The 72,089-nt window shown below is 44.7% G+C and overlaps 1 protein-coding gene, 1 non-coding gene and 1 pseudogene across 2 annotated transcripts; 2 read left to right on the forward strand and 1 right to left on the reverse strand.

Annotated features, from left to right (window-relative positions):
* The first annotated feature begins 5,794 nt into the window (after positions 1-5,794).
* LOC121022681 (40S ribosomal protein S24-like) lies at positions 5,795-6,812 on the forward strand (annotated as a pseudogene).
* A 6,090-nt stretch (positions 6,813-12,902) lies between these two features.
* SCARA3 (scavenger receptor class A member 3) lies at positions 12,903-39,671 on the forward strand. Its single transcript, XM_040464219.1, has 5 exons — positions 12,903-13,065; positions 14,483-14,602; positions 19,560-19,658; positions 20,643-21,686; positions 37,828-39,671. The coding sequence occupies exons 1-5, from the start codon at positions 12,918-12,920 to the stop codon at positions 38,277-38,279; spliced, it is 1,863 nt and encodes a 620-aa protein (XP_040320153.1). The 5' UTR covers positions 12,903-12,917; the 3' UTR covers positions 38,280-39,671.
* A 9,725-nt stretch (positions 39,672-49,396) lies between these two features.
* On the reverse strand, positions 49,397-49,500 carry LOC121040268 (U6 spliceosomal RNA). Its single transcript, XR_005795218.1, has one exon. It is a non-coding gene; the product is annotated as a U6 spliceosomal RNA (small nuclear RNA).
* Positions 49,501-72,089: the final 22,589 nt, after the last annotated feature.

Consider the following 72,089-nt stretch of genomic DNA (forward strand, 5'->3'; position numbering starts at 1 on the left):
AACAGCAGATGTCAAGAATTAACTAAGGATGCAGGCTTTCTCAAAGGATCGGTAAACTCATTTTTTTGAACACCCACTCTGGGCTCAGCCCTGTGCAGACTGAGGCTGGAAAGAGGATTTCAGACCTGAAGGCGATGTAAACAGCCATCGGGCCTGGATAGAAAACACTTATCCCAGATCTGTGGCCAGTCCGAGCTGGGTATATGCGACCCTGCAAGCCCTCTGTGTGTGTGTTTGGATCGTCCTTCAGATCCCTGGACGTTCAGGAACCACGAACTAACTGGCAGGTCACTTGACCTCTCCGCACCTCTGTACCATGACAGGTGGGCTCTGTGACTTCTGAGTTCCTTCCCACTCCCTGTCTCTGAAAACACATTGGAAAGCCGGTGTGCCCAACGTTAAGATCGCCGCAGGAGCCGTAGGAACAGGCAGGCATGGGAGATGGAGAGGAGGAGGAAAAGTATCGTCCTGTCTCTTGGCCCAGTGCAAGGAGAGAGTACAGACTCCTGTCTAATCAATCATCCTCTGATCAATCATAGCCTCTGTATCCTCAAGCCAGGCTCTCCTCCATTCTTCGTCTGTTTCTTCCTCTGTCCCCTGACCGGAACAATCTTGGTGTAATGTGAATATAATGAGCCTGTGCTTGCAGAGGGCTTGGCTTATAAAAGCCTCCCAAATGCTTTGGATTATGGTCTCATTAAAATGAACAAGGCTAAAGTGGAGAGTTGCTACAGCATTCCAGACATAGGTAAATTAGAGGTCCCCCGGGCCCGCGGCTCTGTGCTGGTGAACAGGAAGTCCAAAGGATTAGAAAGAGGAGGAGACCCTTGGGGATCGGGGAGGGCGTGAGCTGCGGAGCTGAGATGTCAACAGAGGGAACAACGCCAGGCACTTGTGAACCCCTCATCTACAGAGAGCCAAGTTCGTGCTGGCAACTGTCATTTCCCTGCCCATGGGCTGCAAAGTACCGGAATGGGGTCTTTATTAATTCCCACTTGCTAACGATTGCCAATCTTGGGGGACCTCGGTAGGAGAGCAAAGTTATGACAAAGCTGTGTGCTTTTTGAGGGGGTGTTTGCTGAAGGTCAGTGTCAGCCTTGCTTGATTTAAGTTCTCCCAGATCCCTTGCAAAGGCTATAAACAGCGATGTGACGAGATTGGCCTCGGAGCCAGAACAGGGAGGAGGCCTAGTCACAAGGGAGAGCAGAGAAGCACCATCAAGGGGTGGAGAGAAATGAGAAACGGGCAGGAAGGCCTTGAAGGCATTTCTGCTCCAACGAATGGAAGGAATACCTCCCCTAGGGACCAAGGTGGTGGTAAATCCGGGTAAATCTGACAGCCCTCAGCGTGGTTCTGGCTGAGATCATCTGGGGCTGAGATGTTAGGGGGAGGTTTTGGTCAGATGGAGCATAGAGGGCACCAAGGGATCCTAGCCTGCCTCATCTGAAGCATAAATTTATGGGAAAGGGATGGTAATCGTGGTAACCCCCCCGGGCACAGTTACCCTCGTAAACTGGTGGCAGATTGATGGCAGCATGACAGCCTAAGACACAACACAGGGCTGAAAAGATTGATTTCTTTTTTTTTTTTTAATTTTTTTTCTTTAACATTTTATTTATTTTTGAGACGGGGAGAGACAGAGCATGAACAGGGGAGTGTCAGAGAGAGGGAGACACAGAATCTGAAACAGGCTCCAGGCTCTGAGCTGTCAGCACAGAGCCCGACGCGGGGCTCGAACTCACGGACCGCGAGATCGTGACCTGAGCCGAAGTTGGCTGCTTAACCGACTGAGCCACCCGGGCTCCCCAGATTTCCTAGGCTATTTATGAGATGATCAGTGTTACCTGCCATGTCAGCCCTCCTTCTGCCATTGTACCCACTCCCCTCCAAGGCACACGCGTGCACACACACACACACACACACACACACACACACTCGTGTACATGCCCATGAGAACACACTAGCTCTATCAGAGAGGCTACCTGGAGATAGCTGTGGATAGGAAAACAACCAGGATTCAGGAGGCTTTGCCACTAGCTGGCTCGGTGACTTTAGCCAGGTGTTACGAGATAACCCCCTGGCCCCAACTCACTTTCCTCACCTGGAGAGTGAGGGGAATAACTTCTCACCCTGTTTCTTTCTCAGGCTAGTCATAAGGACCGAATGCAATAATGGATATGAGGTCTCCAGCCTCCCCCCAGCTTGGCTCAGAATCGTTGAGAGTGGGGTGCTCACCTGGGGCTCTCGACCAAGCTTCCAGGTAGTTACACACGCGAGCGTAGACCTACTTACTACTGGAAAAGCATAATGTAAAATCATTCCTAGATTCATTTAAAATTGTGTTTGTTGAGTATTTCTCAGTGCCATGTACAGCACTAGGGTCTTTGGATAAAGCAGAGAATAAGACAGACATATTCATTACCCCCAGATCTTAAACACTGGGGATGAGACCTGCTGAATAAATAAGAAAAGATATATTGCCTTCTACAATGGAGAGACAAAGAGCACACGGAAGTATGCATGGAGCATACTGGCTATTCCAGTTTGGGAGCCCAAGGAAGGCCACTGAGGAAGTGACATATATGCTGTGCCCTGGAGGTCAGGGAGAAGGCATTCATGGTGATGATGGTGGCATCTTTAATTTGGGGTCACCCTCAGTCCCTCTCCTACTGAGTCCACTCATTTGATCATTACTCTGAGGAGGCGGTAGGCATGGTCGAAAAGATGTCTGAGTTCAGATCGCAGCCCCATCACATATTCGGTAGGCCATTAAGCAACAGTCTTAACCTCTCTGAACCTCAGTCTTTTTGTCCATGGAAGTGACACTGGAGACTGTAAAGTTTATAGGGTTGTCGTGACAACTGACACAAGGCAAGACCCAGATTTTTATCAAATTAAAAAAGGGAAGAAACAAAAGACTTCGAGCTTCTACTTCTAGTGTTACCGGGTTAAAATATTCTTGGGACATGAAGCTTATGTCCTAGATAAACTAGCCAAATGCATAGGTAAAGTTGAAAGAAAACTGAGGAAGTTTACAAAGACCAAGAAAAAGAATTCGAATTAGGAGCTGAAACCAATGGGTCAACACATACAGAAGCTGGGTGTCAGGAACAAGGCTGTGAGTGGCACAGGGAGGGGGCAGCAGGCTCAAAGACCCCCACCATAAAGCCTGTCACACTCTGTCACCCCGAGAAACCCTGAGACAGCCATTCTGCCTGGTTTTGAGGTTTTTGTTTTTGTTTATGTTTTTGCCCCAGTCTTTTCTGATTGATCACAGTCTTCCTACTGGTTGCTAGATGCCCGTACCTGAGGCATTTTGAAGCTCACCCCAGCTAGTCTGCTCCTTGGAAAAGAGGAGGGGAGAAGCGAGAGGCTGAGCGGGGAGGGGGTGGAGTGGAATACACCTGTCAGAGAGCTGTTGAGGAAACCGGATGTCTTCAGAGAGCCCAGAGGGTGGAAAGGGCTGTGCCAGGGATAGGCTTGCCCTCCCAAGGGTCTGGGGGTCCAGTTTATATTCAGTGTGCACTTGGGCAAGCCAATTTTATTTATTTGTCTACTTATTTATTCATTTAAAATTTTTCTAATGTTTATTCATTTTCAAGAGACAGAGAGAAACAGAGTGTGAGTGGGGCAGGAGCAGACAGAGGGGCCACACAGAATCTGAAGCAGGCCCCAGGCTCTGGGCTGCCAGCACACAGCCCAATGCAAGTCTTGAACCCACGAACCACGAGATCATGACCTGAGCCGAAGTTGGACGCTTAACCCAGTGAGCCACCCAGGCGCCCTGGGCAAGCCAGTTTTAAAAAGCAAACTGCAGTGGTCCCAGATTGGTTGTTGTTCCCTTGGCACCTGGTAAAAGTCAAGAAAATTCCCTCTGGAAGAAAGAGTCTTGAATACAGACCCCTCAGGATTCTGTCATTTAATCAAGGGGTACGAAGTGGATGCCTTTCCACACCTCCCCACCCCGTGCCCTGCCCCTGGAAGACACTCTGGTGGCCCCGGAGCTGTGCACACACAAGCTTTAACAATTTAGAAATAGGGGCACCTGGGTGGCTCAGTCGGTTAAGCGTCCGACTTCAGCTCAGGTCATGATCTCACAGTTGGTGGGTTTGAGCCCCGTGTCGGGCTCTGTGCTGATAGCCCAGAGCCTGGAGCCTGCTTCAGATTCTGTGTCTCCCTGTTGCTCTCTGCCCCTCGCCCGCTTGTGCTCTGTCTCTCTCCATCTCTCAAAAATAAAGATGTTTGAAAAAAATTTATAAATAAATCTATTGAAACATCTGCAAGACACGTGATAAAATGTTCTGATGAAAGCCTCGCACACACGCAAAATCCATAGCTCAACAGAAAAAAGAGCAAAGGCTACATATAGACAATGCATGGGAAAGAATGGCTAGTAAGCACTTGATAATGGTCAGCCTCTTCATTTTTTTCTCTAAAAAAATTTTTTTTTTAAATTTTTTTTTTCAACGTTTATTTGTTTTTGGGACAGAGAGAGACAGAGCATGAACGGGGGAGGGGCAGAGAGAGAGGAAGACACAGAATCGGAAACAGGCTCCAGGCTCCGAGCCATCAGCCCAGAGCCCGACGCGGGGCTCGAACTCACGGACCGTAAGATCGTGACCTGGCTGAAGTCGGACGCTTAACCGACTGCGCCACCCAGGCGCCCCTAAAAAAATTTTTTTTAAATGTCTATTTATTTTTGAGAAAGAGAAAGAATGCGGGCAGGGGGATGGGCAGAGAGAGGAGGAGACACAGATGCGAAGCAGGCTCCAGGCTCTGAGCTGTCAGCACAGAGCCTGACACAGGGTTTGAACCCATGAACCATGAGATCATGATGTGAGCTAAAGTCAGAGGTATAACCGGGTCACCCAGACTCCCCAATAATTTTTCTTAATATTTTTTTTTTTTACTTTTTAGAGTGAAAGTGTCAGTGGGGGAAGGGACAGATGCAGAGAGAGAGAGAGAGAGAGAGAGAGAGAGAGAGAGAGAGAGAATTCCAAGCAGTCTCCACACTCAGCATGGAGCCTGAAGCAGGATTCCATCCCACAAACCACGAGATCTTGACCTGAGCTGAAATCAAGAGTCAGATGCTTAAGTGATTGAGCCACACAGTCGCCCCAATTTGCATGCCCTTTCTAGATGGCAGTTAGTTCACTTGTTTCCAGAACATTAAAATGTTCTTACAATGTGATCCAGACAATTCACTTTTAGGAAATTATCTTGAGAAGATCCTATATGTGCATAACATCTTATGCACAAGGATTTTCAATGAAGTATTACCCCCCCCACACACATATATGCATATACACATATGTACACATTTTTTTTTTTTTGCACATACCTCATGGCCCTTTACTTCTAAACACTTCCGTATGGATTTCATAAGAATAGGAATATGTCCGAGTACAGTCATAAACTTCATGAATTGCTTTAAAACTTTATGTAACGTACAGTGTGTGTTCCAGTGTTACCAGTGGACCAACAGTATCCTTTGTAGATTTCCTCTCCCCTCCAGCACAGGATCCAGTCTAATGTTAAGGGTTGCATTTAGTTGTCATGTCTCTTTCACCTTTATTGTCTTTTATGACTGATATTTTTGAAAAATACAGTCCTCTCCCACATCCTTTAAAAGAAAATTTTTTTTTTGATCTTTATTTATTTTTGAGCGAGAGAGAGACGGAGTGCGAGCAGGGGAGGAACAGAGAGAGGAGACACAGAATCTGAAGCAGGCTCCAGGCTCCGAGCTGTCGGCACAGAGCCTGACGTGGGGCTCAGACTCACCGACCGTGAGATCATGACCTGGACCGAAGTCGACTGAGCTTCCCAGGTGCCCCGTCACATCCCTTTTTTTAATGTGATGATCATCACTTTGTGTTTTTCTCATGTTTCCTCGTGATTGGATTGCGGTTGTGTGTTCTTGGCCAATAAATAGTATATGTGATGATGTGTGCTGCTCCAGCTAACACATCTCTAGGCACACAGTGGCCATCTGTCCCTCACAGGTGATGTTCATTTTGATCACCTGGTCAAGGTGTGGCCTGATTTCCCTGATACATAATGAGTGGGCTTTCCCCCCTCCCTCATAACAAATAAGTCATCTGTGAGAAGACACTTTAAGACCATGTGTATATACTGCTCTTCATCAAAATTTTCCCTGGAGGTAGCATCCGTTGATGGTTCTTGCCTGATTCAGTCTTTACTGTAATGAGTGCAGACCGCTGATTTCCCAACCCCAGCGCTGCTATAAGAAAGAGCCCTTCCCCTGGCCTCCCTGGCTGCTTAAAGCTTGGCCGCCATCATGAATGACAGACACAGTAACTATCCAGACTAGGAAGTTCATGACCAACCAGCGACTTCAGCAGAAACAAATGGTCATTGATGGTCTTCACCCCCAGAAAGGCAACAGTACCTAAGACAGAAATTCAGGGGAAAACCTAGTCTAAATGTACAAGACCACACCAGCTGTCATCTTTGTGTTTGGATTGGGAACCCGTTTGGGTGGTGGTAAGACAACTGGCTTTGGCAGGATTTATGATTCCTTGGATTATGCAAAGAAAAATGAGCCCAAACATAGACTTGCAAGACAGGGCCTGCATAAGAAGAAAAAGACCTCAAGAAAACAGCAAAAGGAACACAAGAACAGAATAGAGAAAGTCAGGGGGACTGCAAACGCCGGTGTTGATGCTAGCAAAAAGTGAGCTGGAGATTGGACAACAGAAGGGGTAAAAATTCTGCAGTTACTTTATCTGTGGCGTTTGTGCAGATTGTGCAGATTCCCTCATGCAGATTCATGAATTAAGAAACAGAACTTAAAGGGGCGCCTGGGTGGCGCAGTCGGTTAAGCGTCCGACTTCAGCCAGGTCACGATCTCGCGCTCCGTGAGTTCGAGCCCCGCGTCGGGCTCTGGGCTGATGGCTCGGAGCCTGGAGCCTGTTTCCGATGCTGTGTCTCCCTCTCTCTCTGCCCCTCCCCCGTTCATGCTCTGTCTCTCTCTGTCCCAAAAATAAATAAACGTTGAAAAAAACATTTTAAAAAAAAAGAAACAGAACTTACAAAAAAAAGGAAAGAGCCCTTCCTTCTATGTATCTAACTATCAGTGGTATGGATTCATGAATTCCTGTTTTTAATGACTTAAAATAGCATTATTATACTTAATTATTTTATGACTCAAATTGTTTTAGATTTGGCCAGTGCAGACATCTTCAAGATGGTTTCTGTTTCCTTATGACATCCCCCATCATTTTTTTTTTTAGCATTCCTTTAATTTCTGAAATAATAAGATGTTCCAGATTCATCTTTACCTACCTTTTACCCCAACCCTAGAATCAGCCATTTCTCTAAGAATGCCTGGCTTTTTTTTCTTCTTCTTTTCTAAGACACAGAGTATGAGTGGGGGAAGGGGCAGAGAGAGAGAGAGGGAGAGAGAGAATCCCAAGCAGGCTGTGCACTGACAGTACAGACTTGAGACTCAATCCCACGAACCATGAGATCATGACCTGAGTTGAAATCAGGAGTCAGACGCTTAACCAATCGAGGTGCCCCTGCCTGGCTTTTTAAAGTGGGAAATAGTATTAGCCACCAAGACCTGGGGCTACAAGGGCTGTTCATTGCTATTTAAGTGTCTGCTTTCTGAGCCTTTCAACAAAGTTATACCTGTACACATACCGACACATACAGATACATATATGTTATATATGCACATAAGCATGAACATATACATACCTATATATATTGGAAATTATGAGCTTATATTGATACCCTCAATTTTAATCCATCCCCAAGGGTTCTTTCTTGTTCCCCCATTCCATATTTCTGTGTCCCCTTTTCCATAGTGAAAAACCCTGGGCCCAAACCACATCAACACATTTATTCATTTGCTCAGTCTTTTTTTTTTTAATGTTTATTTTTGAGACACACACACACACACACACACACACACACACACACACACACACGTGGGGGAGGGGCAGAGGGAGAGACACACACAGAATCTGAAGGAGGCTCCAGGTTCTGAGCTGTCAGCACAGAGCCTGACATGCGGTTTGAACCCACAAACCGTGAGCTCATGACCTGAGCCGAAGTCGGACACTAACCGACTGAGCCATCCAGGTGCCCCTCATTTGCTCAGTCTTGAATTAATCTAAAGTAATTTCAGAATTGCTTTACCCATGCTACAATAATAAATAAAATTACTTTATAAGTTTCATACGTGTTTGCACTTCCCCAATTATATCCTACCACATCCCAGATAGAGATTACGTAGTCAAAACTAATTTATTTAGTTTACTTAAATAATTTTAGCTAATTTAGTAGATTAGTTCTTTCCTTCCCTTCAGTATGCTTTGTATTCATTCAAAATGTAAATAAGGTTCATTTGGTTCTAGGTAGGTGATTTTTTTTTAACCAATAAAATTTAATGTTTTGAATGTGTAAAATATTAAATGTTTTCGAAAGTCAAAACTAAACAAAAAGTTTCACTCAGAGAAATGCCACTCTGTCTATATCCCTTTCACCCTATTTCCCCCACCCCATCCTTTGTAGAAAACAACTTTTTGTTTTTTGCTTTTTTCCTTCCTGTGTTTCTTCTTTTAATAGTAAGCAGATATATGCATGTTTTTTTATTTTCCCTTCTTTCTTACAAAAAAGGTAGCGTACTATATATTTGCACTTTGCTTTTTTATTTAATATCTCCTGGAAATTACTCCATGTCAGTTGATTGAGATTTCCGTATTCATTTGTATAGCTGCATAGGGTCCCATTGTGTGTATATAACCATAGTATATTAACCAATCTCCCATGCTTGAATATTTAGACAGTTCTCAGTTTTCGCAATTACAAATAATCCTGAAGTGAATAACCTTGTCATATATGTTTTCAGATTGTTGGAGGTGTATATTATAGATAAATTTATAGAAGTGTGATTGTGGGGTCAAAGGACAAATATGTATGTGTTTAATTCCCCTCCACCAGGTCTGGGCCATTTGCATTTCCACCCCAATTCCCCATAGCCTGGCCAATGCAGTATATTGTCAGCCTCTGCATTTTTGCCAGTCTGATAGTTGAGAACCATTTTCACACTGTAGTTAAAAAAAACTTTAAAAAAAAAAAAAAGAGGTTAGAGTGGAAGAGAGCCAAAGCATAAGAGACTCTTAAAAACTGAGAACAGGGGCGCCTGGGTGGCGCAGTTGGTTAAGCGTCCGACTTCAGCCAGGTCACGATCTCGCGGTCCGTGAGTTCGAGCCCCGCGTCAGGCTCTGGGCTGATGGCTCAGAGTCTGGAGCCTGTTTCCGATTCTGTGTCTCCCTCTCTCTCTGCCCCTCCCCCGTTCATGCTCTGTCTCTCTCTGTCCCCAAAAAAAAAATAAATAAACGTTGAAAAAAAAAATTTAAAAAAAAACTGAGAACAAACTGAGGGTTGATGGGGGGTGAGAGGGGGGAGGTAGGTGATGGGTATTGAGGAGGGCACCTTTTGGGATGAGCACTGGGTGTTGTATGGAAATCAATTTGACAATAAACTTCATATATTAAAAAAACAAAAACAAAAAACTTTTTTTAATGTTCATTTATTCTTTGAAAGAGAGAGAGAGAGAGAGAGCATAAACACAGGAGGGGCAGTGAGAAGGAGACAGAGAATGTGAAGCAGGCTCCAGGCTCCAAGCTGTCAGCACAGAGCCCAAGGTGGGGCTCAAACTCCTGAACTGTGAGATCATGACCTGAGCTGAAGCCGGACACTTACCAGACTGAGCCACCCAAGCGCCCCTCATACTGTAGTTTTAAGTTGCATTTTGTCTTAGAATAAAGCTGAACATCTTTTCATTTGTTTAGGGGACCTTTTTTTTTTTAACTGAACTATAGTTGACGCACAATGTTACATTAGTTTCAGGTGTACAGCATAGTGATTTGACAAGTTTATACATTATGCTATTCTCACCACAAATGTAGCTACCGTCTGTCACCATACGACACTATTATAATGCCATTGGCTACATTCCCTATGCTGTACCTTTTATGCCCATGACTTATTTATTGCTTAATTGGAAACACTTAGGGGACATTTTTTATCTCTTTTCATAATTGCCTGTTCAGGTATTTTGTCCATTTTTCTATAGGATTTTTGGGTTTGGGTTTTCCTATTTCATCCATCCCTCGACCCCCTTCCTTCTGGTAACCATCAATTTGTTCTCTATAGTTAAGAGTCTGTTTCTTGATTTGTCATTCTCTCTTTTTTTTTCCTTTGCTCATTTGTTTTGTTTCTTAAATTCCACATATGAGTGAAATCATATGGTATTTGTCTTTCTTTGACTGACTTATTTCACTTAGCATTATACTGTCTAGCTCCATCCATGTTATTGCAAATGGCAAATTTTCATTCTTTTTATGACAATAATATTCCACTAGGTGTATATACCACGTCTTTATCCATTCATCTGTCGACGGACATTTGGCTGCCTCTATAATTTGGCTATTGTAAATAATGCTGCAATAAACATCAGGTGCATGTATACCTTTGAATTAGTGTTTTTGTATTTTGTTGAGGGGGTAAATGCCCAGTGTGCACTTACTGGATCATAGGGTAGTTCTATTTTTAACTGTTTGAGGAACCTCCATACTGTTTTCCACAGGGGCTACAGCAGTTTACATTTCCACCAATAGTGCAAGGGGGTTCCTTTTTCTCCACATCCTCATCCTCACTTGTGTTGTGTTTTTGATTTTAGCCATTCTGACAGGTGTGAGGTGATATCTCGTTGTGGCTTTGATTTGCATTTCCCTGATGATGAGTGATGTTGGGCACCTTTTCATGTGCCTGTTGGCCAAGTGGATGTCTTCTTTGGAGAAATGTCTGTCCATGTCTTCTGCCTATTTTTAATTGGATTATTCATTTGGGGGGCGTTGAGTTTTATACATTCTTTATATATTTTGGATATTGACCCTCTATCAGATATGTCATTTGCAAATGAATTTTCATTTTAAATTCCATTCTGAATTTATTTTTGTGTACGGTGTAAGAAAGTGGTCCAGTGTCATTCTTTTGCATGCTGCTGTCCAGTTTTCCCACTGCCATTTGTTGGAGACTTTTTCCCATTGCATATTTTTTCCTGCTTTGTCAAAAATAAATTGACCATATAATTGTGGGCTTATTTCTGGGTTTTCTTTTCTGTTCCATTGATCAGTGTGTCTATTTTTGTGCCATTACCATGTTTGTACAGCTTTGTAGTATAAATTGAAGTCTGAAATTGTAATACTCCAGTTTTGTTTTTCTTTTTCAAGATTGCTTTGACCATTCAGGGTCTTTTGTGGCTCCGTACACATTTTAGGATTGTTAATTCCAGTTCTGTGAAAAATGATGTTGGTATTTTGATAGGGACTGCTTTAAATGTGTAGATTGCTTTGGGCAGTATAGACATTTTAACGGTATTTGTTCTTCCTATCCAGGAGCATGGAATATCTTTCCATTTCTTTGTGTAATTCTCAATTTCTTTCATCAGGGTTGTATAGTTTTCAGAGTATAGGTCTTTCACCTCTTCGGTTAGGTTTATTCCTGAGCATCTTATTGGTTTTGGCACAGTTGCAAATGGGATTGATGCCTTAATTTCTCTTTCTGCTGCTTCATCATTAGGGTGTAGAAATGCAACAGATTTCTGTACGTTGATTTTGTATTCTGGGACTACGGGATTAATTCCACTTCCTGAATTTTTAAAGCTCTTTAGAAACTTGGTATATTGCCTCTTTGTCTATAATATGTGCTATGAATATTTTCTCCCAGTTTGTCATTGACTTTGTTTTGGTCATGCCAAAGCATTGTTATTTTATTGTCATGTGGTCAAATGTATTAATCTCTTTCTTTTATTGCTTCCGGATTTTGAGGCATAGTTTTTAAAAATCCCCTCAACAGATATCTCCCAGGAATTCAGTCGTCATGATCAGCTCGTACACCAGCCCCCACAACCTCCCCCCCCCACCCCCCCCCCCCCCCCCCCGCCACACACACCCACACTTCCCAGGACAGAAGTACTGGGTGGCTCCATCCTTAAACACCCACTCTGGCTCACTCTGCCTATTTTGGGTGTCTTTCTCCTCATCATTTCTTTTTTTTTTTTTTTTTTAAATTTTTTTTTTTTTCAACGTTTATTTATTTTTGGGACAGAGAGAGACAGAGCATGAACGGGGGAGGGGCAGAGAGAGAGGGAGACACAGAATCGGAAACAGGCTCCAGGCTCCGAGCCATCAGCCCAGAGCCTGACGCGGGGCCTCCTCATCATTTCTAAAAGACCAGGTCCTGGAAGGAGGAGGAGGTATGAGGTGTCTGGGGGAACAAGAGCAATCTTCTGATTGAGGGAATCCATCACGTAGGTCTTACTTAGGGAACACATGGCCCCAGGGAGACCTGCTCCTCCCATGGTCCCTTCCACACCCTGGCAGGTCCCGGATGAGGCAGCACGTGAGGCAGAGGTCTGTGACCATTTCCACCATTCTGTATTCTCTTTGTTCCCACTTCCTCCTTTCTGCAGCTCCCCCAGCTGGGCTGGATGCAGAGTCTTGTAGATTCACACTTGACCGTGGAGCAGAGGAATTCTGCTTGGGTTACCATGTGCCAGGGAATGGAAGGATGCTGAGAGGGGTCAGGCAACCAGCGCTTATTCCTTCTGATTCCATCCCAGGGCTTTGAGCAAGGTACAGAGCAAGGAGGCAGCAGAGCTGTCCTGTGGATCTTTACTGGCTTGTGGGAGATCATGAAATCTCCTTGCCCAGAGGTGTTGCGACATCTCAGTTCCTCAGCCACTCGATTCTTCTCTCCCTCCCCCTTCCCCTTTCCTCCGGGTCACCTGGAGCTCAGGTGGGCTGACTTGTACTCAAGGGTGGGGGTGGGCATGGGGTGTGGGGATTGTAAACGAACTGGGCAGCTGGAGAGGGGTGGGCATGGCTCGAGGTTCCAGCCCCGGGTCTGACAGCACTGGCTCCGTCACAGTGAGGTCGGCCACCGGCGACAGAGATGCGTTGTATGTTACAGAAGAGGAGCTGGCTGGTGACGACGAGGACATGCCGACCTTCCCATGCACACAAGAGGGTAAGGGCTGCCCTCTGATCTCCCTGCCCCCACCCCCAGGCTGCTGACTTGCCTCTCTACATGGCTTCAAAATCCTTTCCCCATTGCTCCCTGGAGGGGGAAGGGCAGAGTTGCATAGGCCTGGGTTATATAGTGTGGATGATGTCAAAGTCTGACACAAGTGACATCTGTCTCTAGGGCTCCTCCTGAGACCTGTCAGGGACCTCTGCCATCTCCCCCAGGACCCGTCCTCTAGCTGGCCCAGAACTGTCCCCTTCACCATATCCCATGCCACCCAAGTGGTTCGACCACTTAGCCCACAGGACCCACCTTAGCATTTGGATAGTGTCAGAAACCAATGCCACCTGAACTGTTACTTAGAGTTCAGTGGGTCCTGGTTAGATTAGAGCAGCTGTTCTCAACCTTGGCTGTATTTTTTTTTATATATATATATAACATTTATTTATTTTTGAGAGACAGAGAGAGACAGAGCATGAGCAGGGGAAGGGCAGAGAGAGAAGGAGACATAGAATCCAAAGCAGGCTCCAGGCTCTGAGCTGTCAGCACAGAGCCCGACGCCGGGCTCAAACCCCACCAACAGTGAGATCATGACCTGAGCCGAAGTCGGATGCCCAACCGACTGAGACCCCCAGGCACCCCAACCTCAGCTGTATATTGTAACCACGCCAGGATGCCTGTGACCAGCCTTCAGAAATTCTGATTTCTTTCGGTCTGGAATGCAAAGGAGGCATCAGGAATTTTAAAACATTCCCAGTACTCATAATATGCAGCTGAAGCCAAATCCGCCTTAGAAATGTCACAACCGGGGACATCACTGCATGCCTCCTGGACGTTGGCCATGTGCCCGAGTAGCCAGAACACCTGGCTTCTTTCTTCTTCCATACCAGGGACCCAACTGGTGGACTGGAACCATTCGTTCCATTTCCAGGAGAACTGTTCGTTACCCGAAAAGTTTGGGGACTGAGGGGTTTCCCAGGGTGTGTGACTGGTTTTCCCCATGCTGAGAAATTCCCACCACAGGAGACTTTCAGTGCTAAAGCCCGGAAAGTCGGGGGCAAATTGAAACAAGTTGGTCATCCAGTGGTGCAACAAAGCTGACTGCCCTGTGTTATGTACCATCGTAAGGCCGATGCATCAGGGAGAGGTGTCTTCCCACACCATGGGCTGATTGATGTTGCCATAAGGGACACTGGTGGCAGTCATGGGGCTGTTCTTGGGAGACCCCGACTCTGGTCTCTTCTATTTCTCAAAGCTCAAGCACCTAGAGAAAACACAGGGAGACGGGCAGACATGAAAATGGAGAACAACTCCCTGCCTGGAGGCTGGTTTGATATGTGATGAGACAGGTCAGAGTAGGAACACGAAACTGTCCCTTCGCCTGCAGCCTCAGCCACTGGTCTGCTTTGTTCCCCCACAGGCCGGCCGGGGCCCCGCTGCAGCCGCTGCCAGAAGAACCTGTCTTTGCACACGTCGGTGCGGATTCTTTATCTCTTCCTGGCCCTGCTCCTGGTGGCCGTGGCCGTGCTGGCCTCTCTGGGTGAGTGCGGGCTCCCAGTGGCGTCTAGGAGTCCAGCATCTTTCTGGGGATCTTCATGCTCGATTCAGACTCCAAAGGCTGGCCCCTGAATTCCGGTCAGTTCGTAGCCGTGTGGCTTTGAGCAAGGCACTTGCCCTCTAGGGAGTCTGTTTTCCTGCTGGGAGAATGACAGGACAGGACCAGCTCAATGGTTCCCAGTTCCAGCTCCATGTGAGAATCACCTGGGAGCTTTAAAAGCTACCGATTCTGTGCCCCAGCCCAGGTAATGTCCATCCAGGGTTGAGATCGCTCTGTTGGCAATGTCTAAGCCCCTTCCATGGTCTTTGTGAGTGTTTCTCAAAGTGAGGTTGGATGCCTGCCTGCATCAGGATCGCCCCCCAGGATTTGTTAAAATGCAAACTCCTGAGTCTCGCTGGAACCTATGAAATGAGAGTCCTGCAGGCGAAGCCCAGGGACCTGGAGTTTGGCGGCTCTCATGAGCACTACAGCTTGCATGACCATGGTAGCCAACCCAGATGATGGTGCACAGCCACGTTCGGGCAACCCTGCCTCCTGGATGCTAATAGTTTACGGTAGACTGAGGGGAACAGATGTGACAGCTTCTCACTGCAGTCCCATTACACTCAGCGTCAGATTTTAAAAAATCCAGATGTTACTAAGGGCAGCCAGTAGGTTTGCTTGTTCCTGTGGCCTAGATATTGGGGACAAGGCCGGGACGCAGGTGAGACAAGTGAGGAGCAGGGTGGGGTGCCTCAGTCCAGGTGCCGCCCCCGCACTTGTGTGACCCTGAGAGTGAGCGCCTCCCTAAATGGGAGCACCTGGTCCCAGTCCTGGCTAAAGATATTCAGCCGCTGGCTCGCTTGGGTTGAGGGCACAAGGTCAGCATGTTAATGACTTGAATGGACACTCTTGTCATAATGCAGGAATCCTAAAGGTGTTGAGGAATCAAACACAAGCCGAGCGCCTACTTTGTGCCAGGTAAAGGGAGCACCAGGATGAGGCCCTTACGTTTCGTCATCGGAGGGAGCAGTTCTCAGTTTTGTCTGGACCTTAAAAGGCATTTAAAATGCCTAATGGCAGGGTTCCCGGCTCCAGATGAATGAAATCATAATCTCTGGGTAGGACCCAGGCCTAAACTATAGAAGCTTCTCAGGTAATTAATTCCAGAGTGCAACCAGGTTGGAGGACCATTGATTTCAAGAACTTTCCAAGCCCCTCACCTGGATCAGCCCCACCTTTTCCTGCTAAATCACTTTGCGGGGCTTGGCCTCTCAGAAAGTAGCCAAAATCCTGGGCCAGAGGAGGTGGGGAGCTGCGGGCCACCATTCTGAGGTGGCACACTGGACATCAGGGAACCTCCAGAGGTTCCTGGTCAGGTCTTTTTTAGGGCCTCAGCTCCCAGCACCTGCAGGTCCATTAATAAAGCTCCGGTAGCCACAAACCTGAGCCCAGAGCAGAACACAGGCACGACCACACTTCAGAAGCTATGGACGGTCATCGGTGCCCACCAGCTGCTAGGCACCATCGTATACATGATATCCGTGGGTCATCTTAACCAGCCCCGAAACGGAGGCTGCCCTCGTTCCACATACCTGGAGAGGTGAAATGCTTTGCCCTAAGATCCAGAATGAATGAGCGGAAGATTGTAATAATTGGGGGGGAGGAGTGCATTTGGGGACTCCAGGGAGAACTTTAGGTCTCCTTTTGTGCTTTTGCCTCCAGCCTGGGCCTTCAAAGTCCCCAGAGCAGGGTGGGCTGGGCACCGTCCTGGCCTGGCTGGTAGGTGCTCGATAATATTTGTCAAATGAATGACTAGAGATTTGTGAGTACATATGTGGATGGTCCTAGTCAAGGCATTATGGTCAGGACTGTGGATAAAGTCTGGAGGATTGAGCAAAATCCGTCTTCCTCGCAGGGAAATGAAAATTCACTTATTCATTTAATCAAGTATTTGTTGCATGCAGACTATAAGCCAAGAACTGTATTAGGCACTGGGCATACACTGCTTAATAAAACATAAGCCTTGTCGTTATGGGGATTATAACCTGGAACACGGTTTGGCAAACTTTCTGTAAAAGGCTAGGTAGTAAATATTTTAGGATTTATGGGCCACACATGGTCTTTGTCAAAACCACTCTGCCATTGTGGAGCCAAACCAGCCAGAGATAATATGAAAATGAATGGGGATGGCTATGTTCCAACAGAATGACATTGGGTTAGATTACATATGCAGATCCTACTTTGCCAGCCCTTCTAGAGCAGTAACCTGTGACCTTTTTTTGACTGTGCACCCCATCGGTAAAAAAATTTGATTTAAAATGCATCAAAAAATTAGATGGGTAGGTGAATGGATAAAAAGATAAAATGGACAGATGTACAATAAAGTAAATATAGTAAAATGGTTTTTTGTTGTTTTTTTTGTTTTTTGAGAGAGGGGGGCGCAAGTGAGCAAGGGGCAGAGAAGACAGAGAGAGAGAGAGAGAGAGAGAGAGAGAGAGAATTCCACAAGGGGCAGTTCCATGAGGGGCCAAGAGAAAGAGAGAGAGAAGTGGGGCTCACCTGAAGCAGGGCTCATGTTTTACCTGAAGCAAGGCTCGTGCTCACCTGAAGGGAGGGGGGCTTGAGTTCACCCGATGTGGGACTCAAACTCACGAACCATGAGGTTATGACCTGAGCCTAAGTAAGATGCTTAATGACTGAGCCACCCAGGCACCCTATAGTAAAATGTTAATTATAGAATGTAGGCAGTTGATACATTACTGCCTACTGTGCAAGTAGGATTGTACAAGTCTTTTGATTACTCTTTGAAAATTTTTACAATTAAATATTGGAAAAGAAAAACCCCGATAATCTCACACCTGTAAAATATGCCTATTTATTTATAAATTATACACGTATACTCTTTTTAGTATAATTATAAGACTCAACTTTGAAAAGATGAGAAAAAAAAAAGATCTAAAAAGTAAGGAAAACAGTATGTAATTACAGATCATGAAACCCTCTGTGAAGAAATGAACAAGGTGAATTATATGAATGAGCCCTTGGCTATTGGTTTGGAGGGGACTTTATAAAGCATTAGAATAAGAATCAAAGTCTGCACCTCTCTTTCCCTATCTATACAAGGGATTTTAACTCGGGGGAGACTCAAATGGAATGACGAATACTGTAAACTCTAAGTGCTAGTGTAATAAAATGGCATAGAACTGTTCCTAGGACCTCTCAACTTGTCACTGTTACTAATTAAGTCTCAACAGCTCTCAGACATACGATATTAAAGCCCAGAGATTCCAAAAAAAGTTGGAATCATGGCATTTTGGAGCTGAGAAGAACATTAGAGGTCATCTAGCTTCAGACTTGCCTTACAGATGATTCGGTTGAGCTCCAGAAAGGTTAATTGACTTGCCCGAAGTCACCCTGCAAATCTGAGGCAAGTGTGGACGAGAAGTTGCATGACCCAGCTCTCTTGGCGGAGTTCGTTCCATCCCTGTGCACTTACCTTCCTAGGCTCTGTGGGAAACATATGGTCTACCTCCGTCCAATCCGGGCCCTCCTCTCACTTCCTCGTCCAGCCAGACACTTGCTAGAGAAAGCCAGGAATCCTGCTGCTGCTCAGATGTGCTCTAATCACCGGCCAGCACTGACCCCTGAGAAGGGGGTGAGACTCCCCATGCAGTGTAAGCTGATAAATCCTCTTCTAGGAGTCAGTTTGGCAACATGTATCAAAGACTTAAAAAATATTAATGCCCTTTGACCCATTTATTCTACTTCCAGCAATTCATTCTAAGAGAATAACCATATACACACAACCACCAAATATAAGGATTATTTCTAGGAACAAGTGTTACTCATATTTACATATCAAGTTTTATTTGTAGGCTCGGAGGGGGGTGGCTTAGGTGTCCCCCCAACCACAGGAGATTTTTATATAATTGCCAAATCATTTATATCGAGTATGATACAAGCATTAAAAGTAATGATTTAAATATTTTTTAAAACATTTATTCTTTTTTTGAGAGTGAGAGAGACAGAGTGTGAGCGGGGGAGGAGCAGAGAGAGAGGGAGATACAGAATCCGAAGCAGGCGCCAGGCTCTGAGCTGTCAGCACAGAGCCCAACGTGGGACTCGAACTCACAGAGCCCAAGATCATGACCTGAGCTGAAGTCAGACACTTAAGCAACTGAAGTCAGTGCTTAAGCACCCAGATGCCCCTAAAAGTAATGATTTTAAGGTGATTTAAACCTCAATGGGAAAATGTCCATGACATGACACTAGTGATGCAAAATGAAAGAAAACAGATGAGATGTTCAGAACATTCCATTTTTTCTGTTGTTTTCTAGAAGAGTATACCTATATCTATGTAGCTATAGAATGATTATGGAGATAAGTAAGAGTCTAAGAGATGCATGAAGATATTGATGGCTATTATCTCTCAGTGGTAGGATTAAGAATGTTTTTATATTCTTTTTACATTTTTTTCTTAATTTTCCCTATTCTATCCTGTGGGGGTCAGGCCCTAGTTTTAAAATCTGGATGGGGATGGAGATAGATACATATACACACACACATATATATATGTAGGCACAAGGATATATATATACATATATATATATATGCACACACATATACACACACACAAACTTTTAATGTTTGTATCATACTCTATATAAATGATTTGGCAACTATATACACACACACACACACACACACACACACACACACATATGCATACATATATATATTTAAGAGAGATGTTTAAACAGATATAGATCTAAATGGATATAGAATGTGTGAACTCTGGCCATAAGAAGCATCTTCCCTTACCACCACTGAAAAGCCCTGTAGAAGGATGAATGGTTTTGGTTGCAGAAAGGCTGATAAAAATACCTTCTTACCAAAAGACTGCTGTTTCTCTGAGCTAAGACCCTGCCCCAGTTTCTCATCTGTATTTCCCATATAGTTTTCAGGAAAGTGGACTCTCTCTCTGAAGACATCTCCCTGGCCCAGGCCATCTATGACAAGAAGCTGATGTCCATGCAGGAAAATCTGCAAGGCCTGGGTAAGTGTCCAGTGTCCAGATGTGCTAATGACAATGATGGAAGACCAGGGTTAATTGGGGAGGGGTGAGTGTCCCCCCCTCCCCCCAGACCATGGTGCCCTGGAGCAGGGAAGCCTTAAGCCACCCTCTAGGCACGAGGAAAGGGCAGCTATGACTCCTTGCCTCCTGGTTCATCCCGAGTGGGCGGCTGCCCTGGGTTTCACCCAGGACTGGGGCCAGGGTTTCTGTGTGAGGTACAGATCTAGCCAGAGCCTACAGGTAGAGAAGGCTTGGAGGTAGACTTTGTAAAGCATTAGGAGGCAGAGAAGGAACCCAGAGACATTTCCCAGTTATTCTCAAGTATCTGAGATTATTTTCAGGATCTTCCGAAGCCTCTTGGCAAGTCTGCCCTTGCCTCACTACTGCCGTAAAGTGTGCACAATTCAGGATGCTGTCTATCTCCTGTGTTAGCTAGGGACATTCTCGTTCTGAGGCAGAGACAGAGGAGCCATAATAGAAGGGGTAGAGGTAGTCTGCCCTGATGGAAAGAGAAAGTACAGGCTGAGTGATGTTTGGCAGGCATCTTCTCTGTGCCTCATTTCTCATCGGACACATGGGAGAAATAATCCCTGTACCATCTTTTCCCCATAAATGTACTGATAAGATAGCAAATATAAAAGTGTTTGGAGAAATATAAAGTTTAAATGGGCAGTTCTTGGCAACCTTCAAAAAGTTATGAAGATATGTTCTCGAGAATTTGGTGGTGAGTTGGAAAAAAAAAAATGTCCCAAATTCTACATTTCAAGTCATAGTAAAGACATTTGGTCAAAATAAGATCTCATAGAAATGGCAAGATTTTTCCATAAAGGATTTCATAGCAGACTTAGGATAGGAAGAGGGAACAGGAAGCCACTTGACAATTCATTATGCTCCGAAATATTTAAAGAAGCCACTTTTGTCCCATGATCCTTCAGCAACTCAAAATGTTGTCCCTTTCTCCTAAAGATCTGAAAGCCCCAAACAATTGTTCCTTCTGCCATGAGGCTGGGCAGCTGGAGCAAGAGATCAGAAAATTGCAGGAAGAGCTGGAAGGAATTCAGAAGATGCTTCTGGCCCAGGAGGTCCAGCTGGACCAGACCTCTCAGACCCATGAACTGCTCTCCACCACCAGCAGTCAAATCTCCCAGGAGATGGGCAATTGTTCCTTCTCCATCCACCAGGTCAACCAGTCTCTGGGGTTCTTTCTCACTCAGGTGAGAGGCTGGCAGGCCACCACAGCTGGCCTGGACCTCTCTCTGAAGGACCTCACCCAGGAGTGCTATGATGTCAAGGCTTCTGTCCACCAGATCAACTTCACTGTTGGGCAGACTTCAGAGTGGATCCATGGGATCCGGCGGAAGACTGATGAGGAGACCCTGACCCTCCAGAAGATTGTCACTGACTGGCAAAACTACACCCGGCTCTTCGGCAGCCTGCGTACCACATCGGCCAAGACCGGAGAAGCGGTCAAGAACATCCAGGCCACCCTGGGGGTCTCCTCACAGCGCATCAGCCAGAATTCTGAGAGCATGCACGACCTGGTGCTGCAGGTCATGGGCTTGCAGCTACAGCTGGATAACATCTCGTCCTTCCTGGACGACCACGAGGAGAACATGCACGATCTGCAGTACCACACCCACTATGCCCAGAACCGCACAGTGGAGAGATTCGAGACGCTAGAAGGACGCATGGCTTCTCACGAGATCGAGATCGGCACCATCTTCACCAACATCAACGCCACCGACAACCACGTGCACAGCATGCTCAAGTACCTGGACGACGTGCGGCTCTCCTGCACGCTGGGCTTCCACACCCACGCCGAGGAGCTCTACTACCTGAACAAGTCCGTCTCCCTCATGCTGGGCACCACAGACCTGCTCCGGGAGCGCTTCAGCTTGCTCAGTGCCCGGCTGGACTTCAACGTCCGCAACCTCTCCATGATCGTGGAGGAGATGAAAGCTGTGGACACGCGGCATGGAGAAATCCTTCGCAATGTCACCATCCTGAGAGGTAAGAGCCCGACCTGGGCCAGCCCTGCTACGGAGCTCCCAGAGGGCCTTGGTGATCTTGCCAGACACAGAAGTACCCGGTTTCAGGCAAGAGTCCTGGTAGCCTAATCCAATCCTGTAGCAAATGCCTAGGGCGACTGGAAGCTTTAAAAACACAGTGGTCCCCCTTTCTCTGCGGGTTCACTTTCTGCCTTCAGAAGGTCAACAGTGGCTAAACGCCATGTCACGATGCCTACATCATTTATCTCACTTCATCTCATTACTTAGGCATTTTATCGCCTCACATCATCACAAGAAGGGTGAATGCCGTACAACAGATATTCTGAGAGAAAGAGAGAGAGAGAGATGACATTCACAAAATGCCTAATTTATAAATTACACTTTCTCATAGGTAAGTATACATAGGAAAGAAAGGCGATATAAGGGAGTCTAGGAACATATCCACTGCGGATAAGGGAGGACTGCCATACTTACAAGGCTCCCTTGTAAAGGTGTTATGGCTCCTAACTTTGCCTGTCATCCAAATATGGATTTTCATATGTGGGTTTGTTTGATTGGGTCTACACAGAGAAATAGGCAAATCTCGTCTTGGAAACTGTTTTCTGTCTTCCCACACCGTCACTGGTGTTCTCAGCCATGTGCCCCTCATATGCCCATCACTCTGATGCTCTCTTCTCCTCTCATCTCATCCCTGCATTAATCAGGGTTCTTCAGAAAAACAGAATCAACAGGAGAGAGAGAGAGAGAGATTCTTTTAAAAATTGGCTTATGTAATTATGGAGCTGGCAAGTCCAAAATCTGCTTGGCTGATGTCCCAGTTTGAGTCAGAAGGCTGGAAGCTGCTGTAGAACTAGGAAGAGAGGATGTGTCAGTTTGAAGGCCACCAGGCAGGAGAATTCGTTCTTACTTAGGGGAGGGTCAGCCTTTTGTTCTATTAAGGCCTTCAACTGATTAGATGAGGCCCACCATATTGTGGAGAGCAATCTGCTTTACTCAGTACTGATTTAAATATTAATTTTTTCTGTAAACACCCCTGTAGACATGTCTAGAATGTCTGGCCATTTGGTGGTCCACTCAAGTTGACACATAAAATTGACCACATGTCAAGCCCATACACATCTCCTTAAATAATACTTAATCCCCAAATGGAGACAATAACAAGGTTACAATTCTGCCTAAAGCTCATAATGTGAGTATGCTGTGTACAACCAAAATCATACTAAACCCTTCCCCAGAAGAGGAGGTAAAGTCCTTGAGAGATATTTACTCTTCCCCCTGGATATCCCATAATTTAAATACTACGATATAAAGTTAACAATATTTAAATACTGTGATATAAAATCAGTGTTGTTGTTTTTTTTTTAATTCTCTTAAGTTTATTTATTTTGAGACAGAGCAAACAGGGAAGGGGCAGAGAGAGAGGGAGAAAGAGAGACAATCCCAAGCAGGCTGTCAGCACTGTCAGGACGGAACCTGACACGGGGCTTGAACTCACGAACCATGAGATTATGACCTGAGACAAAACCAAGAGTTGGATGCTTAACTGACTGAGCCACCCACGTGCCCCTAAAGTCAATATGTTTTGTTTTTTATGTTACATGATAAGGGGATAAGAGAGGGAAGAAAGCAAAGATACTTGCTGTATATATATTTATATATTTATAGCACACCAAGGGGGAAATGCTCTTGACAAGTTCAGTCCTTATTTTTGTAACTGGCCACATGGTCATAGCTGGTATTTATAACTGCCTTCTTCCACTACCCGTCTGTATTTTCTTTGCCCCAGGAAAACACCTCAGCTGGTTGTTATTCTTTACCTGGTAGGGTGATCCAGACCTTCATTCCTGAAGGGCCATTCCAGTCCTCCCTAGTCTGGGTTGTTGTAGTTTTCAACTGACATTTATTTCAGGGAACAGTAGCACTAAGAGACACCCTAAGGGAGCTTTTGAATTCCAGACGTGCTCTCCCTTACCCCCATTGTAGAGTAATAGTCCAGTTTCTCCTTGGTAGTTGGGATCAGTCACGTGGTCAGCACAATAACCTCTTCTTTGTCTATTAATTCAAAGGCATGAGAAGCCCAAAGTGACCAAGCAGCAGTCTTAACTTCCAGTTCAATGGAATCATTGTTGTATCTCCTGGCAAGAACACTCCTTCCTTTGGAACAAAGATCTCTAAGCCAGCAGAGCATAAGGTTGTGGGAATAAGAAGCAAACATTTTGCTACTGGGTCACTAGGGGTAATAGTGAGTGAGTCTTTCCCATCTCCATCCCTTGATCCCAGGACTAGTGAATTCTGGCTATCGGAGAAACAGCACCACATATGGACACTGATTCAGACCATAGACAGCCCTGCAAGGTATTGCCACCTAACTAGAGCTGTAACTGAGTCTTCAAAGGCCATTGCACCCTTCTGTCATGCCAGCTGTTTCAAGATGGTGGGGACCATGGTAACACCAGTGAATTCTGTGATCATGGGCCCATTGCCACACTTCATTTGCTGTGAAGTGATTTCCTTGATCAGAAGCAGTGCTATGTTGGAATACCATGGAATACCATGATGGCAGATAATGCATTCTGTCTGGTATTTTTGGCAGAAGCATTTCATGCAGGGAAGGAAAATGCATATCTAGAGTAAATTTCTATTCTAGTAAGAAGACATTGCCCCTTCCATGATGAGAGTGGTCCAAGGTAATTAACCTGCCACCAGGTAGCTAGCTGACCACCCTGGGGAGTGGTGCCGTATTGGGGATTTGTTGGTGGTCTCTCCTGTTGGCAGATTAGGCACTTGGCAATAGCCGTAGCCAGGTTGGCCTTGGTGACTGGAAGTCCATGCTGCTGACCCCATGCATAGAACCCATCCCCACCATCATGGCCATTTTGTTCATGAGCCCACTGGGTGATGACAGGGGTGGCTGGAGAAAAAAGACTGACTGGTATCCACAGAATAGGTCATCCTATGCACTCGTCTATTAAAAGTCTCCTCTGCTGAGCTTACCCTTTGAAGAAAATTCACATAGGATGCAAAGGCCTTCACATTTTTTGCTCCTTCAGAGAGGACTATTCACAAACCTCTTCCCCAACTTTTCTTGTAACCAATTTTCCAATTGTGGGAAATCCCTGACCATTCACCCAAACCATTGGCCATGGCCCATGAATCAGTATATAATCACATGTCTGACCATTTCCTCTTCTGAGCAAACACGACAGCCAGGTACACTGCCAGAAGTTCTGCCCACTGGGAGGATTTTCATTCACCACTGCCCTTTGGAGATGTCCCAAAGAGGGGCTGTGATGTTACAGCTGCCCACTTTCAAATGATGCCTGCGTTTTGTGCAGAACCAATGGTAAACTAGGCTGGAATCTTCTCCTCCTCTATCAGCTGGTCATAGAGAACTCCCCATAATACCATAGGTGCAGGCTGGGGGAGAGAAGGTGGTATACTAGGAGTGGGGACCGTGGGTATTTGGACCACTTTATCATGTAACTTACTTGTGCCTTCAGGGCCTGCTCAGGCCTAAATACATATACACCACTTCCATTTGATGATGGAGTGCGGCTCTGTGTGCCCAACATTGTAACTTGGTGGGTCAGAGAGTACCCAGTTCATGAGGGACAGCTCAGGTCTCATGGTAACATGGCGACCTCTGCTAGTCTCTACTCAAGCCCAAGAGCTATTTCTCAAAAGGAGAGTAGTTATCCCCGGAGGATGGCATGACTCTGCTCCAAAATCCTAAGGGTCTGTAGTGCAAGTCACTCATAGGGGTCTTCCAAAGGCCCCAAACAACATCCGTATCTGCCGCGGTCACTTTAAGCACCATTGGATCTGTTGGATCATATGGCCCAGCTTGCACGGAAGCTTGGACCCGTCGCAGAGCGGGGTTTCTTGAGGCCCCACTCAAAACCAGCAGCTTTTCAGGTCACTCAATAAGTGGGTTGGAGCAACACATCCCAGTGAGGAATACGTATATGTTACCTCCAAAATCCAAAGAGGCCCACAAGGTGGGCCTCTTTTTTGATTTCAGGAGGGAGCCAAATGGAACAGCTTATCCTTGGGAGGGATATCTCAACAGGCCCAAATCACTGGATCACTAGAAATTTCATTGAGGTAGAAGGCCCTTGAATTTTTGTCATGTTTATTCCCCACCCTCTGACCCACGAATGTCTTCGAAATAGTGAGCTACAACTTACTTGCTCGCTAGGTTGAATCAGTATAATATCGTCACTGTAGTGGACCTGCGTGATATCTGGTGGGGGAGAAAGGAAGTCAAGTTCCCTGTGAACTAAAGTATGATGGAGAGCTGGAGAGTCGAGATCCCGCAAGGCAGGTGTGTGAAGGTGTATTGCTGGTCCTGTCAGCTGGAAGCAAACTGTTTCTGGTGGGCCTCGTGAACAGGTATGGACAAAAAAGCATCTGGGATGTGTTGATTCTCTCAAGTAATGAGACTGCATCTGGTACAGGAGCTACAATTGGAGTCACAACCTGGCTAAGCTTATGAAAATGCACTGTCATTCTCCAAGATCCACCTGTCCTCTGCACAGGTCAAATGGGCAAATTTAACGTTCTTGATGGGGGCACCAATCTCTTCAGTCCCTTCAGGAATGTGGTATTGCTTTTGGTTTACAATTTTCCTTTATAGATATATATAGGAAAAAATAAATATTGGTTGATTTATTTGGAAAGAGAGAACGAACAAAGGAGGGGTAGAGAGAGGGGGGGAACAGAGGATCCAAAGCAGGCTCCAAGCTGACAGACAGCAGAGAGCCTGATGCGGGACTTGAAGTCACGAACCATGAGATCATGACTTGAGCAGAAGTAGGACACTCAACTGACTGAGCCACCCAGGTACCCCTGGTTTACTATTGTCCTAGGTAAAGGCAATTCTAGTGGCTTCTGGTTGGCCTTTCCCACCATGATATCCCTTACTTCATAGGCTGGGGAACCAATGTGGGGATTCTACCAGCTAGTAGGTAGGATGTCTATTTCAATTATGCATTCCAGAACTGGGGAAACAACCACAGGGTGAATTCAGGGACCCAGTGGGCCTCACGTGAGACAGATCTGTGCTAAAACCCCGTTGATCACCTGACCTCCATAAGCCCCTACTCTGACTGGAGGGCCACAGTGACATTTGGGTCTCTTGGAATCAGTGTCAGTTCAGAGCCAGTGTCTAGTAGTCCCCAGAAGGGCTGATTATTTTCTCTGCCCCGGTGCACAGTTATCCTGGTAAAAAAAAAAAAAAAAAAAAAAGGTGTAGGTCCCCTTGGGGAAGGCTGGGAAGATTAACAGTATAAATACTAGGGTCCTTCCTCAAGGGTACCCAGCTTCCCTTTCATTCAAGTAGTTCTGGATTTGTAAACAGGCTCAAGTCTGAGAATTGACTGAGGAGCCATGGCTATTTTTATGATTTGGATTAGACTTTTATTCACTTGACCTGGAACTTCTCTGCTTATACAAAACAAGTAAGAATTTAGTAGGCTTCCTATCTATTTCACTTCTAGGTACACCACGATCACTAGCTAACACCACGGGTCTGTGCATGTCAGCCTATTCTGGTCACCGTGTCGACTTTGCTATTACAGTATCCATGCTCTCCTTGTGTTGGCCAGTTGAGTGCCACCGTTAGGTATCTGCCACCCCGAGACCCAATCACTCCCATTATGGTTAGGTTTCCCAGTTGAGTGACAAAAGTTCCCCCTGTACGGTCTGCCTGCAGAAGAGAGCAATCAGAAAACTCTTCAAGGCTTCTAAGACTCTCCTTACAGATTTATTTCTCACAGTCGTGGTGAAAGGCACGTCTTCTGGACCTTCCCAGGGTGGGTGAGTAGGTCCCAGATGACAAATCCACTCCAACGTCCCAGCTTCTCTCATTCTTTGAATCCCTTTCTTTACATAAAACCAATGAGATCCAGCATTTCTAACTCACTCACTGTGGGTCTTTTGGCCCATGTCTCAGCCAACCAACCAAACTAACTGTTAGAGCCTTTCTCACTCCCCAAGATGCAATATTAGATGCAGAATCCCTGCTTAGTGAGCCCCTATCAATAAATTCTGCCTGATGCAATGTTATGTTCCTTCTACCATTATCTCCACACCTTTAGGATCCATTACCACAGATATCCCCCAGATTCCTATCTGTATAAATTTAAGAACTCAGGTAGTTCTTTTGGAGTGTAGCACATCTCCTCATGGGTCACACTTTGTGCCTCACCTTCAAGGGCCTGCCGAGAACTGAGTCTAGCTATAGGTCTAGAAGCAAAGGGGGGTGGTGGCGGTGGGTCCTCAGGAGAATCATCATTGTCTTGCTTGGCGGTGCCTCAGGGCAGGCCACTGCCCTTTCCTCAGGCCATGAGGGCTTCAGACAGGGGTTGAGAGGCCACTTTTACTGGGTGTGGGGGAACTGCTTCCGCTGTCAAAGATGACTTATCAGAATTTAGGGGTCTAGTGTCCCCAGCTCCATCAAGGTCTTCGCACATATCCCCATTCCAACTTTCAGGATACCATTGCTTCCCGGCGAATGCCTTTACTTTAAGAGTGGATGCCCCGGGAAGCTGGGGATTCAGCCAGTTACAGGATGAGATGGCAAGTTAGGTTTGCAGCAACCTCAGCCCCATGGCCACAGGAAATAAGGGTCTCATTCAGGGCAGACATGGAAGCCTTCAGCTCATTTATGTGACACTTGAGCTGGGAATTTGAATCCCCAAGGTCAACTTTTTATTGCCTCACTTTGTCCAGTAACATCAGGAGCAACCAATCTCATTATACTCGTTACTTTGACAAAAAAATGTTCGAAAGTGTCAGTCCCCAATACTTTGCATGTCTTTGTTGCCAGATCATGCCTTGGGCTATCAGGCTGTCTTTACTACTAGAAATAAAGTCATTAGTATCTTTAAATCTTAAATTAGAGTCAGTTCCAGAAATCCCAGATCAATTTAGAACATTCATCTTTAAAATTCTGTTCCTTTATACTTGCTCTTGGTACCACAATCTGTATTAGTCAGGATTCTCCAGAGAAACAGAACCAACCAGCAGGATATATATATCCTGTGTCCATTAGGATGTCTGAAAGAAATGGATTTACTATAAGGGATTGAAGGAGGTGGCTCACATACTTATAGAAACCAGCAAAGCCCAAGATCTGCAGGGTGAGTCAGCAAGCAAAAGACCTGGGAGAGCCAGTGGTTTAATTCCAATCTGAGTCCAAAAGCCTGAGACCCAGGAGAGCTGATGGTGTAGTTGCAGGCTGAAGGCTGGCAGCCTCAAGACCCAGGAAGAGCCAATGGTTTCAGTTCAAACCCAAAGGAAGGAAAGAGCGGAGGGATTCCCTCTTAGGCTTTAAAAAAAAAATTTTTTTTTTAATGTTTTTATTTATTTTTGAGAGAGACAGAGACAGAGAGTGAGCGGGGGTGGGGGTGGGGGGCAGAGAGAGAGGGAGACACAGAATCCGAAGCAGGCTCCAGGCTCTGAGCTGTCAGCACAGAGCCTGATGCGGGGCTCGAACTCATGGGCACTGAGGTCATGACCTGAAGTCGGACACTCAACCGACTGAGCCACCCAGGTTCCCCATAGGCTTTTTGTTCTATCAAGGCCTTCAACTGACTGAGTGAGGCTCACCCACATTGGGGATTTCCTCAGTCTACTGATCCAGATATTAATCTCATCCCCAAACACCCTCACAGGCATACCCAGAATAATGTCTGACCAAATATCTGGACACCCTATGGCCCAGTCAAGTTGATACATGAAATTAACCATCAGAGGTGACATCTGAACTGAGACCCCTGAAAAAGAAGGAGGAATAAGTTAGATATAGCAGGGTCAGCATGGATGAACAGAAGGGTTCCAGGTAGAGGGGGCAACGCACGCAAAGATCATGGGGGAAGCCTATGGCATCCACATTATCTCCTTTCATTCCCACGATCCCTGAAACCGTGAACCCAAAAAGCCTGCAGTGAAGAACTGGATACCACATGAGGTCTAGCCAGGTTCACCCAGCTGTCAAGGAATGGACACAGGATTCAAATTCAAGGCAGTTCAGATCCATAGTTGCAAGCTGCCTTGAACAGCCTTCTCCAAAGTCACATAACCCTGTGCCTCTAAAAGCACCTGAGCAACTGAAGCAGCTGCTTCTTGGTGACAGCAATCTGCCCAGTGTAGTTTCTGCAGTGCACTCCTGTCTAGTCCCCATCAATTTCCCCAGCAAGGGGCTGACCTCTTCTTCCCCGTGGGGAACCTCCATCCCCAGCCTACCTCTAGATTCCATACCAAAGGTGGGTTGCCTGGCCCACTCCTTCAAATCATGCTTTATGGCTTCTGCTTATGAGGATTTCATTCTGAAATGAGCACTGTATTAGTCTGCTCCAGCTGCTGTTACAAAGTACCGCAGACTGAGTGGCTTAAACCACTGAAACGTACTGTCTCGCAGCTCTGGAGGCCAGAGGTCTGAGTTCGAGTGTCAGCAAGGTTGGGTCCTTCTGAGGGCCGTGAGGGAAGGCTCTGTTCCAGGCGGTGGCTGATAGATGGCCCTTTTCTCCCTCATCTCTTCATCTTCTCTCTGTGCATTTCTGTCTCTGTGTTCAGTTTCCCCTTTTCCTCGGGAAGCCAGTCATATTGGAGTAGGGGTTACCTAATGGCTGCATTTAAAATTGATTACTTCTGGGGCGCCTGGGTGGCTCAGTCAGTTAAGCATCTGACTTCGGCTCAGGTCGTGATCTTGCGGTCCGTGGGTTCAAGCCCGCGTCAGGCTCTGTGCTGACCGCTCAGAGCCTGGAGCCTGTTTCAGATTCTGTGTCTCCCTCTTTCTCTGACCCTCCCCTGTTCATGCTCTCTCTCTGTCTCAAAAATAAATAAGTGTTAAAAAAAATTTAAAAAAAAATTGATTCTGTGAAGTCCCTGTCTCTAAGGAAGGTCATATTCCCCAGGGGCTAGGACTTCAGCCTATGAATGTTGAGGGGACACAATTCAATCCCCAACAAATGCTATTACTTTTTCATTCTACTCTTTCACAGCAGTATTTCCAACAATTTTTCTCCTGGAAAATAGTCCCAAAGACTCCTAATCAGAATTTGTTTATACTAGGAATCTGGATGGCTCTACCCAGGTTCCCTGGACCCTTCCCAAGGAATTGTGTGTCTTTGCAGGAAGAGGGTTCGACCTGAAAATATAACCAATCTTGGCTCTAGAGAATAAAATTAGTTAGCCACTGAGATCTGCCAGTTCCAGAATTTATGGCTTACATTTGGTGGGGGAGGGGGGCAAATATCTGGGCCTGATAATCTAGGGGAGCTCTAAGGAGGAAGGAGGGAGGGCCCCACAATCCCAGACAGCTCTGTTCTCTCTGCAGAGCACAGACTTGGAGCCAACCTCTCTGATTCTCTATTTTGCTTTAATCATTTAGTCTCAAACCTATATTGCCTTTATTTTACATCATTGAGCATTTCTACTGCCACGAGGGTTAATTTTTTATTCAATCTAAATTGGTGGTGTTGGGGGGGATGGAAGTACATCTTGTTGACCTGCTGTCATATTTTTGCAACAAAGCCAAGTACTGAATGTTTCTTGGGTAACTGAAACATCCCCCCAGTATTTTGTCTAAAATATGTAGCTCTAGGATACATCCTCTAGGCTGCATTGTTCTAGAAAAGGCATTATCAGGGGGTTCTTGCAGTTTATCCTCTGTATTTTTGTTGCGTTCAGCCTAAGAACCAATGAAATATAAAGCTTTCCCAATGACAAAGCCCATTCACAGACTTCGTTTTGTTTCAGCCTCACAACAACCTTTGTGCAGTAGACAAGGCAGTGTCTTTATTTTACAAGAAGGTGACCTGAGACTGGGAAAGGTTAAGGCACGAGCTCAAGGTCACACTGTGATTTTAAATTCTGACCCCTTGTCATGGCTCTGAGGTGCGCACTTTCAGGGTGCGGCCAGAAGAGGAGACGCTGAGAGCGTAAGCTCTCAGATACCAAAAAGGCACCTCCCCTCAGGTCCTGCCGAGGTGTAGGGTGTGGGGCAGAGAGTTGCAAAGAGGGAGATGAGATGATGCTCAAAGTGTTGGCAGGGGAACCATTTAAGAACCCCATTCTAAGTATAACCCAACAAGAGGCATGGGAATTTATATTTGTTCCTGTCCTAATAATGACAGAGTCCTCATCTGAGGACCTCATCTTAGCTGGAGAGCAAGGTAAGACATTTGTTTCAGCTACATCTGACTCTTGGTTCAACCTCTGAATTTCTGTTCAAACTCGTCATGGTTGTTGAAGCACCTCATGTAAAACCTTTCTCATCTGAGAGAAAATTTCAGGTACAAAATTGTGCACCCTTTCCTACAGGAGCTTGTTACTCATTCTTTCAGGCATAGACAGGTGCTGACAGCCTCTCATGTGGGAGCTGGCAGTGAGGTCTCCCCCAGGCTGGAACTGAGCTGCTCTCTAGAATAAACGGGCTGGGACAGCAAGGGCCACAGCCAGTGTGGAAGGTGCCAAGTGCTGACCGAAGGGCTGGAGCCCTTAAACTACATGGGAAAGAAGTCTGACTTCTAATTTGCTCCGAGTCTGGAGGCAGAATCACTTTATTTTGGTTCTTCATCGGTAAGTGAAAGGATAAGACCAGCTGTTCTCGGAGACCTCTTCCAGTTCAACTTGCCCAACAGAAAGTCTGTGGTACTTCCCTAGTGTGTGTGCCTCTCATAGAATATTTCTGTCTTCGGGGCGCCTGGGTGGCTCAGTTGGTTAAGCGTCCAACTCTTGGTTTCAGTTCAGGTCATGATCTCACGGTTCATGGGTTCGAGCCCCATGTCGGGTTCTATGCTGTCAGTGCGAAGCCTGCTTGGGGTTCTCTCTCCCTGTCTCTCTCTGCCCCTCCCCTGCTATTTTTTTTTCTCTCTCTCTGTCAAAGTAAATAAGTAAACTTAAAAAAAAAAAAAAAGAGTATTTCTCTCTTTCTGCTCTGTAGGATGATTTCTGTGTCTGTGTTAGACAGCGTCTGTGCTAGGACTATTATTTGGAAATTGAAAACAGGAAACCATCATTGCTTATTAGCTGAGTGACCTTGGATAAGGCTTTTGGCCACTAGCTACTTTCAATTCAACTTCCTCATCCACAAATAGGAATATTAATACCTCCCTTGCTTATATCCCATGGGGTAGTTGTGAATATCATTGTTAACAGTGGGTGTGAACAATTTTTATAAAATATAAAAGGCTGCCCTAATTTAAGGGATGATTCTGAATCTAATTTTCTTGATGATGGGCTACTTGTCTCCCTCATCAAGTACCCAGCAGAGTGCCTGCTCTTGGAAGGCACTCAGGAAACATTTGCTCAGTGAAGGCAGAATGAAAGCATAAACAAGGCTAGAAGCAGAGGGTGGGCAAGAAAGGTGACGTTTGGCCTATTTCTGATACACACTCATGCTCACAGCACTTGGTCCTGGAGGAGCGTTTACTAGGGCCCTATCACCTTGTCTGTCTTGAACGCCAATTCTTGTCTCCCCGGCACCATAAGACTAAATGAACGAAGCTGAACGCTCTGCTCAGTCTCTCTGCCCTGTGCAATTGCACACACGATCCCCTCTTCTCCTGAATCTTGGCATCCTTCCACCCCAGCCCCAGTGAAGCCACTGAAAGCCCTACTCAGCTTCTCAGCCTGATGGCTGCAGCGTTTCGTTTGGCTTCTCAGCTTCTCTGCTCAAACTGATCACTCATCAACAAATGCCTTGAGAAGGAAAGTGCCAAAGACTGCCAGGCTGACTTCCATGAGCCTCCCTTCTCCCTGTGATTTTGGCCTTTGATCTCCCTCCAAAGCCATCAGGAGTATGTCTTGGTATTTGATCTGATGATTCGGATTATTCTCAGTGGGAAGTTTCGTCTGTTACAATCTAGTGCATCACAGAAGTGGAAGTCCATTGTCATTTTTTCAATGTTCCTCAGGTAACAACAGCCGGTATTGAGAGTCCCTGACTTAGGCCAGTATATTCACTGAACAGAGGGAGGTCTGAGGTCCCAAGAGGGACAGAGACTTACCCAGGCATCCAATTGGTTAATACCAGACCTGGGACTCAAACCAGGGTCCCCCAAAGCCCAAGCCAGTGTGCCTTCCTTCCATGGCCTTTCAACAGTCGCCCATTCCGTTTCTGTTTCCTTCCGTCCTCGTAAGCTGGCCTGTTGCTTTGGACTGGGAGATGGACTGCGGGCCCCTCCTGCCCACGCATTACCCCACCCATGGGTGGGGAGTGTTGGGCACTGACAGACTCAGTACTTCTGCTCACCCCCACCTCCACCTCCTCCGGGTTCCCAGTGCAGACCACCTACTTGTCCCAGACATGCAGTCAGTTGTGGCTCGACCCTAATGGGCCAGGATGGCCTAATTATAGTCCCCGGCTTCCTGAGTAATTATGGGCCTCCCCGGGACTCCAGGGTGCTCCGTTCCTCTCCCACAACCCTGCCCCTCAGCCACACTGCTCACTTTCCTCCTTTGCTTTAAACGCTCCCCACAGCATTTGAATTCCGCCGTGAGCAGGATTGAGCCCTCCCCTCCTTTGCCCTGCAGCCGTGCTGGTATCCCGATCTGATAATGGGCTGTGTCAGTGGCACGCCTTCCCGCCTTCCCGCAGAGCAGATACTCTGTCAACCTCTGTCCACATTCCTTGCCCCTAAGCTAACGACGAAAGCCAGGGCTGTTGACTTCCTCCCAGGCTAGACCCAGGTCCCACAGCATGATTCATGGCTGGGAGGGACCAGCTTACCTGGGGAAGACAGCCTTTCATGTTACCCTTCCCCACACTGTGTGGACCCTCCCTGGGACAGGCAGGGCGGGGGCGGGGAAAGGGCCAGGAGCCCGGCCACAGGGTAATGAGGACCCGAGGCAGCAGGGTAGGGGGACAGAGCATGGGTTTCAGAGCTTCAGGCCCGGCTTTGAGTCCTGTCTCTACCCCTTACTGGCCGATGATCTTGGGTAAGATGTCACCCTCTGCACCACATTGTCTCATCTGTAAAATGGGACAACAATTTCAGTATACAAAGGACACAGGAGAGACTCAGTAGACAGATGCTGGCACTCTCATTGCCCTTCCCTTCTCCGAGAGAAGGCAGGTCCCAGAGAAGTCAGAGAGTGGGCAGGGATGTCGCAGGGTTGTCACTGGCCCCTGATGCCTTGTCTGCAACAGAGGCTCCTGTCAGTAGCCCCAGACGAGGCCACCCCACCGGATGTCCTCAAAGTGACTGTCTAGGACCCCTTTCCATGTGCTCAGAGATGGGGTCAGTGGTGCCAGCCGCGATGGGGAGGGGTATGGAAAGTGAGGTCACCCATTTCCCTGAAGTTCTCCTTCCACACGTGCTGAGGGCTGCACTCCTGGGGCAGTGAGGTGCGTCGTGTGACCCAGGCTTCTGCACACACCTTCCGCCAGGGCATGTGGACCCCGGCCTTCCCCATCCAGGGAAGCCGCCAAGAGCTTCCCCAGGAAGAGGAGGCCGTGAGGGCGGGTGGGAAGGGGCAGAAGAGAGGGCCTCACCCTCTCTCTCTCCCTCACTGCTGGCATAGAGACCCCTGGCAACCCTCGCAGCTAGCTGCTCTGCCCCTCGAGTAAGGGCGGAGAGGGCACCTGATGCAGACGACACGGGCAGGCCGGGGTCCTGGGGAGAGAGTGAGGGGGCTCCCACTGGACCTGGGGGCTGCTCAGAGCAGGGCAACTTCGTCGGGATGAGACTTCTCATGCTTTTCCTGGGTCGACGCTGGAAATGGGGATCGTGGACCCATTCACCCTGGGGACAAGAGAGGAAGCCACGGAAGTGGTTGTAAGGGGAGAGAATGAAGAACCGGGGAGCTGTGTCCTGGGGCGGGCAGTGGGTGAGCCCAAAGAAGCAGGCCAGAGGGCAAGGACAGAGGCAGGGGGAGGGGTGGGGGGGGGAAGCTCCAGGGGCCCTCAGGAACTGAAGTACAACTCTCAATTTTATCCATGAGGGCCTGAGCTCCAGAGTGGGCAGGAATTTGCCCAACGTGGCTCCAGGGCCCCCTGACTCCCACCCATCCACCCATCCACCCATCCTCCAGGGGCCCCTCCACCTCTGAATGGCTCTGTTTTTCCAACCTCAGCAGGCCCAGGTGCCAAGGCCAGAGCTGGGGCGGAGACCGGCGCCATGGCTCTGCCGATTCCCAGCAAGTCCTGCCAGGCTGGGGGAGGCAGTCCCTTGGTGGGCACCTCTCTGTACCAGGTTGTTCCAGCTGCCTAGTGCGGGTGGTGGGGGGAGGCGGCTGGGGGGGCTCCAGGGGCCTCTGCAGACCGAAGAGCAGGTCCTGCCTCCTGGCTGCTCCCTGGCGGGTCCGCCGCACCGCCAGCCACCCCACCCCTGCCCCCGCTGGCCCCATGACGGAATCCCAGCCTGTGCAGCTGGCACGCCACGTGAGCCGAGCCCACACAGGGCTGCATGCCCCTGTGGGGGGGGGGGTGGGCATGGGCAGGCGGGGGCAGGGAACGGCTGGAAGGTTTTTATTGGCCCTCGTGGGGCTGACTCTGTCTGGGCTCCAGTTTCCCGTTTAGATCCCAGTTTAGAGCTTAAGAGGACCGTATTCACTGATCCACAGAACCCTCTGGGAAGCAGACCCACAGGGAGCAACAGGGGTGGGGAGTGGGGAGAGGGTGCTGGGGACGGGGGAGGCGTAAGCAGGTAGCATCAGCCAGGATTAACAGCAGTGGCATCTTCATTAGCTGGGGCAGAGCCCGGACACCGCAGACCTGGGTCATGGCCACTGGCAGGGCTCCCTGCTCCAGGCTGCAGGATCCCTCCTCTCTGAGAGGCCCATCTGGGTTCTGGTTTCCGCTCAGGGGCCCCTGAGGGGACTGCTTCACCTCTCTGGGTGTTAGTTGCCTCCTCTGTGAAAGGCAGGAATTGGACTGGCTCTCACCTAGCTTGAAAATGCCAGAAGTCTTTTGCAAGAATGATGCAGCAGCAGAATTCTCAGGGAGAATTCTGTACCAGTACCCTTTGCTGAGACCACTGAGAAAAGCCAGGTCTCTGCTGTGCCTTTGCTGCATGATCCTCATGAGGCCAACGAGTCCCCTTTCCTCCAGGAATTCAGAGATGCCTTGGGGCAGAGCAACGGCCACACTCTGCTTTGTGCCCTGAGGGTTCGTATAGCTCTGGGAGCTGGTGACTCTCAGAGCTACGTAGTCAGAAGCATATTGAAGTCTTCCAACCCCTGGCTTGGGAACTAAGAAGGGTTCTTTAAGGACAGACCATGTCTTCATCTTGGCCTCTCCCCCAGGCGCTAGGCCAGAGCCAGGTGGGAGCAAGGAGTCCACAGCTATTTGGTGAATCATTCTTTTCAAGCATATTCTGAGTTTTCACTGCCATGTGCCAGGCTCCATGCCCAGGGCAGGGGCTGTGAGCTGTGGCCCTCAGTCTCTTCCAGAGGCTCCATAGTCTAGCAGGGTCTACCAGAAAGGCACTGAGGGTTTGCTTCCACGGTACGGTGACTTCTTTTTCCACACGTCAATTGAAAGATTCAGCAAGTGGCAGCCTCAGGAGCTCAGAGTGGTCAGGGTGGGCCTCCTGGAGGAGCCATCCTTTCTCTGGGCTGTTGTGCCCACACACTAACCCTGCCAAGGGGTCTGTTTCTCCTGCCTCACTTTTTTGGTTTTCCTCCCCCGTGTCACTTGACTCCATCCCTGGCCCCAGATGCAGAACGGTCATGGGCAAAAGCCTGAGGCTGAGATGAGGGCCGGGCAGGGGGTTGAGTCAAAGACTCAAGCAGAAGGCCAGGCGGCCTCCGGACCGGGACAGACAGTCCTGGCCAGTGTTGGCCTTTTCCCAGAGCTGTTCAGCTCTCCCAGTTCCCAGCTTGAGTGCACGTGGGGAACGATGGGCAAGCCCTGAAGTCAGAACAGTGAGTTCTCACGGTGCCCCAGACCTCCTGCCAGACACTTAACCCGCATTATCTCAGGGTCCCCTCCTCACAGGTGGTTCGGCTGACTTAGGGAAGTCACATAATGGGCCCGAGCCCCCAGAGCTCGCAGGCGGCAGGCCTGGCCTTTGGGTCTAGCTAACCCTCAGGCTGTCACTGTGGCCTGGCCTGTGCTGTGTCTCCTTGGTGGGAGAGCCTCGTGAGAGCTGCCCGTCATGGACTGACTTCTCCCTTCTTCTCTCTGACCCTAGGTGCCCCCGGCCCCCCCGGACCAAGAGGACTCAAAGGAGACACGGGCACGAAAGGGCCTGGTGGCAGCAGAGGACCGAAAGGAGACCCTGGCAGCTTGGGGCCCCCGGGACCCCAGGGTCCTCAGGGGCAGCCTGGAGACACAGGACCCATGGGGGAAAGGGGACCGGTTGGCCTTCGGGGTTTCCCAGGCCTCAAAGGCTCAAAGGGCAGTTTTGGAACTGGAGGCCCAAGAGGACAGCCAGGCCCGAAAGGGGACATGGGGCCCCCAGGGCCAGAGGGGCCCCCAGGGTCTCCAGGGCCCTCAGGGCCTCAGGGAAAGCCAGGGATTGCTGGCAAGACAGGGTCACCAGGCCAGCGGGGGCCCATGGGGCTTAAGGGTGAACCAGGGATCCAGGGGCCCCCTGGCCTCCCAGGGCCCCCAGGCCCACCAGGAAGCCAGAGCCGCTACTAAGGGCCCCAGGCCCAGACACTGCTGCACCAAATGCCGGGAAGGGCCTCAGGGCATGGCAAGCCCCCACCCCAGAAAGCCACCCTTACAGACAGTTGTGGTTCTTTGATCCCAAAGGGGCTTCTCCCTGGCCTGCCCCTGCACCTCGGGGCTCCCCAGTACTGACTGTACCACAGAAAGCAGCCCCTCACACGCACACGCACATACATTTCCCTGCTGGCCAGGGGGGCCAACTGGGTGTCCCTGGCTGGGCAGGAGGAGAGGGCAGGAGAAGACCCCCCTCTCCTGTGACTGAGCCTGCCAGGGAGGTGGCTACCTTGGGAGGAAGGTCTTAACTCTATTTCTGAATTGTTGACCAACTTGGCTCTCCAGCTTCTTCGGAACCAGCCTAGCTAACAGTTCCCCGTGGCTCCCAGCGGTTGAAAAGACCCAGGAAAACCTTTGAAGGGGATGTGGTTCAAACTCTAGGGACAAGGTGGATTTGATGACCAGAACGCTCTCCTCATGACCATGGGAGCAGCGTCCCGGGAGCTCACACAGGACGGAGGGACTCCACCTGAGTCACATTCTCGGGCTCTGGGCACCGAGCTCTCATGAGTTCAGCAATTTTTTCTTGTCTCCAGAAAATTCCTCACTTCATCCTTGCCTCCTTCTCTCAGGAGCATCTTGGGAGAAATCCAAGCAGGAGCTTCATCTGCATGGGGAGACTATCTAGGCCCTGGAACATTCTCCCAGAGTGGCGCCCAGCAGCTGGGAAGCTGGAAGAAGGGAGGCAGAGGCATGAGTGAAGATGCCTCCCTTGCTCCATCTGAGGCTGGCCCGCCTGCTCCATTCCTGGGACAGGCCGCTCTGTGGAGGCTGGAGGAGGGCCAAGCCTGGCGACAGCAGCTCTCCCCTCTTGTCCCCGGCTCTCTTGCCCACAGCTGCCTGCTGACCTTACCCTGCCCTGACTCAGAATGGCCCGAGGCCTCTCGGCTTGGGTGGGAAGACTGGACGAGGAGGGAAGGGCCCAAACATCCACAAGAGACTCGCTAGGACACCATCCCTCGTCACCTCCAACTTCCTGTGCACAAGGGCAGAAAGGAGCCCTGGAAGCTCCCCCAGCAGGGTGAAGGCCGCCCACAGGCTAAACTTGTGGTAAAGCTGCCTTATCTTGGTGTTCGGCAGATCCCGACCACTCCTGGGCTGGGGGTCTGGAGCTGTCCCCTCCCCACCCTGACTCAGAGAATAGCCTCTGTCCTCATTCCAAAAGCCTTAATGCCACCTCCCTTCCTGTAATATGTGCAACTGGTTTGCACTCCCACCTGCCCCCCCCCCCCAATGCCATGTAATTCTGTCTATATATGATATCATGCGATATAGTATTACTGAGTCAGTAAAGAGCTGTTTCCAGGAGGGAGGTGTCTTCTGGTCCTTTCTGCCCAACCAGGGGCATAATGCCTTCAGGGGCTCTGCCTCACTTGGACTTTGAAGGGGAACCGGTGGACGAAGGGTCCCCTAGATATTCACTGTAGAGTTTGGCCCTAACCCCCTGCCCCTCAATCTAGAGGAACGGAGCTGTGGCAGGAACTCACAGCGGTCCTCTGGGGGCCAAGGACCAAGCGCATGTGAGGGAACCACCCATAAAGAGCAGGAACCCAGTGAGAAACAAGGTGAGTTCTATTCTTGCAACAGGCTAAACGGAGCCCTAGACAATCTGAGTGACACCTTCACCCTCCCTGGTCTGCAGATAAAACAGAAAAGCAGAAAGAGATCGGGCCAGATCTGCCCCCGAAAGCCTGCCTCTCCAGGATCCACAGGAAACAGAGGACAGCTGGGTCCCCTGTGAGTCAGCCAGGTCTGCTCCAGGAAGCCAGGGTGTAGGAGGGAGCTCTGCCCTCGGGGGCTGGCTTTGAAAGCACATGTCTTAGTCCATTTTGGCTATTCTAACCGGATACCACAGACTGGTGACTTACAAACGGCAGACATTTATTTCTCCCAGTTCTGGAGGCTGAAAGTCCACCATCAAGGTGCCAGCAGACTTAGGGCCTGGTGAGGCCCTGCTTCCTGGTTCACAGATGGCCATCTGCTCACTGTGCCCTCACATGGCAGGAGGGGAGAGGGAGCTCGCTGAGGTCACTTTTCTAAAGGCACTAATCCCATTCATGAGGGCTCCACTCTCAAGACCTAAACACCTTCCAAAGACCCCACCTCCTAATTCCATCACAGCGGAGGTTAGGATTTCAACACATAAATTTGGGGGAGACACAAATATTCGGTCTATGGTAGCATAGTATGTTCACTTGCTAGTAAAACACAGCCCAGTACAAGTCCTATGCCCTGTTTCGATTTTGTTTTTTGGAAGGGAGGGGAAAGTGTTGCGTGTTAGTAAGGTTTCTCCACAGAAACAAAACCAAGAGCCTATACAATAGTCTCCCATTATCTGTGAGGGGTTCCAAGACCCCCATTAGATGCCTGAAACCACAGATAGTACTGAACCCCATACTTATTCTGCCTTTTTTCCAAATATACATACCGATGATAGCGTTTAATTTATAAATTAGACACAGATGAGGCACCTGGGTGACTCAGTTGCTTAAGTGTCTGACTCTTGGTTTCGGCTCACATCACGATCTCACAGTCTGTGAGTTCGAGCCCCGTGTCGGGCTCTGCACTGACCGTGCAGAGCCTGCTTGGGATTCTCTCTCTCTCTCCCTCTCTCTGCCCCTCCCCCACTCATGCGTGCACATACTCTCTCTCTCAAAATAAATCAACAACAAAAACCTAGTGACTCAATAACGTAAGAATAAAGACATAAGAAAACTCATGTGTCCTAGACTGTTGGCCACCAGTATCCCCGGCTGTGTGATTTGGAGGGTGAAGTTCAGCTTGATTCGCAGGTGAGGGTGAGGCACGCACCTGAGCCCACCTGTGCTGTCACCGCCCCCCACAGGTGCATACCTCCACCTTCCCTGGTCAGGGAAGTCCTCTCAAGCCCTACCGAGGAAGGAAGAGAGAGAGTATTTATGAAATCGGCACAGCAGGCAAAATCAGAGCTACAGATGCTGAAGAACAGCCGGGTCTTGGGCTTGCTACCCTTGGGAGGCTGCCAGCCTCTCAGGCTTCTGTCTTCACTGCCGAGGGTGACTGGTCTCTTACCTTCTCTTGGTGGCCACTGACCTCTCCTCTCTGCTCCCCTCTGTCCCCTTTCTCCTGACCATCATCTTCTGTGTGCATAAGGCTCAGCTTAACTGGGTTACTGCTCTCCCCCGCAAGGACCCTGTCCTTTGATTGCTCATTCCCAACCCTAGGATAGCAATTGAACTGCCAACCCTGGGGGTCCGTCCAGGATCCACCTTGATCCAGTGGGCTGGGACCACACAGGGAGAGAGTCTTGTGGTCAAATTAGAGACAGAAGAGCCAGACTGGCTCTGAGTGAAGCTGGCCATAAATCTGTGGTTGGCAATAAAGGAATAAGGAGAATCATAGCAACAATAATAGCAGACACCAGTGGGGGACTTATGCAACAGAATACCATTCTAAGCATTCTACATATATTTTTAAAAATTTAAGTTCATTTATTTACTTATTTATTAAGTAATAATCTCTGCACCCAACGTGGGGCTTGAACTCACAACCCCGAGATCAAGAGTTACCCGCTCCTCCGACTGAGCCAACCAGGTGACCCAGCACTTTACATATATTCACACATCTAATCCTCGCTACAACTTGTAATGCAGCTATTGTATCCATATATATTATTATTATTCCCCCTTTACGGATGGGGAAGCGGAGGTTTGGAGAGATTAGCTTCCCAAAGTCACATAGGTAATGAGTTTTTAGATGTACCTCTATTAAAACAGCCTTGGGCAAGTTACCCTCTCTATGCTTCTGTTTCCGTCCCTGTAAAATGGGGATTACAATTGCACCTACCTCCTGAGGTCGTTGAGGGGATTAAGTAAGAGGATACTATATAAAAAAAAAAAAAAATTCAGCTGATGAAATTTGAAGATCTAGTTGGCTTTATCAAGTGATTCACTGAATCGGGCTGTACCCCATCTAGTGAAGAGAGGGACACTGTAAGGAGTTGTACAACATGGAAAGTTTTGTTTTGTTTTTATTTTTTAATTTTTATTTATTTTTTTCATTCTATTTATTTTAGAGAAAGAACATGTGCTCAGCACAGAGCCTGATGTGGGGCTCGATCCCGTGACCCCAGGATCATGACCTGAGCTGAAATCAAGAGTCAGACGCTCAACCAACTGAGCCACACGGGAGCCCCTTGTTTTTATTTTTTTTAATGTTTATTTATTTTGAGACCCAGAGCATGAGTAGGGGAGAACAAGAGAGAGAGAATCCCAAGCAGGCTCCGCGCTGTCAGCACAGAGCCCGAGGGGGGCTCTGTCTCATGAACCGTGAGATCGTGACCTGAGCCAAAATCAAGAGTCAGGTGCTTAACCGACTGAGTCACCCAAGCACCCCAAAATGGAAAGTTTTTGGAGGAAGGAGGGTAGGGCAGAAACATTATAAGCAAAAGAAAAGAAAGGATTATTTCAGGCAAAATCACCTTCCCCTAGTGGGAAGGGCAAAGGGTTTTATTACACAGATTACCTCATCTTCCTTTGGGGGACGGAGAGGGCCCAGGTCCACAGATTACCTCATTGCTGTTATCAGAAAATTCCCGACTGACAGGTTAAGATTTACATTTCTGGGGGAGACTGAAACTGCAATTAGGTTAGGTACTAAGCCCAGGTCTGATGATCTGGCCTGGCCCAGTTACCACCATTTTGGGCCTGGGGTTTTCTTTTCAACAGTGCATTTGGCCAATTGCTTGGTGCACTGGTCAGCTCGGGCCGCCATAACAGAGGCTGGGTGGCTCAACCAATAGAAATTAATTCTCTCAGGGTTCCAGAGGCTAGGAAGTCCCAGAGCAAGATGCCAGCTCTTCCTGGCTTGCAGATGGCTGTGTCCTCACCTGGTCCAGCGTGTGGGGTAGGGAAAGAAGGGGAGGAGAGAGAGGGAGTGAGAGAGAGCACTCTCTTCCTTTTTTCATAAGGCCACAGTCTTAACAGATTAGGGCCCCACCCTTAAGAGACCTCATTTAACCTCAGCTAACTCCTAGTACCTTTTCTCCAGATACAATTGCACTGAAGGTTAGGGCTTCCGCACATGGATTTCATGGAGACACAGCTCAGTCCTCAGTACCTGGCAGTGGTGGTCAGGCGATTAGCAGCCGTTATCATGTGCATTATACAGATGCAGACCTTCTTGAGTGGCGGTCACCACTGCCCACTGCAGATGAGTGGTCGGAACGGGAGCCTTTGCAGCTCCCGCTGCCACATTCCCTATATTGTTAGAGCCAAGAGAGAGCTGGTGAATCACCAGGCTCAGCCTACTTTCCAAGAGAGACAGCAAAGGCTGAGAGGGGTGAGGAGTTTGTCACCCACCTGGGACTAGAGCTCAGGTCTTGGTCCCCTCAACTTCTCACATCTCTGGTTGTGCTGTAAACTCTACTTCTCAGGCCACTTTGCCGTTGGTCACGACCATTGGGCTCCTGATGCACATTCCCCAGAAAGTACCCGCGGGTCTCTCTCTCTATTCCCACCTCATCAAATAGCCCTCGCTACTAACGTGACCCTTCAGAATGTCCAGACCCTTTTAAGGTTCTGGAAAGCCCGAGAGCCGACAGGTGTTGGTGGGGAGGGCAGTTGGAACCATAAAGCCTGCAGCAAACACCATGAATCGGTACACTGTTCTGTGCAAAAACTCTGTGACCCACCCGCATCACGTGGGATGACTGGGTGGGCTCCATGATAGAATTCCTTCGCGGACATGGAACTGCAACGGGCAGGCTTCTACCCCGCTGGGCCCTCCATTTGTAGTGGGATTGCAGGCTGACACCATGCATCTCTGACCGTTGGTTCCTCTACCAGGGAACAGAGTGGCCGGGTCTTGACGCCATCAGGAAGTCACCTGGAATGCGCTGGATTTCTCTATCCTGCAATTCTGACCAAGTGCTCTTCCTCCCGCCCTGCTTGGTTGCTCCCCTGGAACTTACCAGGGCCGAGGCGTTAAAGTCTGAACCCGGACTAAGAGGGGATAGCCTGCGAGATTTCTCATCACTGGATCAGAATCATGGCCTTTGCTGTCAGGTGTTTTACTCCCCGCCAGGTTTGCAAAGCCTTGAAGGAGCTCCTGGGCTTCCTCCTAAGGAAACAGCAAGGGGACTTCCTGGGGGCCACAGGACTGGGTTATGTCTAAAAACCCTGGGCCTGCCCACCATTCCTCCCCAGGCCACTTCACCGCCCCTCCAGCCTGGGCTGAGCCTCTGCGCCTTCCTCCGGCTCCTCCTCCCTGGCCCAGGCTGTGCTGGCAACATGTGCTGCGCCAGCCTTGGACACACCTGTCAAAACAGAGCCAGAGGAGACGCGAGCAGGGAGCTGACAAACACGGTGGGATCACGCCGCGCTTTCCAGCAGCGCTGGGCTGGGGCTGGGGAGGGCCTGGAGGGACGCTGAGCAGCCTCCCAGGGGATTGCTTGACCTGCAGAAGCACAGGTTATTTGTTTTCCTTGCCATCACCTACCCGGTCCTTTTATTTTCTTGTGCACACTTCAAAGTGCAAGGCTCTGTGTTTGATGTGGTGGGAGATGTTACAGAGGTTAGGGCAGTGCTCTTAGCAGGGACAACCACCCAGGAGGCCCTAGAAATGCAGGCTGCAGGCTTCCACTGCCCGCTTCAGAATCACAGAGGGGGCAGCACAGGGAGGAGTGAGGGGGAGAAATCCCCAGGGAATTCTGGTGCTCCAAAGAAAATTTGAGAACCACAGGTGTAAGAGAGAAAGCAAACTATGTTCTTTAAAATTTGTGTGCAGTATCTCGGGGCGCCTGGGTGGCTCAGTCCACTGAGCGTCGAACTTTCGCTCAGGTCATAATCTCACGGTTTGTGAGTTTGAGCCCCGTATCAGGCCCACTGCGGTCAGCACAGAACCCGCTTCAGACCCTCTCCTCCACTGGCTCTCTGCCCCTTCCCTGCTTGTGCCCTGTCTCACCAAAAATAAATAAAACATTAAAAAACTAATAAAATAAAATAAAATCGGTGTATAGTATCTCATCCAATTCTCACAAACTGAAAGTATTTTCATTTTATAGGTCAGGAAACAAGGCTGAGAAAAGTAAAGTAATTCACTCAAGGCCATGTAGAAGTTATGCGGATTCGAACCCAGAATGTATGGAAGCCAGCTATGGTGAGGTGCTTCTTACAGAAGGATAGGATTGGGGGTTCAGTTGGGCCTGTGCGTTGCACCTGTGAAAGCTGAGGTCCTCAGAAACAGATTTGTTCAAGGACTCAGAGCAAGCTATTGACACAGCTGTAACAAGGCGCCAATCTCAAGGCCTGCCGGGCTTCTCTGGCCCAGCTGCCTTGTCACTAAACATGTGACAAGGCACATATTTAGGATTAGGGATTAGGAAGAGCAATACAGGGGTTAGAGACAGGAGCATAATCTCTGCTGTGAAAGCTGGGGGCTTTACAAAGGAAGCCAGGTGCCCACCAAACTCCCAATGGTCTTTTCCCTAAGTCCAAAATGGGCACCCAAATAAATCCTCTGGGGTGAGGCACAAACTATTAAGTATTAAAATGTCTACTCCCTGTGTTTCATCTATTCTAAATCATGCTTTCTTTCCACACAATCAGATCTGACATGAAGTCAGCCAGAAAGTTTGGAATGACCTAGAATATGATTTGAAAATAAATTTATGTTCATTATCCTTAATGCTAAAAAGCGCCCTACATGCAATTACACCTGGAGACATTAGGCAACAATAGAAACATGAAAAATTCTATACAAACTCTTTCAGAAAATAGAAGAGGAGGGAACGCTTGCTAACTCATTCTATGAATCCAGCGTTATCTTGATAACAAAACCTAATACATATTACAGGAAAAGAAAATCATAAGAAAAGAAAACTGCAGATCAATATCCTTAAAATATAGCAGCAAAATTTCTTTAAAAAAATTTTTTTTAATTTGAGAGAGAGAGAGAGCACAAGCAGGGGAGAAGGGCAGAGGAAGAGAGAGAGAGAATCTTTTTTTTTTTTTTTGAGAGAAAGAATCTTAAGAAGGCTCCCATGCTTAGCCCAGAGCCCAACGGGCGGCTCAATCCCATGACCCTGAGATCATGATCTGAGCCGAAATCAAGAGTCAGAGGCTCAACTGACTGAGCCACCTAGGCACCCCTAGAAGTGAAATTTCTTAACAAAATTTTAGCAAACTGAATCCAACAATATATATGAAGGTAATATATCAGAAATGAGTTTTATCTCAGAAATACAAAGTTGTTTTAACACTCAAAATCAAGATAATTTGCCATGTTAATAGAAAACAGGATAATAAGATTCTCTATATAGATGCAGAAAAAGCATTTGAAAAAATCCAAAATTTATATATTAGAAAAACCTCACCACACACTAGGAATAGATTGAGCCTTTCTCAATCTGTTATAAAACATCCTAAAACAAACAAACAACCTAGAGTTAACATCATTCTTAATGATACAAGGCTTAATGCTTTCCCCTAAGACCAGGAAAGAGTCAAGGATGTATGTATGCTTTTACCACTTTGAGTTAACCATGTATTGACAATCCTATCCAATGCAATAACGGAAGTAAAAGATAAAAGAAGATGCTCAGATTGAAAAGGAAGAAGTAAAACTGTCTTTATTTGAGGACAGTGATTGACTAGGTAAAGAATACTAAGGATTTGCAACAAAAAAAAAAAAAAAAAGATGACTCAGCAATGAGTAAACACAATTGAGAACACAAGGTCAATAAACAAATATCAATTGTATTTCTATACACTAGCAAGGCACAGCTAGAAGTTGGAATGAAAAACTGTAATACAATGATATCAAAAATGTGAAATACTTAGTAAAAAATTTGGCAAAGACCTGAGATTTAGAAAACAGAAAATCACATTGCTGTGAGAACTTAAGGAAGACCTAAATAACTGTAGGTAAATACAATGTTCATGGATCAGAAGACTCAATATTGTTACAATATGAGTTTACTCCATATTGATATATAGATTGAATGTAATCCTAATAAAAAAATCCCATCAGGAATTTTTAAAGAAATAGATAAACTTACTCTAAAATTTGCTTGGAAATGCAAAGGACCTAGAAGAGCCCAAACTTTTTTAAAACTATTTTTTTAATGTTTATTTATTTTGAGAGCGAGAGACAGAGCATGAGCAGGGGAGGGGCAGACAGAGAGGGAGAGAGAGAAGCCCAAGCAGGCTCTGCACTGTCAGCACACAGCCAGATGCAGGGCTGAAACCTACAAACCATGGGATTATGAATGGAGCTGAAACCAAGAGTCAGATGCTCACCCAACTGAGCCACCCAGGCACCCCAGAGCCAAAACTATGCTTTTTAAAAAAAGAAGAAAGTAGGGGTGCCTGAGTGGCTCAGTAAGTTGAGCATCCAGCTTTGGCTTTGGCTCAGGTCATGATTTCACAGTTCATGGGTTCAAATACCCCAACAGGCTCTGTGCTGACTGTTTGGAGCTTGGAGGCTGCTTCAGATTCTGTGTCTTCTCTCTCTGTCCCTCCCCTGCTCACTCGCTCTCTCTCAAAAATTGAATAAACGTTAATGGGGCGCCTGGGTGGCGCAGTCGGTTAAGCGTCCGACTTCAGCCAGGTCACGATCTCGCGGTCTGGGAGTTCGAGCCCCGCGTCAGGCTCTGGGCTGATGGCTCGGAGCCTGGAGCCTGTTTCCGATTCTGTGTCTCCCTCTCTCTCTGCCCCTCCCCTGTTCATGCTCTGTCTCTCTCTGTCCCAAAAACAAATAAACGTTGAAAAAAAATTTTTTTTTAAATTGAATAAACATTAAAAAATTAATTTTTTTAAATTAGAAAAATAGAAGAAAGTAGAAAGACATACTACCTGATTTCAAGATGTACAAAGCTATAGTAATCAAGATAGTGTGGTATTTGTATAGAGATAGACTCATAGATCAATGGGACAGAATAGAGAGTTCAGAAATAGATCCACTTATATATTGTCTATTGATTTTCAACAAGATTGCCAAAGCAATTCAATGAAGAAAGAATAATCTTTATAAAAAGCAGTACTCGGGACAATAGTATAATGATATACAAAATATGAATCTTGGCCCTTACCTCTTAACATACACAAAAATTAACTCAAAATGGATTATAGACCTAATTGTAAAAGCTAAAGTATAAAACATCAAAAAACAACATATAAAAATTTTAGAATAGTGAGTTAGGCAACAGTTTCTTAAATATGATATTAAAAGTATGTCAACATGTAAAAGCATACAAACACGGACTGTAAAAGAGATTTTCATATAAACAAAGCTGAGCAGGTTTATAACCAGTACACCTGCACAAAAAAGAAATATTAAGGGAATATCTTTAGGCTGAAAGGAGATTATACCAGTTACAAACTTAAGTTTCACACACAACACTCTTTTACCCAATGAAAGAAACAATAAGTGTTAAGTTTAAGGATATAAAATACTTTTTCTTTTTATTTCTTGATTTCCTTAAAAGAAAATTTATTGTTAAAGGGATAATCACCACAGTGCATTGTGAGGTTATTACATACAAAAAAGGAAAATGAATTATAACAGTGGCACAATGAAAGGGAGGTAGATAAGTGGAAAGTTCTTACATCATATGTGAACAAAAATAACATTAATTCAAGGTAGGATAAGGAAGGAAGTATAGTGTAACTCTTACAGCAACCACTAAAAAATAAAGCCAAGAGGTAGAACAGAAAAGCAAATAGAAGAGGTAAAATGAAATACTAAAAATACTTAATTGAGCTAAAAATAGATGGAAAAGAGGAGTAAATGAACACAAAAAAACAGGACAAATAAAAACCCAAAAAGAAAGATATGGGCTTAAAAAAATTATATAATAATTACATTATATATAAGTGAACTAAATACTCAAATTAAAAGGCAGAGAATGTCAAACTAGACTTAAACAAAAAATGTAAGACCTAATGATACGCTGTGTGAAAGAGATGCTTCTAATGCCACACTTTTTCTTTTCTTTCTTTTCTTTTTCTTTTCTTTTTCTTTTCTTTTTCTTTTCTTTCTTTTCTTTTTTCTTTTCTTTTTCTGGAAGCTTCACAAATTTGCATGCCATCCTTGCACAGGGCCCATGCTAATCTCTGTGTCGTTCCAATTTTAGTATATGTGCTGCTGAAGTGAACACTTTAATGCCACACTTATAACTATATAGGTCAGAGAAAAAACATCACAAAGAAAATTAGAAAAATTTTTTAACTAGTATTGAAAATATAACATACCAAAATTTGACAGATGCAGATAAAGTAGTTCTTAGGAAAAAAAAATAAAATAGAGCTTAAATGACTATATAAGTGGGGCACCTGGGTGGCTCATTCAGTTGAGCGTCTGACTTTGGCGGAGACCATCATCTTACAGGTTCATGAGTTTGAGCCCTGCATCGGGCTCTCTACTATCTGCCTGCTTCAGATCCTCTGTTTCCCTCTCTCTGCTCCTCCCTTGTGCTCTCATGCTCTCTCTCTCTCAAAAGTAAACATTTAAATGACTATATAAAAAAAAAAAAGCAATTTTTAAATCATTGATTTATGTTTCTGCTTTGAGAAACTAGAAAGAGAAACAAATGTTAACACAGAATAAGATACAGAGAGACAACTAAAAAAGCCAAAATCAATTAAAAAAAAGACAAACGATAAGGAAATTAACACAGCCAAAAGTTAGTTCTTTGAAAATATGAATAAAACTGATATACTCTTAACTAAATTTTCAAGAAAAACAAAGGAAGAACAAATAAATTAACAATATCAGGAATGAAAGAGGGGACATCACTATGGATCCTGCAGAGTGAAGGATAATAAAGTAATATTATGAACCAAGTTATACTACCAAATTCAACAATCTAGGTGAAATGAAAAAATTTCTTGAAAGACAAAAATTACAGAAGCTAATACAAAAATAATAGAAAAGTCTCCATGGTCTTAAGTGCATTTTAAAATCTGAATTCAGAATTAAAAACCTTTTCCTAAGAAAATTTATTTTAAACATTTACAAAATAAATAGCAATCTTACACAAACTCTTTCAAAAGGTAAGGAGGGAATGAGTAAAGTGCAAGAAGATAAAATCATAGACCAATGATCTTCATGAATATAAATGCAAAAATTCTTAACAAATTGAATGAGGGTACTAGCAAATCAAATCTAGTCATATATAAAAAAGATAATTCATCATGACCAAGCAGGTTTTGTCACAGTAATGCTAGGTAGTTTAACACTTTGAAAATCAATTAATATGGTTCATCATTTATACAGAAGAATAAAGGAGAAAAATCATTTGGTCATCTCAACAGATGCAAAACAATTGTAACAATTCAATGCTTTCTAATTAAAAGTCTCAGTAGACTTAGGAATCAAAGGAAACTTCAAACTTTGATAAAGTTGTCTTATGAAAATCTTTCGATTAACATCATATTTAAATGTTAAATACCAAATGCTTTCTCTCTAAAATCAAGAACAAGGCAAAGGTATGGACATACCACTTGCATTCAACATTGTACTGGAGATCTTAGCCAGTGAAATAAGGCAAAAAAAGAAAATATAAAGACAGGGAAAGAAGTAAAATTGTTTCTATCTACGAACAAAATAATGGTACATGTAGAAATTCCTAAGGAATCTATTCAAAAGCAAACCTTACTTTTACCAAAAAACAACTTATCAAGGTCAAAGGATACAAGAGCAATACATAAAAATCAATCATTTGTCTATATACTAGCTACAAAAAAAAAAATGAAAAAGGAAATTAAAAAAATATCACAATAGCATGAAAGAACATAAGATAATTGGGAATAACTTTAACAAAATTTGTATGAAATCTGTATGTATAAAATGACAAAATGTTGCTGAAATTTTAAAAGACCAGAATAAATGGAGAGATATACACGTTCACAGATTGAAAGACAATAGTGGACATTCACCCCAACTGATCTATAGTTAATACAATCTCAAAGTTCCTGCCCGTCTTTGTTATAGAAATTGAAAGGCGGATACTAAAATGTATATGGCAATATAAATGACATAGAATAGCAAAAAAGAAAAAAATTCTTGAAAAAAAAAGAACCAATTTGGAGGACTTACATAGCCTGATTTCAGTAATGACTATGAAGATTTAGTATTCAAGATAGTATGGTACTGTCACAAAGATGAACAGACAAATGTAACAGAAACAGAGTCAGAAATTAGCTCAACATTAATTAGCCCATTGATGGTTTTGTTTTGTTTTGTTTTGTTTTGTTTTGTTTTACAGAGGAACCAAAAGAAGTCAACGAAAAAAATTAAGATTCTTCAAAAATGGTGCTAGGACAATTGGAAATCATAAGGAAAAAAGTGTATCTTGACCCCTAGCTCATATTACTCATAAAAATTAATTCAAGATAGATGAAGGCCTAAATACAAATGTTAAAATTATAGCACTTCTAAGATCGCCTGGGAGGCTCAGTCACTTTGGTGTCTGACTCAATCTCAGCTCAGGTCTTCATCTCAGGGTCGTGAGTTCAAGCTCTGTGTTGGGCTCTGCACTGGGCATAAAGACTTACTTAAAAAAAAAAAATTATAGCGCTTCTAGAATAAACGCAGAAAAATGCCTTCATGGTCTTTGGGTGGCAAAGATTTCTCAGCTAAAACAAGAAAAGCATTAACCATAAGAGAAAAATGTGATAAATTTCATAAAAATTAAAATCTGCACACCAAGAGATCCAGTTAAGTATATGATCAGATATGTTATACACTGGGAGAAAACATTTGACAAATAATTTATAAATAGAATATATAAATATCTCTTGCAACTCAGTAATAAGACAAATAACCCATATAAATGGGTGAAATGTTTGAACAGACTTCACAAGAGACATTTATTAGTGCACAAGAAGATGGTCAACATCATTAGTGATCAGGGAAATATAAATCAAAACCACAATGAGATACCACCACAAACCTATTAGAATAGCTAAAATTAAAAAGACTGACCAAGTGCTGGTGAGGATGCGGTGAGGATGAAACGCTCATATACCACTGGCAGGAATGTAAAATAATACAACCACTTTGGAAAACAGTTTGGTAGTTTCTTAAAAAGTTAGACATAGGGGCGCCTGGGTGCTCAGTCGGTTAAGCGACCGACTTCGGCTCAGGTCATGATTTCACGGTCTGTGAGTTCGAGCCCCGCGTCGGACTCTGTGCTGACAGCTCAGAGCCTGGAGCCTGTTTCAGATTCTGTGTCTCCCTCTCTCTGACCCTCCCCCGTTCATGCTCTGTCTCTCTCTGTCTCAAAAATAAATAAACGTTAAAAAAAATTTTTTTTTTAAGTTAGACATACATTTATCATATGGTTCAGTCATTCCACTCCTAGGAATTTATCCCAAAGAAATAAAAACATATATCAAAAAATACATTTATTCATAATAGCCAAAAAGTAAAAACAACCCAATGTCCACCATCAGGAGAATGTATAAAATCCATACAATGGAATGCCCCCTCAGCAATGAAAAGGGAAATGTTACATTGGACACAAAAATATGAGTGAATCTTAAAATAATTATGCTGAGAAGCACCTGGGTGGTTCAGTTGGTTAAGCATCTGACTTCGGCTTCAGGTCCTGATCTCATGGTTGGTGAGTTCAAGCCCCGCGTTGGGTTCTGTGCTGACAGCTCAGAGCCCGGAGCCTGCTTCAGATTCTGCATCTCCCTCTCTCTCTGCCTCTCCCCTTCTCATGCTTTGTCTCTGTCTCTCAAAAATGAAAAAAGTGTAAAAATTTTTTTTTTAATAAAAAAAATTATGCTGACTGAAAGAAGCCACCCATAAAAAAGAGTACACAGTGATGATTCTATTTATATGAAATTCTAGAACGGGCAAAACAAATAAAAAAAATGATAGATGTAAGATTCGTGGTTACTGGGGCCGAAGTGGAGAGTAATCAACCAGAAAGGGGCATGAGAGTTTTCTTAGGTGACAGAATTGTCCCTATCTTGATTAGGGATGGTGATTACACAGGTGTGTACATTTGTTAAAACTCAAGAAATTATACACTTAAAATGTGTGCATGTAAAGTATACATCAATAAAATTGATTTTAATTTTTTAAACATTTATTTTTTTTTTGAGAGAGTGGGGGGAGGGAAAGAGGGGCAGAAAAGAGGGAGACAGAGGATCCAAAGCAAGGTCTGTGCTGTGTGGGGCTGGAACCCACAACCGTGAGATCATGACCTGAGCTGAAATCAAGAGTCAGCCGCTTAACTGACTGAGCCACCCAGGTGCCCCAAAATTGATTTTAAAAAACAACTAGGATACCATATTTTACTCACTAGAAGAATTAAAATGGAAAAGACTTAAATATCCAGCTATAGTGAGAATGTTCCTGTTGGGACTGTATGGTAGAACCTCTTTGGAAAACCAGTTTGGCAATTTCTTATAAAGGTAAATATGCACTCACCCTATGACTCAACACTTCACTTCCATTCCTAAGTATTTACCCAAGAGAAACAAAAACATATTCCACAGAAAGACTTGTACAAAAACATTCACAGCAGCTTTCATCATAATTGCCCCAAACTGGAAATAGGCCAAATATCCACCAACAGAGGAATGGATAAATTGTTACACTTTTGTGCAATGGAATATGAACTACTCCAAAGAAGATGGGGAAGAAGGGGAGGGGGGAGAGGTTGAAGAGGAAGAAAAAAAGCAACAACCAAAATGTATAAGCAATACATTAAAAAAAAAAAAACAGTCAAAAATACTATACTGAAGAAAAGTAACACACAAAAGAGCATATACAGTATGATTCCATTTCTGTTAAATTAGGGGGAGGCAAAGCCATCCTATGACGCTAGAGAACAGAGTGGTTGCTGCCTCAGGGTGTGCAGGAGAAACGCAGGAATCGATGGAGAGACCATAAGACAAGTTTCTGCTCTCATGGAAATGGTCTGTGTCCTGACAGCTGTGTGACTTCTCCAGATGTATGCATTTAGGGAAACGCATCGAACTATGCACATAATCTATGCGTTTCACTGAAGGAATGTGAAGTAGCACTCAACTTTTAAAAATTATTTTAAGAAATAGAAATTTACTTCCAAAAGCTCATGAGTCAAAAAAGAAAAAATAAAACTTACATTGACATAGACATAGCAAGTATTTTTAAGCTGCTTTATTATGAAATGTATCATAATAAAATCTCAGAAGCTGAGGAGTGTAGTTGGGCAGTACTTGAAGAGAAAATTAATGGTCTTAAATACTTACATTAGAAGAAGAAAGGCTAAAGTTAATGAGCTATGTGTCCAACTTGAAAAGTCTGAAGTCCACCAGAACACACATAAAGTCGAAGGAAGGAAATAATAAAGGCCTAAAATTAATGACATGAGAAAAAGAAGGTTTTGAATGGAGAGGACAGACAAAGCCAAAAGTTAGTTCTTTTAAAAGACTAATACAATTGATAAGCTATATGCAGTATTGATCAAGAAAAATGAAAGCATCAATAAAAGACATTGAGAATAAATAAGACAACATTAAATGGAATTGCCATGAACATTTAGTCGCGATACATTTGAAAGCTTTGATGGACCGAACAAATTCATCGGAAAATGTAAGTCATCAAAACTGACTCAAGAAGTAGAAAACCTGAATATTCTGAGACCATTAGAGATGTTGGATCAGTGGTTTAAAATATTCCCCCAAAGAAAACACCAGGCTCATGCAGAAAGACTTAGAGGCAAATTCTACCAAAACATTCAAAGACAACTCTAATCCAACACAAACTCCTCCAGAGAACAGATGAAATAGGGAGACTTCCCCAGATTTATCCCATGAGGATAGAAAAGCTTGTTACAAAAATCAGAAAAGGAAATAGATGAATAGATGCAGAAAAATCATTTAGTAAATAAGGCATCCATAAGATGCCTTATTTATCTCATCCTATGTGTTAAGAGGAGAAATCTTATCAAACTAGGGAACTTTTAAATCTAAAATGTAAAATCTACCAAAAAAGTCCACAGCAAACATCCTTCCTAAAGGTGAAAAATGGAAACTCTTCCCTTTAAGAAAACCAGACATCACATGCCTCCTGACATGATGTAATAGAAAGTACACAGCACCACCTATTAAGTAGATTTGCCAAAATAAAGAAAAGAAAATTGCCCCTTGTTGTAATCAAGCCTCTAGATCTATCTTCCAGTTTGCCCACAGCATCTCCAAAGAGAGAAACATGTTAACACCATCTTCATGATCTTGAACCGTCAACCTAGAATGACTCATTTTTTCAACAAATAAGTGGCATGGGAAAAGTAGCGTGGAGGAGATGTTATAGATCAAAAGAGACGTTAACAAAAAATAACGTAAAAGTTTATTCAAGAGAGAGGCTTAAACATATCAATCAAATGCAATGTTTGGACTTGGGATTTTAATTCAAACAAATCAGTTTATAAAGAATTTTTGAGAAAATCACAGAAATTTGAACACAGATTTGTTATTATAATATATTAAGAAATTATTAAGTGTAATAATGTATTATGATTACTGGGGCACCTGGGTGGCTCAGTTGGTTAAGTGTCTGTCTTTGGCGCAGGTCACGATCTCACAGTTGGTGAGTTTGAGTCCTGCACCGGGTTCAGTGCTGTCAGCGAGGAGCCCACTTAGCAGCCTCTGTCCCCCCCTCTCTCTCTGCCCCTCCCGAGCTTGCTCACTCTCTAAAATAAATGAACATTAAGAAAATAATGTATTGTGATAGCTTTAAAAAAAAAAAAAAAAAAAACTCTGTGTTAAAGATACATGCCTTGATGGGGCCCCTGGGTGGCTCAGTAGGTTAAGCGTCCGACTTCCGCTGAGGTCACGATCTCACTGTCCGTGAGTTCGAGCCCCGCGTCGGGCTCTGTGCTGACTGCTCAGAATCTGGAGCCTGTTTCAGATTTTGTGTCTTTCTCTCTCTGACCCTCCCCCGTTCATGCTCTGTCTCTTCCTGTCTCAAAAATAAATAAAACGTTAAAAAAATTTAAAAAAAAAATACATGCCTTGAAATATTTAGAGCTGAAATGATTCAATGTCTGGGATTTGCTTTAAAGTATGCCATGAGATAAGATAAAAAAAAATAATTGGCAAAACATTAACAATTATAAAATTGGGTGATGAGTGATACATGGGTACATGGGGATACATCAGCTAGTCTCTTGGTCTTTGGTGGAAACCCTCTGTAATAACAACATAAAAGACAAATAGCGATGATGGTGGTGGCCACAACAACAAATATTATTTTGAAAACAAAACAAAGAAGGCAATAGGCCCTCCTCCTTCACCATCGTGGGGCCTCCCAGGGAGACCAGGCTGCTAGTTAAACTGTCTCCAGCCCATCTCCATGGCTTTTGCTTACACCATTTCTTCCTCCCAGAGTTCCCTTTTCACTTGTCTTTGCAGACATAAGCCCTGACTTCCCGCAAGCCCAGCTCCCAATGTACCTATGGCAGATATCTGCTGTAGTTACTGAATCCCCACCCACTCTTCTTCAAGTAACAACACCCATCCGTCTTTTCCTTGGGATAAACACTTCATGTGGTTCAAAGTTGACCCCACCCCCCCACATCCCCCAGCGACAGACCAATGACTCAGGTCTGACCAATGGGAATACCACTGCTCTGTCCACACTCATTGCAGGAATGGACATGTTACCCAGGCAGGGCCAATTAGCCAAAGAATGTCAGCCTCCACGTTTTTGCTGAAAATATTAGAAAAGAAGTGCTTTCTCTTTTTATGGGGTAGCTAGGTCAGCAGACTGAAAGCTTGGAGGGGCTGTGGCCATGTCCCTAAAAACAGGAGGGGATCTTACCTAAGAAGCCACTATAAGAAAGCAGAGACTCAGAGACTCAGAGCCTGGTGACAATTATAATCACTATATATAGCCACACCTCCTCCCCTCCATCTTCTAGTACATTAATTAATAAAATACCCGTGTGTGTGTGTGTGTGTGTGTGTGTGTGCGCGCGCGCGCACATGCACAAAAGAGAGAGAATGCAATACATTCTGTTCAGGATCAAGAACAAGGGTGCCTGCTGCTATCACCATTTGTCTTCAATGTTGAACTGGAGGTCCTATACATTTCATTAAAGTAAGAAAAGGAAACAAATGGTACAAGGCATATAGTGCATATGGTGCCTGAGATACTTTTTGTCTTTTACGGTCTAATGAAGTGTTCATTTAGTCAAAATCCTTTATTTTGCCATTGGCCTTCTACCATGAGCTGAATAGCCAGCCTGCCGCATGATTACATACCCGCCAGTCTGCCGGTCAGTGACCGAACCAGTCAATCAGAAAAGAACTGAATATCAGAAGCATCGCCTGAAACGAGTGTGTCTGGGCAGCATGAAAGGCTCCCGAGAGAGAAATTTGCTAAACCGGTTCTAGAAGTTCTGACCAATGTGAGGTTGATAACGCACTGAGCCATGTCTCATTTATATCTCGTCATCGTCCTACATCATGGAGGAGGGATTCAGGTAAGTCGGGCAGGCTTCCCAGGGCCCTGTCCTTGGAAACAAAAGTCCTATTGTGTTTGGATGTGAGTGTTCAGGCACTGAGAAGGCACTAAATTGCTCTAGAATCTATGTTCGGGAGTAAACTTGTCCAGTCATCTCAGGGCCTCAGGGCCTCAGGGCATTGGGACAAGGGCAGGCCTAGATGTGCTCTCTCAGCTCTGCTCAAGGTGAACCAGACAGACTCTGGGTGGACTCCTAAGGGATCCCAAGGAACCTCTAAGACCAAACTGGACCAGAAAGCTGATTGAGGTTATTTATCATGAAGGACCCATACTTCTAGACATCCTTCCCCTTTATCCAGAGAGATACAACCTTTCCCATTATTAGGGAACCTGAGAGGCTCACCAAAAGCTGCTCAGTTACTTTGGAACTGCCAGCACCTTGCTAAGCTTGACTCCATGTATGTCCAAGGACGTTTACCGTTCAGTATGGAATAGCAAGAGACTAGAAATTAACCTGAATCCCCATTACTATGAGACTAAATTGTGAGACATCTATAACATGAAATTATGTGGTCGTTAAAAAGTAATAAGGCAGTCCTCTGTGAACTGATTAAGAATAATTTCCAAAATATATTTTAAAAGGTAAAATTTATAAAAAGCGAAGTGCAAAAGAACATATACATTATGCTATCATTTGTGTGAAAAATATAAATATGTACATTGCTGTTTTTAAATGCTGAGAATGTCTTTGGAAGGATCTATAAAAGCCTGATGATAGAAGCCTCTGGAAAGGGGAGCTCAGGTAGGGGGCAACAGAGGCAGGAGGGAAATCTGCCTTTCCCTGTAAATTATTTTGCACCTTTTGGACTTTGTGAATGTGTTAAGCAATTGTTTTTATTTTAAAACATAAAAAAGTAAAGAAGCTTTCCAAAGGAAGGAATATTTTTACATTTAATCCAGACTGGGGAGACTTCAGCAAATCATCAGTAGGCCTGTGAGAGTGCAGCCTTCCAAGGACCACATATTTGAATCTCCCAGCTCAGTTTCTCTCCCTTGGCCAGAGGAGCAGAATCTGAGATTCTTATTTCCCTTTACTTTTTTTTGCTTTTTCAAACTCTCAACCCCTTCCTTTCTTCTTGCACTTGTCATGACATCATGATTCATTTCAATATTTCATGGCACGCTAACATTTCCAACCAGACCACTCATTCATCCTGATTATAAATGATGTTGGCACCCCTTGCTGAGAGGAGGGGAGCCTGATTGCACTCACCTGGTTCCTGTCAATCCACACGTGAATGACTTCTGGGAAGGCTCTCGGTCTCCTACATTAATCCTGCCCCCTGTGGATTCCTGTAAGTTTCAGTGCCACACTCACCTGGTTCCTGTCACTCTACATATGAGTGGCTTCTGGGAAGGCTGTCTGCTGCATTAAATCTACCCCCTGTGGATTCCTGTAAATTTCAGGGCTGAATGGCCCTTTTGTCCCCTGAGGTTCTATTCTTCCCGCTGACCTCATCCTCAATCCTTTCTCCTCCTAGACCTTGGACTCATTCCCTTGTGAGTCCTATGATTCCCTTCCTGTAGTTTTCAATTATTTTAATCTCTGATCTCCTCCCCACCCTTCTCATTCTCCTCTGCCTGATCACAAAGCCTCCCAGATCACACAAGTTTCTGATGGAGATTATAACACAAGACTCCTAATATCTGACAATTTCCATCCAGGTAATGCTGGACCATTCCGACTTCATGAATTAGGGAACTGCCTGCTTTTTGACCAAATTTATTAACAGTCACCTTTCTGGGTAGAAAATATTGCATAGTGAAAAGATTCCTAAGAAATAAGTGTAAGAATCCATACTTCACAAAGTAGTAGAGCAGATTAAATGAATTTTGTATGTAAAAGGTTATTTTAGTGTCTTGACTCAGAACCAATGCTTAGTGAATATAGTTCTCTACCCCTGGATGTTTTCCAGCTTCATTTCATAGAAACTATGCCAAATAAATTCTCACTCACATATGTAGGAATACCTCTCATCAAGCATACATATGTAAATCAATTAATATATGTAAATCAATTTATAAACTAATATAAATTTTATAAATAACACAATATAGAAATAATTGTAGGGGTGTCTGGGTGGCTCAGTCAGTTGAGCATCCGACTCTTGATTTTGGCTCAAGTTGTGATCCCAGGGTCGTTGGATTAGGCCCCACACTGGACTCCACACTGCATGTGGAGCCTGCTTGGGATTCTCTGTCTCTCTCTCTCTCTTTCTCTGCCCCTCTCCCCTGCTTGTGCTCTCTAAAATAAAATATAAAAAAATTTTAAATAATTAATTGTAATAATTACATAAATAATGTAATAGACATTGATTTACATATATAAATTGATTTATACAAAGATATATAGATCATATTCATATGGCCCAAGAGACAATAATTTTTTCAAAAACAGGAAAGCAAACAGAGGAAAACTACATTTAGAAGAAGAAAGAAACGAGCAGATAGTTGGAGAAATGAAAAGCTGAGAAGAAGGTGAGTGAATGTGTAGGAATGAGAAGTAAACATAGCTTTGATCAGTAAGAGGCACACCCCCATGGTAGTTTGGTAAGTACAAGTTATTTGTGACCTAATTTGTAAACTTCACCCATTCACAATAGCAGGAAACAGAAAGAGAAATGGAAGCTAGCCACAGAAAGAGAGATCTGTGCCTATTTATTGCCTGCTGAAAGATGAGCCAAAGTAGTTAAGTACATCCGTGTGTCACCTCAGGTCCCCACAAGATCAAATCACCAGAGGGCAGGACTATAACTGGAAAAAAGGCATACAGAAATAAGAAGGAATGGAAATGGAATGGAAAATGGTGCTGCTGGGTAAAATAATCCATCCTCATCAGAGTCGATCAAGGGTTTTCTAAGTGGTCTCCCTCAACCCTTTACCATACAATATAGACTGAAATGATGTTGAGACTTCCCTGTCTGAAATCCACCGATGACTTCCACTTCTGGATATAACAGGGTAACTGGTACCATACCAGCCCTCCCATCATAAGCAATCATAACATGGGACAAAATATATGACACAACTGTTTGCAGGCAGTGGATAATGGGCAGTGCAAGACTCCAGTCCCCCAAGAGAAAGAAAACCCACAAGGTGAACTCATGATTACCCTGGAGACAATTTTGTAAAAGAGGGCAGAGGGTTAAAGTCTAATCTAAGCATAGCAGTCTTGCTGAGCTGAGGAGTCAGCATGCAGAGTTCAAGAGGGGTAGCTGAAGCAGTGGGAACTACAGAGCAGGGCAATGAATAAGAAAGGGATGTGCATATGAAAGGCCCAAAAGTTGTGTTTGGGAGAAGCCTTGGGTGAGGGCTGTATACACACAGGTAAAGACTACAAAGGATTACTTGTGACACTAATATGGGCTGAGAACGGAACAGAGACATGAGATCATGAAGTCCTGGAGATATTAGAGATACATAACAGCAGAGTGGAGTGATGTTATTAATAATTTGTCAACATCTTCAGCATCAGGCTGAGACATCAGCAAAGTTGTGCTATAGGAGTAAGAACTACACTCTAGATCAAGGCTTATCTTAGGCTCATTCTAAAAAAAAACTAAAGCCAAGCTCTGGAAAATGTCCAAGAGAGAAAGTTTGGAGGCTGAGTCCCATAAAGTTCGAAGGCGGGAATAACAAACTTGCCATAAAAAAACATCAAATCAAATCAAGTTCAAAGGGATCAATCAGTGATTGAACTGATTATTAGAACATAAATCAATACTCTACTGAAGAGAATAACAGATTCCATAGTCTCTAAAATGTGTCATCCATAATATCCAAAAATTACTAGACATGGCCCCCAAAAGGAACAAAAAACAACAAAAAAATGTGACCATTGTCAAGAAAAAAATGTGACCATTGTCAAGAAAAAAAAAGCAATAAATACTGATCCAGAGGTTACCCAAGTGTTAGCAGACAAAGATAATATATTAATATGATAATAAATATATTTAAAGAACTAAATGAAAATACAGTTATAATAAATAACAAAGCAGGAAATCCCACAGAAAAGTGAAAGCTATAAAAAATGGGAATTTTAAAACTGAAAATTATAATAACTGAAATAAAATATTCATTGGATGGAATTAACATCGCATTGGCAACAGAAAAGAAAAAGTCAGAAAAACTTGAAGATAAATCAATAGAAATTATCCAAACTGAAGGAAAAAATACAGCAGGAAAAACAAACAGAACCCCCAGGGGTATTTGGGGATAATGGCAAATAATCCAACATACATGAAATTGGAGAACCAGAAGAAAAATTGAGAATAGAAAGAAAATCACACCTACTAGGCAAACTGCTAAAACCCAAAGATATAGAGAAAATCTTAGAAACATCTAGAGAATAAAACACACATTATATACAGAGGGTCAATGATATGACCCTAATTTTTAAATCAGAATCAACAGACACAAGAAACAATGGAATAAAATCTTTGAGGTTTTAAAAGAAAATATTGTCAACATAGAATTTATATCCATTGAGAACATCCTCCAAAAATGAGGATAAAAAAAGATATCTTCAGAAAAATTAAAGCTGACAGAATTCAGAGTTGAATATCTGCATTAGAAGAATTGATAAAGTATATTTTTCATACTAACAAGAAATATTAGAAAGAAACTCATATCTATAAAAAGGAATGAAGAACAGCAGAAATGGTAAATGAATGGATAAATATTAAAATTTATGGAATCTTTATCTTCTCTAAATTGTGCTAAAAGATAACTGACTTTTTAAGAAAAATAATAACATTGTAGAACATTTATAATGTATGTATCTGCAATATTTTAAGCAGATTTAGCAATTGTACTTCGAACAAGGGGAAACGTGTAAATGAAATTGTGCTATTGTAAGGTTATTACATTAGTGAAATGGGATGTGTGAAGTGGGAGTGTCAGGTGCAAAGTAAGAAATAGGAAATGTGAGTTATAAAGTGAAAAGCAGTATAATATTGAATCTAAGTAGGTAGACCTGTAAGTTAAAATGCTTATTATTAACCCTAAGCAAACACTAAAATACAATAGTGAGATGTATGGCTAAGAAGCCAATAGAAAAAGTAAACTAGAATATTAAAAATTATTTAATTAACCATGGAAAGGCAGGAAAGCAGCAACAGAAGAATAGAAGACAAAAGGAACAGATAAACACATGGAAAACAAATACAAGGTAGTAGACTTGCACTCTATCATAATAATAGTTACATTAAATGCTGAAGGACTAAACACTAATTAAAATTCAGAGATTGTCAAGCTAGGTTGGGTTTTTTTTGCTTGTTTTTGTTTTTGTTTGTTTGTTTTCATTCATTTGTTTGCTTTTTGTCAGGCCAGGTTTTTAAAAAAGACCCAATTAGGTACTGTCTACATAGAGGTGCTCTAAGTACAAAGATAGATTGGAAGTGACAAATGGCAAAAGATCTACCATGCCAACAGTATGCATAAGAAAGCTGGCAGAGCTATCTTAATACCAGGTAAAACAGACTTCAAGACATTAAAGGAGATAAAGAAGAATATGTCACAATGATAAAAGAGATAATTCACCAGGAAGACATAACACTGTTACACATGTATAAACTTAATAACAGAGCTTCAAAATTCAAGAAGCAAAAATAACAGAACCAAAGAAAGAAAGAAACTCACAGTCATAGTTGGGTATTTTAACACCTCTCACTCAGTGATTAACAATAAGTACCCCAAAAAACTCCTAGTAATTGTATAGAAAATCTGAAGCAACTGGAGTTGGTAATTATAGAATGCTATGCCAAATAAGAGCATAATAAACATTCCTTTCAAGGAAATATATGCCATCAAAATAAAACATATATTGGGTCATAAGTTAAGTCTCAGTAAATTTTAACAGATTGGAATCTTACATAAAATATCTCTGACTATAAGGGAATTGTATTAGAAATCAATGAAAATAAGATGTCTAGAAAATCCCCCAAATAATTGTAAATTGAATATCACACTACTAAGTGACACCTGGGTCAAAAAGATATCATAAGAGATATTAGGAAATATTTAGAATGAAAGAGAAAAATGCAACCTATATAAATTTATAAGATACAGCTAAAGCAGTTTTTAGAGGGAATTTTATAGCCTCAAATATTTCTATTAGATAGGAAGAAAGGTTAAAATCAACTTTAAGAAACTAGATATAGGGGTGCCTGCGTGGCTCAGTTGGTTGTCAAACTTTGGCTCAGGTCATGATTTCGTGGTTTGCGGGTTTGAGCCCTGTGTCAGGCTCTGTGCTGACAGCTCACAACCTGGAGCCTGCTTTGGATTCTCTGTCTCCCTTTCTCCCTCTGCCATCTCCTGCTCATGCTCATGCTCATGCTCATGCTCATGCTCTGTCTCTTTCTCTCTCTCTCAAAAATAAATAAATATTAAAGAATAAAATAAACATTAAAAAATTAAAAAAAGAGACTAGATATAGAACAGCAAATTAAACCTAAAGTAAGTAGATGGAAAAGAATAATAGAACAATAAGAATCATGAAACAGAAGCCGTACAAACAATAGAGAGTGTTAACAAGGCCAAAAATAGATTATTTAAACAAATTAATAAAACTGATAAACACCTAGGAAGATTAATAATAAACAAAAAAGAGAACATATAAATTCCAATATCATAAATGAAAAAGGACTATTACCATAGATCAAACAGACATTAAAAAATAATAAGGGAATATTATGAACAATTTTATGCCAATGCATTTGATTACTGAGACAAATTGGACTTATTGCTTGAATAGCACAACTTATAAAAACTAACTCAAGAAGAAATTTAAAATCTGAATAATACTATATGTGTTATAGAAATTAAATTTTTAATATAAGGAAAATTCTCATTAAGTGAGCACCAGTCTCTGATAATTTCACAGATGAATTCTATAAAATTCTTCAGAAGGATATAATATCATTCATATGCAAACTGTTTCAGAAAATAGAGGAAAAGGGGAATCTTCTCAATTTATCATATGAGGCCAGTACTATAGACTGAATAATTGTGTCCCCCCAAAATTCTTATGTTGAAATCCTAACCTCCAAGGTAATGGTATTAGGAGGTGGAGCCTTTGGGAGGTAACTGGTTCATGAGGAAATAGCCTTGATAAACCGGATTTAGTGCCTTTATAAAAAAGACCTAAGAGAAGTCCCCTACCCCTTTTACCACCTGAAGACACAGCAAAAAAGAAGACTATGAACCAGGAAATGAGCTGTCACCAGACACCAACTCAGCCAGCACCTCGATCTTGGACTTCTCAGACTCCAGAACTATGAGAAATAAATGTCTCTTGTTTATAAGCTACCCAGTCTGTGGTATTTTGTTATAGTAACCCAAACAGACGGAGACAGCCAGTATAAATCTGGTAACAAAACCAGACAGGGGCATTACAATGAAGATAATTATAGACACATAAACTTATTGAAATTCTTTTTTTTTTTTAAGTTTATTTATTTGAGAGAAAGAGCACGCGTGCGAGCATGAGTGGGGGAAGGGCAGGGAGAGAGAGGGAGAGAGAGAATCCCAAACAGGCTTTGCACTTGCCAATGCAGAGCCCGACACGGGGCTGGAACCCAGGAACTGTGAGATCATGACCTGGGCCGAGATCAAGAGTCGGATGCTTAACCGACTGTGCCACCCAGGTGCCTGTGCAACAATAGATTAAAAAAAAAAAAAAAAAAAGATAATGTACCATGAGCCAATAGGGTTTATCCTAGAAATGAGAGATTATTTTAACATTTGAAAACTGGTCAAGGTAATTTACCACATTAACAAAACAAAGGAGGAAACTTATACAATCTTTTTAATGGATGTAGAAGAGTAACTTAACAAAATCCAATAGCATTTCACAATTTTAAAAAGTAATTCCAGCAAATTATAAATAGAAAGAAATTTCTTCAACTTGATAAAGAACATCTATAAAAAACACCCTACAGCTAATCCTATATTTGATGGTGAAAGACTATAGTCTTTCTCTAAAATTAGGAATAAGGCAAGGATCTAACCTCCTACCCTTCTATTCAATATTTTTCTGGAGGTCTTCCCCAGGGAAATAAGGGAAATAAAGAAATAAATATTGGAAAGAAAAATGTAAAGCTGTACTTATTCATAGACAGCAGGGTTGTTTATATAGAAAACCCTAAGGCATCTATAAGAAAACAATTATTAATAAGTGAGTTTATCAATGTCCCAAGATAGGTGGCCAATCACTAAAACCCATTGCATTTCTATATACCAGGAGCAAAATAATTGGAAAATTAAATTTAAAAAATTATCTAGCAATAGTAATAAAAACATGATATGTAGGGAAAACTTTACGAAAGATGTGCATGATCTCTATATTGAAAACTATAAAACATTGCTGAGAGAAATTTTAAGCTATCTTTACAAATGGAAATATGTATCATGTTCACATATAGGAACGTTCAATATTATTAAGATGCCCATTCTCTCTATATTCATCTACAGATCCCATGCATTCTCAATACAATCCCAGCAGATTTTTTTTAATTGACAAACTGATACTAAAATATATGTGTGAAAATGCAAAGGGCCTAGAAAAAGCCAAAAGAATTTTGAAAAGGAGTTAAGTTAGAGGTCTTTTAATATTTGATATCAAGGGTTACTCTAAAGTAACAGTAATCAAGACAGTGTGATAATAGTGTAGAGGTAAACATACAGATCAATTAACTCACACAGAAAATGCAGATAGACCCATACATACACCATCAACTGATTTTCCTCTAAGACACTAAAGAATTTCGATAAGGAAAGAAGTCTTTTCAACAAACGATTTTTTTCCATATTGAAAAAATTAAGCTCAACATTACCTCATACATACCACACAACAAAAATTTATCTTTTATGACCACAGACATAAATGTAAGAACTAAGTCTATAAAACTTCTAGAAGGATATATAAGAGATAATTTTCATGACCTTGTGATAGGCAAAGATTTCTTAGTATACAAAAGTCACAAGCCATAAAAGAAAAATCTTGGTAAGTTACACTTTATCAAAATTAAAATGCTCTGTTCTTCAAGATATACCTTTAGGAAAACAAAAAGGCAAACCACAGAATGGGAGAAAATATTTGCAATGCATATAGTAGACAAAGAACTTTCATTCAGGGTATATACATAACTCTAACAATTAAATTTTAAAAAGACATATAGCCCAATTTAAAAATAGGGAAAGGACTTTAACAGAAATTTTGCAAAGAAGATCTACAAATGACACGTAAGTGCATGAAAAGTGCTCATTCCTTATCAGAGAAATGAAAGTTAAACCACAATGAGATTTCACTACAATGGCTTAAATTTTAAAAATTGACAATACCAAATCTTGACGAGGATGCGGAGAAACCAGAACCTTCATCCACTGATGGTGGGATTGTAAAATTGATGCAAACACTTTGGAGAAGTTAGGCAATCCTCTGTAAGTTTGAGCATACGCTTTATTTTTAATGTTTTATTTATTTATTTTGAGAGAGAGAGAGAGAGAGAGAGAGGCAGAGAGAGAGAGTCCCAAGCAGGCTCCACGCTGTCAACCTGAGGCTCTATGCGGGGATCGATCACACGAACCCCAAGATCATGACCTGAGCTGAGATCAAGAGTTGGACACTTAACCAACTGAGCCACACAGGCGCCCCAAGTTTGAGCATATACCTAACAAATGATCCAGCAACTCCACTTCTAGATATTTACCCAAAGGATGCAAAGACTTATATGTAATAGTCACGACAGCATTATTCACATAGCAAAAAAAACTTGGAGACAACTGAAATAGCCATCAATAGGTAAAAGGGTAAACAAATTGTCTTATATCCATACGCCAGAGTAAAAAAAGGCACAAATCACTGACACAACATCTCTGGTGAATCTCAAAAACCGAGCAAAGGAAGTCAGACGCTAAAGACCACGGGCTGTATTTCATCTAGATGAAGTTCTCGAACGGGTGAAATGAATCTATAGTTACAGAAACCAGGTAAGTGGTTACCGGGTATAGGATGTTCAGGATGGGACTGGCTGCAAAGGAGCACTAGGGAAGTTTTGGGGGTGAAGTAAATATTCTGATTGGTGTCATAGTCACATGGATATATGCACTTGCCAAAATTCATTGAACTGTACATTGAGGTATGTACATTGTATTCTTTATTAATTATACCTAAATACAGTAGGCTAAAAAAAAAGAAGTCTATCCCTACCTTCCCATGCAGGAAGCTGTCGCCATGGTGAAACTTCCCAGCTCCCCTCCCAAGAGCTAGTCTCTACCATCACCAAGTCCCATGGCTTTATGTTACCTCTGTTAGATCACTCATCACATGCTATTATGCGCATTGTTTCTAGATCACAAGCTGCTTGAGGCCTGGGACTGACGTGACCACCCACCCACGTTTTCATTACCAAAACTGGGAGAGTCCCAGGCAAATACACGAAGGGAGGGATCTCAAGGTTCTGTTTTGATGCCCTCACGCAAACAGGCCCAAAGAGGTGAAGCCAGAGGCAGTGGTAGATCCAGGCCCAAATGCCAAGCTCACTGAGTCGTGCCTGTGGCTCTGGCCTCTCTACCGTGACACTGGGTGTTCCAGAAGGCAGATAAACAAGCCCTGTTTAAGTTTTATGGAGAGCGAACACCTTCCAGGGCCCCATCTCCAGGAAGCTCCGCTCCCCACCTCCTGGCCTACCATTTCCCCACTCCGGGGAAGTCATCTGACCCCAAGTGGCCAACGATTTCCTTCCTCCCCACGCCTCCCAAAGCCACTCTCGAGTGCCAGCGCAGCCTGGTCTTAGTGCTGACCTTCCAGGGAGCAGTTCGGTTGGAAAGTAACTTTATATAAACAAAAACAGCCTTCAGGTTTTCCAGGGGCAGGCTTGTTTTCCTCTTCAGGTCCCGGGTAGAAAAATACCCAGTGGGCGGGAGGAGAGAGCGACGAGGAAGTGACCCTCCCTCCCAGACCTTGGGCCTCTGTCCTCTCAGGCCTGTCCCTCAGGGGCTCCTTTGCCAGAACTCGGTTCTCAGTGGGGAGAGAGGCTGGGGGTTGGGGAGGCTGGGGATTTAAACAATGCCACTGTGTCTGGCAGTGGACTGGATGCTTGACCTGATTAGGCTCCATGAGCCGGGGCAGAGGCAGGGAGGAGAAACTGTTTTCCATTCCCACCCAACAGATTTTTCTCCCCTGCATCTCTGCCAAGGCCTCTTCGTGGGTGGAAAAGGCTACAGTGTCTCATTTCCCCAAGGTCGGCCGGTCTTTCTGCCCTCGGCCTGGACAAAAGTTTTGACCTGCCTGGCCTCTCTCCCTTTTGTCTTTCCGTCCCACCAACCAGCTCCCCAACAGAGTGTCTTTCACACTTGCAGCCTCCCTCCTCAGGCCCCGCCAGGGTGAAGCCTGCCCGGGAGTCCTGCTGGCGCCCACATGAAAGCCCTTCCTGTTGAGAACCCGCATGGAACAGAAAGCTGCCCACACCCACAGCCCTGGCCCAGGGTCCCTGAACGCAGGGCCGTGGAAACTTGGCCACAGCGCTCCAGGGGAAGAAACAGCCCTGAGCCGCACAGGAGAGGAGCCTCCCCTGCCTGCTGCCAGCAGGGTCCACCAAAGCAGAAAGGAGCCGTGCCCGGGTCCCCTTAGCACGCTGCTTTGCAGCACCTGCGCCTGGCAGAGGACATTTAGAACCGTGGGTAATAGTGCTTGGGGTAGCACTTTGTGTTTGTTAGTGCAGGTGGAGGGAAGACAGGAGCACGCTGCAGTTTCCAGTGCGTTAGCAGAAAAAGTGAAAGCTGAGAAGGCAGGGGTGAGGCCCAAAGGGATGTGAGGGGGTGTGTAGCTGGGCGGAGAAGCCAGGTCTGATTCTCGAACTGGTGGCAAAAGGCCACGAGGCTGGGGCTCCCTTGAGAGAAAAAATCTGGTCCGTCAACCTGGGTGTGGTAGCAGGTGGCACAGCTGAGGCCTTTTCCTGCCATCCAGGTGTCGCCTGAGGAAACGGAGATCCAGAGGCGAGCGGGGAGGGCTTGTGATTTGCTCAGGAGGGAGCTTCGGCGTCAAAGCCAGGCCTCCTGACTCCTCAAGAACCTCCTACTCTTATTCTCACAGAGAAATCTGGGAGAACACGCACCAAGATGTCAACAACGTGATGACGGGGTGAACTTTAATTATCTTGTTGTTTTGGGTCACTTGGACTTTTTTTTTTTTTTTTTTTTTTTTTTTTTTTTTTTACAACAAGCAAGGGTTGCTTGTGTGAGATATTTCCAGGGGAAAAAAGAATTCTCACCAATGACACACTACACATAAGACATTTAGCAGAACGAGGGGCTGGCATCTGCTAATGGATAGTATTAGCTTAAGGTGAAAGGGGGAGAAGAGGAAGCAGGAGGAAAGAGAAAAAGAAGAGAGAGGAACGTCTGAAATGAGGAAGGAATCAAAGGAAAACGAAAAGGAGGGCAGGGGGGAAGGGGGCAGGAGGAAAGCATGGGCATGGAGGGCCTGTCCTCCTGCCAGTTTCCTGGGGCGCCGGACTGGCCTCTCGGAGAGTAAGGCACTAGTGACAGCAAAAGAAACCTCAGTCAGTGTTCCCTTCACTTTTCTTAGGGTCGATAATGAAAACCCTGGCCTGGGCTGGACTAGAAGGAAACTTCCTGAACTAGCTGGGGAACCAGTTAACAGAAGCATTTACAGAGCCCCTGCATGGGGTTTGTTTCTGGATCTCTCTCTCTCTCTCTCACACACACACACAGACACACACACACACACTCATGCTCGCAGCCGGAAGACACTGAGCCAACTCCCTTCGGAGCATCGTTCCTGTTTTGAAATGAGTGCTCTTCCTGTCTGTCTCCCGAAGGAGTACAAGCTGGAGATGAGGGAGGGGTGTCTTTGCTGCCAGCACCCCACAGGGTAATCAAACCATCCTTGGTGACATCATGTTTTCTGAGTGGATGTTTGCTTCAAAAGCTGCAACATAATCTGAAACTTCCAGCCTCAATGGCTCCCCAGAGGGCAGTGTCCTCTGAATTGGGCCAAAATAGAACCCACACCTCTGCTCATTAAGGCACTAATTAGTAAGGGTACCAACAAGCTGCCTCTCTCACACTTCCCACCCACTTCCCCCATAAAAATCCTCACAGTCTGGGTTTCTGTGGGTGCCAAGGGCTGGGAAAGTGAGTGGTAAGGGTGGTTAAGGAACGGAGGGGAAAAGGAAGCATAGGTCCAAGGAGTCTGGTACAGAATGGGGGATGGCCCCCCATCTGCCTTCCTCTGGGGCTAGTGTCTTTTATTATGGGCACTTGGCTAGCAGAAATCCATGGCAGGATGTTGGCAGACCCAGGCAGGAGCAACTGAAAATCAATGCTGATGGTAAAACCACCCCAGAGGACACTGGAAATTTAATTCCTCAGTAGCCAAGGTTAACATACCTGAGGCAGAGGCCAGGGCCTAGGAAAGCAAGTGCAGCTTGAAAGAGGGAGCACCCATCGTCAAACAGGGGCTGACAGGCCTTGGAAGAGGGACCTCAATGCAGCTCTCAGCTGGGTGAACTTGAATGATTTGCTTGGCCTCTCCAAACCTCACTTTCTTCACATGAATATGGGAATCTAACCATTTACTTACATGTCTATTTGTTCAACAACTATTTATTGAGTGCCTACTATGTCCAAAGTGCTGTGCTAGGCATTGGGAATGCAGTGGTAACCAAATTATGTCCCTGTTCCAAAGGAGCTTGTAGCTTACTTAGGAAGGACAAGTAGGGCTGCCCTAGGGCTATATATAGGAGCACATAGTAGTTTGGGGACGAGGAACATCTTTCCCGTGGTTATGGCATCTAAGCTGAGTTTGTCAATACAGGAAAAGTTTTTGAAAAGAAAAAGGAAAGCCAAGAAACAACATGTGCATAGGCTTTGCAGTAAAAGAAAGCATGGCTTAAGGAACAGAAATAGTTTAGAATGGCCAGAGATGGAGTGTGTGTGGTAGGAAGGACATCAGGGAGGGGATAAGCTGAAGAGGACAATGGAGGTTGGCTATTCATGCTGGGGTTTAGATTTTATCCTAAGTCTATGGTTTAATAGAGGCTTTCAGCAGGGAAATGAAATGATCATATTTGTGTGGCTACAGGATGAAGAGCTGACTGAAGGAGAGGAATACACAAGAAGGTGAAGAGATTGTTAGAAGAAGCCTGTGGGAGTGAACCGGGCAAGAGACAACAGAGGTCTGACTGCAGAGGTGAA

The sequence above is a fragment of the Herpailurus yagouaroundi genome, unplaced genomic scaffold (genome assembly GCF_014898765.1).
Source record: "Herpailurus yagouaroundi ecotype Mexico unplaced genomic scaffold, PumYag 28, whole genome shotgun sequence".
NCBI classification, from domain to species: domain Eukaryota; kingdom Metazoa; phylum Chordata; class Mammalia; order Carnivora; family Felidae; genus Herpailurus; species Herpailurus yagouaroundi.

Coding starts and splice junctions, on each gene's coding strand:
- SCARA3 (XM_040464219.1), top strand. CDS start 12,918: ATGGCTCGAGGTTCCAGCCCCGGGTCTGACAGCACTGGCTCCGTCACA. Junction 14,603..19,559: donor GGCCGTGCTGGCCTCTCTGG/GTGAGTGCGGGC, acceptor TTTCCCATATAG/TTTTCAGGAAAGTGGACTCT. Junction 19,659..20,642: donor GGAAAATCTGCAAGGCCTGG/GTAAGTGTCCAG, acceptor TTTCTCCTAAAG/ATCTGAAAGCCCCAAACAAT.